Source organism: Carassius carassius, chromosome 32, assembly GCF_963082965.1.
Source record: "Carassius carassius chromosome 32, fCarCar2.1, whole genome shotgun sequence".
NCBI lineage: Eukaryota > Metazoa > Chordata > Actinopteri > Cypriniformes > Cyprinidae > Carassius > Carassius carassius.
The window spans coordinates 10,411,716-10,483,212 of NC_081786.1; the positions used below are offsets into that span (position 1 = coordinate 10,411,716).

At 39.4% G+C, this 71,497-nt stretch overlaps 3 protein-coding genes and 2 long non-coding RNA genes across 5 annotated transcripts; 1 reads left to right on the plus strand and 4 right to left on the minus strand.

The window, feature by feature from the left end:
- Positions 1-18,304: 18,304 nt before the first annotated feature.
- On the minus strand, positions 18,305-51,656 carry LOC132113372 (deleted in malignant brain tumors 1 protein-like). Its single transcript, XM_059521160.1, has 8 exons — positions 51,625-51,656; positions 51,328-51,512; positions 50,515-50,665; positions 50,058-50,269; positions 49,735-49,910; positions 49,201-49,592; positions 48,737-48,999; positions 18,305-18,489 (listed from the first exon to the last, which is right to left on the minus strand). Exons 1-8 carry the CDS (start codon positions 51,654-51,656, stop codon positions 18,446-18,448), a joined length of 1,455 nt encoding a protein of 484 aa, XP_059377143.1. The 3' UTR covers positions 18,305-18,445.
- On the plus strand, positions 39,932-48,676 carry LOC132113329 (zinc finger protein Pegasus-like). The gene is made up of 2 exons (XM_059521129.1): positions 39,932-40,616; positions 48,651-48,676. The coding sequence occupies exons 1-2, from the start codon at positions 40,217-40,219 to the stop codon at positions 48,674-48,676; spliced, it is 426 nt and encodes a 141-aa protein (XP_059377112.1). The 5' UTR covers positions 39,932-40,216.
- Positions 51,657-51,960: 304 nt separating the features above from the next.
- Positions 51,961-53,057, minus strand: LOC132113326 (uncharacterized). Its single transcript, XR_009425151.1, has 3 exons — positions 52,998-53,057; positions 52,252-52,396; positions 51,961-52,086 (listed from the first exon to the last, which is right to left on the minus strand). It is a non-coding gene; the product is annotated as an uncharacterized LOC132113326 (long non-coding RNA).
- Positions 53,058-57,331: 4,274 nt separating this feature from the next.
- Positions 57,332-58,509, minus strand: LOC132113204 (uncharacterized). The gene is made up of 3 exons (XR_009425114.1): positions 58,450-58,509; positions 57,703-57,847; positions 57,332-57,486 (listed from the first exon to the last, which is right to left on the minus strand). It is a non-coding gene; the product is annotated as an uncharacterized LOC132113204 (long non-coding RNA).
- A 60-nt stretch (positions 58,510-58,569) lies between these two features.
- On the minus strand, positions 58,570-60,357 carry LOC132113373 (deleted in malignant brain tumors 1 protein-like). The gene is made up of 4 exons (XM_059521162.1): positions 60,230-60,357; positions 59,936-60,120; positions 58,722-58,973; positions 58,570-58,589 (listed from the first exon to the last, which is right to left on the minus strand). Exons 1-4 carry the CDS (start codon positions 60,355-60,357, stop codon positions 58,570-58,572), a joined length of 585 nt encoding a protein of 194 aa, XP_059377145.1.
- Between the last annotated feature and the right edge of the window lie 11,140 nt (positions 60,358-71,497).

The following is a 71,497-nucleotide window of genomic DNA, read 5'->3' on the forward strand; positions in this document are numbered from 1 at the left end:
CTGATCTGACCAGAACGCGGTGGCCCTTTAAAAATGGGAGGAAAGCTTTCAGGGATAGTTCGACCGCTATCATCTCCAGACAGTTTATGTGTAACAGTCGCTCCGGGCTCGACCAGAGGCCGGAGGCAGACCTGCCCTCGTACAGGGCGCCCCAACCGAGGTTGGATGCATCTGTCGAGACTACTTTCCATTTCGAGACAGCGCCCGTGCTTACGCCTAACTGATACCAGTTGGCTATTTTCCAAGGGGCCAGAGCTGTGATGCAGCCGTGGGTCACCCTGATGCGCGCGCGGCCGGAAATCCAGGCGCGCACTGGAACACGGTCTCTCAGCCAGCGCTGTAGTGGGCGCATGCGCAGCAGGCCCAGTTTGAGAACCGCAGAGGCTGATGCCATCAGACCTAGCATTTCCTGAAATCGTTTGAGCGGGTAAAGAGACCCGGCTTTGAACGACACGGCTAAATGCTGAATAGTGAGAGCGCGCTGTGACGTCAGACGCGCTGTACATGTCACAGAGTCTATGTCTATCCCCAAAAAGGAAATCCTCTGGCTGGGAGACAGAGCGCTCTTGACAGTGTTGATCGTGAGACCCAGGCATTCTAAATGGCTGAGGATCCAGGATCTGTGTGTCGTCAGTAGTTCCTCGGAATGGGCTAAAACTAGCCAGTCGTCGAGGTAGTTCAATACTCGCACTCCCCGCATTCTCAGGGGTGCGAGAGCGGCATCCATGCACCGTGTAAACGTACGGGGCGCTACGGAGAGGCCGAATGGAAGAACCATGTACTGATAAGTCTGCCCCTCGAAGGCGAATCTCAAGAATGGCCTGTGATGGGGTGCTATTTGAATGTGAAAGTAAGCGTCTTTCAGATCCACTGAGAAAAACCAATCCCTCGGGCGAATTTGCGCGAGTATTTGTTTGGTAGTTAACATTTTGAACGATTTGTTCAAACGTCTGAGATCTAGGATGGGTCTGAGACCGCCATCCTTTTTTGGTACGAGGAAGTAGCGGCTGTAAAAGCCTGACTCGCGCTGCGCAGGGGGGACAGTTTCTATCGCCCCTTTTGCAAGAAGGTTTATCAGTTCGGCGCGAAGGACGTGTGTCATTTCGCTTTTCACTTTCGTTTCGACCACGGCGCGAAAGCGCGGCGGTCTGCGAGCGAACTGGAGCGAGTAACCTCATTTTATTATATTCAAAACCCAATTTGATATGCCGGGGATGGCCTGCCATGCAGCGGCTCGTGCGGCTATGGGTTGAATGTGCTTCGGGCACTGGCCGCCTGTTATGAGGGGACCAGTAGCTCGAGTATGCTGTGCTTGTGACACTGTGGTGACAGCGCTTATTTGTAGGGTTGCGCACAGAGAAGTGGGCACGCGCGCTACATTTAGAGCACCTCCGGCGCGAGCGGGAAGGTGGGCATGAAAGGAGACCCGAGTGAGTCTTTGTGACACTTGGGGGAGTGTGTATACATGTAGGGGTGCGTACTGTGTAGTGGGCACACTGCCTACATAGAAAAAGCTCTTTTTGTGCTTTATTGAGGTCGCCGTGAAAACGGCGTTTGTGTGCAGGCGTGCGTGCATTGTAACAGGCTCGTTTACTGCAGTATAGACATCTCCAACCGCCTTTAGTGAGGGGATTGGAGGAAGCATGTGAGGTTTCTTGTGTGGTGGTCCGGCCGCAGCGGGACTTAACCACGGTCTTTTCAGCCCGAAGGTCAGGAGGGCTTCGGAGGCTCGGGGTTCAGCACAATCCTGGGCCGAGGTCCCCGTCTCTCTGGTGGTTTGCGGCTCGTAGAGCGAGAGCGGTGCTGGGTTTTGGTCGCTGGGCGAGACTGTAAGTCTGGCTGCGATGGCTTCGAGGTCTGAGGGGGTGGCGCATTTCTACGGCGTCCCGCAGCAGAGCTAGAGCGTTTCGGCAGGAAGTGTCTCATTGCCTGTGACGTTTTCTGAGCCTCAGTGAAGCGTTCAGCGAAACTCTTAACCGACTGGCCAAAGAGGCCGGAAGGCGAGATAGGAGAGTCGAGAAAGGCGGATTTGTCGGCGTCTTTCATCTCCGTGATGAAAGCCAGAGGTGTCGCTCTAAAACAGCGAGGCTTGCCATGCTTCGGCCGATCGCTTGTGCTGTGGTCTTTGTCGCACGCAGGGCTAGATCAGTAGCGCTGCGGAGATCTTTAAAGTCATAGGTATCTGGGGCAGACTCGTCCAGGTTACGGAGAAGTCTGGCCTGAAAAACCTGCAGCACAGCCATGGTGTGTAGAGCCGAAGCAGCTTGACCAGCGGAGGTGTAAGCTCGGCCAGCGAGAGCTGAGGTGGTGCGGCACGGCTTGGATGGATGCACAGGCTTCGACCGCCATCCAGCGGCTGAGGGCGGGCAGAGGTGTGCAGCAATAGCCTCCTCGAGAGGGGGGAGGCTCTCGTAACCGTGGTCTCGGGCGCCGTCGACAGAGGAGAGCGCTGACGAGACAGAAGTCTTCAAGCGTGCGGAGAATGGGGCTTTCCACGACTTCGTGAGTTCATTGTGAACTTCCGGGAAGAAGGGGGCGTTTCTTTGCGGAGGGGCCGAAGGGCGCCCCTGCAGGAACCATTCATCCAGCCTGCTTTTAGCGGGCTCGTCTGGAGGAGACCAGTCGAGCTGAAGGTCGCTGACAGCCCTTGTAAGCACGCGAGTAAGCTCCGCGTCGATATCGGCACGTTGTCCGGTGCAGCTGGGTGCTGTAGAGGGGGGGGGGTCCGCAATGGAGCCCGACCATTCCTCACTACTGGACGCGGCGAGAGAAAGGCTGTCGTGTCTGTCCTCTTCCGCCTCAGGCGCTCCGAAGGAGAAGGGGGCGCTGGTGAGCAGGGACTGGCGCTGCTCGTCCACGAAGAGGACAGGCGAAGGAGAGAGAGCGGGCGAGGCACGCGGGGAGGCATGTGGCGGTCCTCGCTGGGCAGAGGGCCTCGGCAGGAAGCGCAGGCCCGAGGCATTTGAAACAACGCCTCGAATTCTGGAGGAAAAAGTGTGATGCAGCGGCAAACACACTAGCTTTGAAAAGGATATAGTCACGCCGGATGGCGCAGCAGGAAGCGAGTGCTGAAGGCGGCGTCGAGATGAAGCACGAGCCGGCGTCCTCAGATCTGCGTTGCAGTGCTATCCCGCTGAGAGGCTTTTCGACGGCGTGTAGAGGCTTCTCCGGAGAAGACAGCGAAGTGCAGGTGAGATCGCTGAAGGAGATGAAATCTGATCCCTATGGTGAAGCGGTGGCTTATATAGTTCCAGCCACGCCTATTTTGGCGCGCTCTGACGTCCAATGGGCGCGAAGCGCCCCCATTGGTTCGTTACTCTCCGCCGCCTCACCATAGGTTGCTGCAGTTGCCGCAGCACAGCCAATAAGCGCGCGAGCCGCTTCGCTTGGGTCTGCTGTGCTGCAGCACTGCGTTTTACATTATTTAAAAATTAAGGATAATTTTTGGCTTCATATTCTCGAGAAAAGGGGACCTTTTCCCATAGCGTAAGCTAGCTTACGCAGTACGAGAGTACTCTCGAAAGGGAACAGACTAATTCCTTCTGATCTCCTGGACATATAAGGATTTCTCACAATCTGCTGCTGTGCATTTCATGGAAACTTGGCTAAACTATGCCATTCCAGACAGCACGCTCTATCTGCCAGACTGGCTGCTGTTCAGAGCAGACCGCGAAGCAGAATCAACGGGGAAATCGCGCGGTAGCGGGACATGCTTTTACATCAATGAAAGGTTGTGTACAGATGTAACAGTGTTAAAGAAGATATGCAGTACAGATCTAGAAACACTATTCATTAACTGCAAGCCGTTCTATTCACCGTGGGAGTTTCACTTGTTCATTCTCGTGAACGTTTACATTCCTCTGCAAGCGCATGTGAGCCTGGCTTCAGATCAGATCACAGTGACAGAACAACAACACCCGGACTCTGTTTTAATCATTCTTGGGGACTTTAATAAAGCAAATCTCTCCCGTGAACTGCCAAAATACAGACAGCACATCACATGTCCCACCAGAGACAGTAATATATTGGATCACTGTTACACCACAATAAAGGATGCATATCACTGTGTTCCACGAGCAGCTTTGGGGCGATCTGATCACTGTTTGGTTCATCTTATACCAACCTACAGGCAGAAACTAAAATCAGCTAAACCTGTATTAAGGACTGTAAAAAGATGGACTAATGAGAGCAGGATTTACAAGCTTGTTTTGACCTCATTGATTTGAGTGTTTTTGAAGCTCACAGTAGGCAGCTTTGGTAAGAGGCAGGACTTTTCTCGACCAGGCGCAGAGTGCTGTCAATCACAACACACACTGGCCCAGATAACCAATCACAGCACAGACTGGCCCAGCTAACCAATCACAGCACCTCTTATATTCCGGAAGGCAGGCCTTCATTTGATACAGGAACTATTCGAGCTGTTCATGCCAGACTGGGGAGAGATTGTAATAATGTAAAATATAATAATATAATAATAATAATGAAGAATAATGTGTTTTTCGAACAACCTAGTATGAGAGCCTGTTCTAGTACACCCCCCAAAACAAAATCAAGAGTTTCTAAAAGAGCATAATAGGGCCCCTTTAAATAACATTTTTGTACTTTTGATGGGTTATTTGAAGATCTTTAAGTTTCTGTTTGTATATGGTATGATTTGATAAAATGCTCATGGACTGACTCAGAGCAGTTCTAGAGATTATTCATGTGTTCATACACTTGTCTGCATCATTCATTCATACAGAGGCAAGAAATAGTATTGAAATAGTATTTTTGCAGTTTAATGTTCACAGACACTAGTCCATATAATGTTTTGATCTAAGTGTACTGACCTGCTTCTGATTTATCAATCCAGAATTTGGCAAATTGTATGATATTTCGTATTATCCAATAAACTCCCTTTTTATGACTGGATTTCATTATTCACATTTTCAGCACTGAGAAAATCACTTCACGTACTTATTGTTTAGCATTTTTACATTGGATTCACGAAAAGCCAATTTTAAATATTAATGTTCATCTTTAAGTTCTGCAGTCATTGAGATTGTGTCCGTTAATTGTTGAATGATGATTAATGTTGCTTTAACAACAAAACTGTTAGCCTTTTTGATTTAGTTTTTTTTTTCAAAACATTTGCAAGAACTGTATTGAGTAGAGTAGCAGAGTCTTCATGTTTCTGAATTTATAGCTTTGATGTGTGCTTTTTTTTATAGAATTTGATGACTTTTATTTACTTTTTACTGAACCTCCTGTCTAAATGTCTAAAATAAGCTTTTGATCCAAGAATACAGGCTTTTTATTGCTGCTTGTTCTGTTTCAGCTTGCAGAAAAGCAGCAGAAACACTTGTTTTGCTTTTAAAAGAAACTCCACTAGATGACTTACCGGAGGATCTTTTAGGATCTTTTTATTGTCGTTAGGACCAACAGCACCTTCCAAAACCTTATTTGTATTTTTCTTTTCACCCATCCATATTTTAAGACTATTAATGAATTCTCATGCCTATCTTTTTGTAAAGTTTCAACATGTTTAGCAACAGTTTACTTTCCACAGCTTCAATCAAAGCATTTATTTTATCCTGCTTTCTCATCAGATCTCAAATCTTTCTTCTACAAGTTGTGAGCAACTTAAACATTTCCTTTTCTGCCATAATCACTTTCCCAGCAATCATCCTTCAAGCATAAATTTCACTTCAACAAAACATGCTTTTTGCAAGATCTCAACAATATTTTCACTTCAGCATTGTAATAGAAATAATATACAGTACCATAGCTTTCAGTTCTCTACTTCCAGTTGGTCATACAACTTCTGCATACCACTTTTTCAATTATATCGTTAATAAATTCCTTCTACTTAGCAGAGAAAAATGAGTTTCATTTGAAGATTTGAACAAGTGCTTTGCTCATTGTGGTGTAATATTCTAACCATTTGTGATTTTTGCATTGGAATTATTAAAAGGCAATTTCAAATAGTAATGTCCATATTTGGGTTCCGCAGTCTTTGAGATTGTGTCCATGAATTGTTGATCTTTGGACATTTCTTTCTTTTCGTTGTACTGCTATTCAACAAAATCTTGATTATACTGTAGACTCTGATCTTTAACCAGCCCCAATATTATCTTTGAAGGAAACCGATGCATTTTATATTATTGCCTTATTTGACAAGAGGAGTTTAGGCATTCTCTTTACATTTTTTTAGTTTCTATATGTTGGCTGGTTGGATGACGTTTAGTGACAAGTCTGACAACACTTGCGTTTAACAAATTTTACTCCTTGTCCTAAACAATTCATAATTAATTTAATAAATTCATTCTTTATTCCACTCTAAACTTCAGGCTTACAGTCCGTTGTCCAGGCCATAAGAAGGTCTGGGAAATAAGGAAAAACACTGAATATATTCAAGAAGTCTTCTGCATAACAGGATGTCTTGATGTGGTGAAGAAACCTTTCAAAAGCTACCTGCAAATAAAAGCTTACATTAATGACAAAATTCCTGTGCATCACATCTGACAAGTGACAGAACAGTTACTTAATTTTATAATGAGGCTGAGATATATACTATTTAAATCAGAGCAAAATAAAATTAATGAATAACAAAATAACAAGCTTGATGTGCTTGATATCACAAGTCTTATTAAGAAAGAGGCCGACACAAGCTGCAGCCTAACGACACTGTGTTCAGTGGTTTCATGGTGTACAGATCATTCAAATTACATCTCAGTAGTTGATCTACACATGTTTTACACATATATGACTTGAGGAAAAGAAAACTATAGATTACCAGCAGATAATTATGAAGTAACCGGGAAAACATGATGATCATGAAACCAGTGAATGCATGAATTCACCATTCTGCAAAATGTTGTCTAAACATTGTACCAGATCCTAAAGCAAAATCTTTGGAATATAATTTCAGTGCACAATATTCACCTTAATGTCTTGTGACAATGAATAGCTGTCTTCTCTTGGGAATGATATTTGTTTCTGTATTTGGCTTATTCAGCTCCTCTCACTTAATTTTAACCGAAGACCTTAAACTGTGATTACCACAATATATCTTTTTGTTTCTGATGTAGGCTTTTCAGAGAGACTGAAAATAAAATATGATGCAGTAGCCTATATGCAATACTACACTGAAATCCACAATAATATAGTAAAAATCTTTTTACCATGTGCCACTATTGATTTGTCTATTACAGATTGTTTGATATATACTGAGTATTAATACATTATTAACCAAAATTATCCATTTTATTTTTAGAAATTTATTACAGAAGTGTCCATCTATTACTTTAATATACACATTTGTTACCCAATAATAGCAGTGGATGTTTACTTCCAAAAAACACATCAGAAATGAGTTTTTCAAAGAAAGGGTGGAGACAGGATATAAAATAACCTTTTACTTCTGTTTTTTTTATGTTAAAATCTTGCTGACATAAGTGGATCTCAGAGAACATATATTACAGACAGTGTTGGGAAGGTTACTTTGGAAATGTAATAGGTTACAGATTACAAGTTACCCTGTTTAAAATGTAATAGTAGTGTAACTTTTTCAATTACTTTATTAAAGTAATGTAACTAATTACTTTTGAGTACTTTTTGATTACTTTCTAAATTTGTGAAAATTAAAGAATAATAAATAAAAGCATATACATCAACTCAAATACAGTTATCTAATAAGCATGTGACGTATTCTGTGTAATAAACTCCTGAAACATTGGTGTTTTTTTGAAACTGCTGTCTCTGTATATGATGATAGTTTTCTCAAAATAAGTAAAATGCTCATTAAGTGACACAAAGCAGTTCTAGAAATTATGTTTATGTGCTCGTGTACTCCTATATTGAGGCAGCAGAGGTTGAAAACACTGCGAGCTTCAGTAGGCCTATGTAGTAAATGAAACCATGTCTTTGCCATTAATTTACAGGAGGGGCAGACTGGGAAAAAAATTCAGACTGGAAAATCCAAACTCACACAAACAAATTCATGGACAAAACTATTTTTTTGTATGGACCTGACATAAAAAAGGTTTAAATCTTTAATTTGGGGACATGCAAAATAATTAAAAGTTCTCTCCTGAACTGCACCTTCACTTCCATTTTTCTCTTCAGTCTCTTTATTTTGCTCTGTTATCCATCTCTCTCATGACTTTAATACTCAAGATTGAACAAATCTATACTTTACAATACAATACTCTACAATACTACAATATCTTTATAGAAAAATCCTAATACTGTACACGAGTCATGTTTTTCCCTTACAAAAAATTACCATGCTTTTATTAGCCTATATAAAAGTAAAATAACCTTGTTTTTTTTGCAAATGGATTTGTATTTATTTTTAAATAAATACATTTGTAAAATAATTTTACATTTTTGGTTATCACAGTTAAACAATAGTAGGCTAACCATTTTCTCTGGATTTATAGTTAAATATTAAAATGTTAATTTCCGTAAGGGTTGTGTTGTTGTCTGTCGTATCTCCCCCTAAACCTATAAAAAAAATCTGATTTTTTTTTTCAGCTAAATTACTACTGTAACATTACAACTGATAATAATGATGTCCTTTATATAGTATTTTGAGTGATGACTGATGAGCAACGTGCTGCTGCTTGATTAAATAAATAAAAAAACAAAAGACAAAAAAAGCATCTTTACAGATGAAACTGACCTGAAACCCTGAACAGTAGTTCTCTCTGCTCCAGCAGTCCACTCTCTCTCTCTCTCTCTCTCTCTCTCTCTCTCTCTCTCTCTCTCTCTCTCTCTCTCTCTCTCTCTCTCTCTCTCTCTCTCTCTCTCTCTCTCTCTCTCTCTCTCTCTCTCTCTCGCATTGATTACTCGGAGTCTAATCCAAACCGTTTGGCGGAGGCGCGGAGAGCGGGCGAGTCATGACTAACACTTCATGACTTATTAGCAGTGGCGGATCTAGAAATGTTTGCATGGGGGGGGGGGGGGGGGGGGGGCAAAGGGGTGGCAAGAGGTCTTGGCAGGGTGGCAGGGGTACATGGAATCCCTATATATGAATTGCTTTAAAAAAAAACACACAAAAACACTTTTAAACTACAGTAGTTATTGTTTAATCATGCCCTTACACACTACAACGTTTTTTAATTCACAACACACACACCAGTTATGTTTAGACTACTTAATTCTATTGTATTTGTTATTTCCCCAGTTGTAACCTGGTTTCATTGCTGTGATATCTGAGAGGAATTGGATTTAATAGGACTGCTTAGGCTTAGCTAATCAAATGATAGATCTCCTAACTGGCACTGTATTGTGTGTTGTAACGTAACAGCCCAAACTAAAATTGGGTATTTTTATTTAAAGTAATTAATTAATTATTAAAGCGATTTAAGAGAGTAAAGAAAAAGAAAGGCTTGTTGTATTAGTGAAATAATTGTAACTATTTGCAAGTAATATTTTTTTTAATTTACATAAATGAATCAAGGAAATTATAGCATATTTTCAAATCAAAAAGGCAAAATTTAATAAATAAATAAAAAAAGTTGAACTTTTCTATTGTAAAACAGTCAAATATTAAATTATCTACTTACATTTTACCAGGCATTTGTTAACTTATTTAATAATTTTGACATTGATGAGCTAGACTGCTGAACTTTTAGTCTTCCTAACAACAAACAGAGCGTTGCGTAATTTAGTGCATCAGAGCAGCATCAATAATAATATCAAGTGAATCTCTTATCTGCATCTTAAGTTTATTGCCAATAATAATGACAGGTTTGCGAACGTGAACTCGGTGAACTCGCGCAAAACACATCTTCAGCACAGCGACTCATTTAAACGCCTCTGATTGGCCGATGTGATCAACAGACATGTCTGTGATTGGCTACAATGCTCAACGTTGCAAAAGCACGTCAAAAGTACCTTTAATGCAAAGGGAAAATATAAATAAAAATGCAATATGCACTGTTCATGATTAGTTAATCGCGGCCGCTGTAATCTTATTCACATTTGTTTTTCTGATGAATTGTTTTGCTCTGTGAGAAAGACAATTTAACAAAATATTTCGGGGCTTTACTAAAAACTTTCGGGGCTTCAGCCCCATTAGCCCAGCCCTAGCGCTGCCCCTCAATATTTTATATTTTTTATTAAGCTGTTCTTGTCTTTACTAAAATCAAAATCAGGCTAATCAAAGAGAAGAGTGTTTCTCTTTGAAAACAGAGAGACTCGCTGTTTTTGCTGATGCTGAATCGTCTTTAGCATACAATACATTCATTACAAATGTAACTTTAAGTTAAACGTGTGTTTAAACTACACCTGGGGAAACTCACTTCACCTTCAGAGGATCTGTCCGGGGCAGCTCTGTCTCTGGTTGCAGGGCCACCGCACCGAAGCAGACTCGCTGTGTGTATGAGCCAGACTGAGCGAACGCCGCTCTGCACGTTTGAATCAGGGACGTAACTAAGTATTTGAGGGGCAGGGGGGAAGGGCGAATAATACATTTAAAATTAAAAATTAATTTGTTCACTTTTGGTAAATGTATTGGACATAGTGGTGGGTTGTTTTTGTAAGTACAGTTTTTGGATCATTAAAGTTAGGGGGGCAGCTGGGGGGGCAAGGCTCTAGAGTGGGGGGGCACCTGCCCCCCCTTGCCCCCCTGTAGATCCGCCCATGCTTATTAGAGATTTAATTATCAAATGGCGGATTCGCAAATGATCGCTTTAGTACATTCGGCAGGCAATTATACAATAATGATATTAAATAGTGGGGCAAAATCGTCTGCCAGGCCACCGGGAATTGTCCCGTTTCTCCCGGTGTCCAGTCCGCGCCTGATTTCCACAGACACACGGAACGTGCAGGAGTCATATATCGCATTTTTGGGGCTTTATATTCACAGACACTATAGTCGATGTCATGTTTTGATTCAAGTGTACTGACCTACTTTTGATTTAGTCATCCAAAATGTGGCATATTCCGTCCGCGTTAGGCATTTCGTTTTTATGACTGGATTCTACGAACCAGACTGTGTTTCCGCATCCCGGAGATTATTAGGGCGTATGTCTCAGTATAGTCAGTGCAATTTGGGAAATAAAATCAGATAAATTTGTATGTGGATGTGTGTAAATATTCAAATGTAATCCCCTTTGTAATCGTAAAAAATTTCATAAATAACTGTAATTTAATTACTCATTTTTTCTTAGTAACAATAATTTTCTAATAATTTTCAATATTATTTTCTTACAATAATTTTGTAATTAAATTACGTAACGCCGTTACATGTAACTAGTTACTCCCCAACACTGATTACAGATGCACACATTAAATAATTATTTTATACAAGTACAGAAAAAGCAATAAATTACTTGTATTTTAGACCTAATATTGCTTGTTATTGCTCAATTTTGCCAAAGAAAATAATTCACAGCACTGTTTTGCATCTCTGAGTAATGGACGGTTTACTTATTGAATGAATCAGCTTTTTGAATGAATCAGCTTTTTAAATGAATCAGCTTTTTGAATAAATGATTCAGTAATTCACTCATTCACACTGCCAATTGGTTTGTTTCTGAACTAATCTGCTATTTGAATGAATCGGCTGAATCTCAATAGGTGCATTTACATGGACAGTTTTTGCTTCCATCAGAATGAATTCAAGCTTCTGATCGGATTTACTCTTTTGACTTGCGCACACTGCATGTATATACAGAGTTTCCCGCTGCTGTTTTAAAAAGCTCACGTAACTGTATATTTATCTACTTCGAGTCCTAATTAGGTTGACGACCAGCACATGAACTGTTGTGCTGCTTAACTTTAGCAAAAATAAAAAATAAAAAGTAGTAAAAGTGCCTCTTCCCGCACTCAAAACTAGACATCTGTTGATGAAAGACTTAAACGAGGACTGGTGGGATGTTGTCCTGCTCTACTTCACAGATGCTGAGTGAAAGGGGAGTTTTATGATGATTAAACACTCATTTATGACACTTTATTCACCAGGAAGAACACCTCGTTACGCGCGTCATATGTCATTACACTATTTCTACGTCACTGCGCATGCGCAGTACTTTCCAGTTTCGATTTTCAATCCGATCAAGTGTTTACATGTCCTCTCGCTCGGATTACAAAAGGGATAAACCACCCCTTACAATCCGATCGAAATTTTAGTCGGATCGAGCCAATTAAATCCGATTGACGTGTTTACATGTGACATTTTTATTCTGATTGTGCTTCTAGTCCTATTACGATCGGATTAGTAGAGTCCAAGTAAACGCAGCTAATGACTCACTCATTAACATTCAATTTCTGTCACCTACTGATGGTTTTAATTTCACATTTCGACTATTTAAAAAAATTAATAAAAATAAGTTTTCTGTGTCTTATGTAAAAACAACAACAAAAAACATTAGGCCTATTTATACATCTGTATCTGCGGTTTGAATGCATCCATGTCCCCTCTGAGATAGACTTCGTAAACTGTGTAAATACAGTGCATGCTATTTCAGATGCAGATTCTTATGTTGGAATGAAAGACACTGAAGTGCGAAGATGTGAAGTGCTTCTTATTCTTACCCAAAAAAATACAAAATTGAAGAAATAGTTAAAACTGAACACAATCTTGCTACTCAATATATATATATATATATACAGTACAGACCAAAAGTTTGGAAACATTACTATTTTTTGTTTTTGAAAGAAGTTTCTTCTGTTCATCAAGCCTGCATTTATTTGATCAAAAATACAGAAAAAACAGTAATATTGTGAAATATTATTACAAATTAAAATAATAGTTTTCTATTTGAATATACTTAAAAAAAATAATTTATTCCTGTGATGCAAAGCTGAATTTTCAGCATCATTACTCCAGCCTTCAGTGTCACATGTAACATCCAGTCTATCACATGATCATTTAGAAATCATTCTAATATTATGATTTATTATGAGTGTTGGAAACAGTTCTGCTGTCTGATATATTTGAAGAATAAAAGGTTAAAAAGAACTGCATTTATTCAAAATAAAAAAAATTCTAATAATATATATTCTAATAATATATTTTCTTTACTATCACTTTTTATCAATTTAACACATCCTTGCTGAATAAAAGTATTGATTTTATTTTAAAAAAGAAAAAAAAAATTACTGACCCCAAATTATTGACCAGTAGTGTATATTGTTATTACAAAATATTTATATTTTAAAAACATAGCTTCTTTTTTTTTTTACCCTAAAAGTACCCTAAAAAAGTATCACGTTCTGAAAAAATATTAAGCAGCAGAACTGTTTCCAACTTTGATAATGAATCATCATATTAGAATAACTTCTAAAGGATCATGTGATAATGATCCTAAAAATTCAGCTTTGCATCACAGAAATAAATGATAATTTAAAGTATAATAAATTTAAAACAATTATTTTAAATTGTAATAATATATCACAATATTAATTTTTTTCCTGTATTTTTGATCAAATAAATGCAGGCTTGATGAGCAGAAGAAACTTCTTTCAAAAACATTAAAAATAGTAATTTTTCCAAACTTTTGGTCTTTTCTACTTTCCAAGGATAGCACAATCCAGAAAGCTCAGGAGCAACAAATGGAATCATAACAGCTTGCATTAACTCAGGACAATACCAAACAATGAACAGATACAAACTCAGTGCTTAAATACACAAAAATGGGTGGGAAAATGGGAACAAAGGAAACAAGGTCAAATTAAACAGGAACAAGGGGCACTAGTTAGTTAAACACGGTAACAAGTTATTTCAGGTGCTTTTAATTTACTCCCTTCATTATGTCTGGTATTTAAAGGATAGTCTGTCAAATGTTTCCTTGTCGAGTCTGAACGTCATTACCTGTTATGCATAACCCTTTTGAAATTATATCATCAATAAATTCCTTGTATTTAGCAAAGAAAGATTTTTGGAACATTTGAACAAGTGCTGTGCTCATTGTGGTGAGATATTCTTATAATTTGGGATTTTTTCACTGAATTCATGAAAAAGCAATTTCAAAAAGTAATGTCCATATTTGGGTTCTGCAGTCTTTGAGATTGTGTCCATGAATTGTTGACCTTCTATGGACATTTCTTTCTTTTTTTTGTACTGCTGTTAATAATTTATTGTCTGACTTACTCAGTTGTGTTCACAAATATTCAATTACCAGTAATCATGAGTAATCATGTATACTGTTTAAAATGGGGGAAAAAATAACATTTCAATATCCATTATGGCACCAAGTCAATACACAATATAAAACTTCAACAGGATATAATTTGTATCAATAAAGAAGACATGTGGTTCTATTAAAATTACATAGGCTACTTAGATAGTATATTCATGTTTCTGTTATTAACAGAGTCGGGAATGGCTGTAATCCCCCAGAATAAACGCTACCAACCATATCCTCCAGCGACTGCGTAGCAAGAGCCTAGAAACCACACAGAATTTCCTAGCAACCAACTAACAACACTTAAGCAAACATCTAGAACTAACTGACCATTTTTTAAACAAGTAAGACAAATCCTAGAATTGCATACACAAAATGCAAAATGCCTCACATCTCTCGCAAAATGAAGCACTGCATTCAAAATATCCCAAACACATCTCAAAAGCAAACATTTGCAAACAACTTTGCCATAATATTAATTCCTGATCGATTTATGTGTGTGTGAATTGTGTGAAATGAAAACTTGCAACTTTAGGGATATTTATGCATGAACAGCTTGTAACTCTCCATTGAGAAAGGAAAACTTGAAATTGCCACATATGACCCCTTACAAATCTGTTACCCAATCATAGCAGTGGGTTTTTACTTCCAAGAAAAACATCAGAACTGAGTTTTTCAAAGAAAGGGTTAAAACAGAATAGAAAATAGCCATTTACTTCTGTTTTTTTTTTTTTATGTAAAAATCTTGCTGACATTATAAGTGAATCTCAGAGAACCTTAATTTTTTTTCTAGTGCTTTGGAAATCTTAAAAAAAGTGTTCTCTCTTGCACGCGTGCTCCACTTCATCAGTTCTCATATACAGCACACGATCAGTTCTTAGCGTTCAAATACACACACAGTAGTCCAAATGTTTATTGTGTAGAGTATCTCACGTAAATAGAGTAGGTTATGGATTAAGTGAACGTGAACAGGTGTGTGAAAACTGAATGTGTGTCAGTATTTAATGCATGCCTTCCGTCTTAAAGGGACAGCATTCCAAATTAAATACCTATCTGTCATTAATTTTAACCAATAAAAGACGTTAAATAAATGTATACATGTTAAGTAAAACCTACAGTATCTGAAAAATGAGTTTAATTTGTATCTCTATTGTATTTGTCTTATTGGGCTTTTTAAAATAAATACACACACACACACACACACACACACACATATATATATATATATATAGTATTTTTATAAGTTGCTCCTTTTTCATTTCTGTTAAATGGATAGTTCACCCAAAAATGAAAAATTGTCATAATTTATTCAATATTTTCCAAATGTATTTCTTGATTCAAATTTCTCATAAGCTTAATTTATTTGGTCTAAAGAGAGAAGAATTAATGATTATTTTAATTTGAAAACTACATATAAATTAAAATACATTTTGGTAACTACAGTTTGGATAAAAGTATTGACTAAAAGTAATAACTAAAAGTTGACAAAAATGCAATGACTTTTCACTTTTCATGACTAAAACTATGAAAGACTCAAATGACTCTATGAGTGGTATTAACCTGTTGTCCATAGTGAAATAAGCTAGCTAGCTGCAGGCTAGTGTTAGCCTACATTCCATCAACATTTAATCAGTGCAGGGAAATGTTTAGCAAGATATTCATATTAAATCATTGTCCATGCCCCTTTTAGCAGACTTAACAACAGATGAGTCAGCAGCACCCCAGTCTCCCCATAACTGCACCCCTCCCTGTCCCAGTGAAGAAGGTGAGCAACACTGTGTTAATGACTTAGCATCATTCCAGGGACTCCAGGGAGGCATAAGTGCCTTTCACCCTGTTACGACTTGATGAACCACTGAAACGATTTTGGAAACATTATTTTAAGGTTCAAAATGTTACATAGTGTTGCTTTAAGGACATTTTGGTGGCTTTTAATCTTGCATCAAATAGTGAACTACATTCTGTATGCAGACATCCATTTACAAATCACCAGCAGTGAATATTGTGCTAGTACTAGAAGAAGCAAGACAGTTGCAAGCCTCAATTACCAGTAATCATGAGTTATCATGTATACTGTTTAAAATGGGGGGAAAAAATTACATTTCAATATCCATTATGGCACCAAGTCAGTACACAATATAAAAAACTTCAACAGGATATAAATTGTATCAATAAAGAAGACATGCGGTTCTATTAAAATAACATAGGCTACTTAGATAGTATATTCATGTTTCTGTTATTAACAGAGTCGTGAATGGCTGTAATCCCCCAGAATAAATGCTACCAACCATATCCTCCAGCGACTGCATAGCAAGAGCCTAGAAACCACACAGAATTTCCTAGCAACCAACTAACAACACTTAAGCAAACATCTAGAAATAACTGACCAAACCATTTCCATTTTTTAAACAAGTAAGACAAGCCAGCATAAATTTGTCTTTCAAACTTTTCAGTGTAGTTATTACAGTTTTTAATACAAGCAATACAGTCTGCTTACACACATTTTCACTTTGCCTCTTTTTATTTCAAAATTTTACACACAAATCCAAGAATTGCATACACAAAATGCTAAATGCCTCATATCTCTCGCAAAATGAAGCACTATATTCAAAATTTCCCAAACACATCTCAAAAGCAAACATTTGCAAACACCTTTGCCATAATATTAATTCCTGATCGATTTATGTGTTTGAATTGTGTGAAATGAAAACTTGCAACTTTAGGGATATTTATGCATGAACAGCTTGTAACTCTCCATTGAGAAAGGAAAACTTGAAATTGCCACATATGACCCCTTACAAATCTGTTACCCAATCATAGCAGTGGGTTTTTACTTCCAAGAAAAACATCAGAACTGAGTTTTTCAAAGAAAGGGTTAAAACAGAAAAGAAAATAGCCATTTACTTCCATTTCTTTTTTGTTTGTTTTTTTGTAAAAATGTAAAAATCTTTCTGACATTATAAGTGAATCTCAGAGAACCTTACTTTTTTTTCTAGTGCTTTGGAAATCTTAAAAAAAAATTATATATATATATATATATATATATATATATATATATATATATATATATATATATATATATATATATATATATATATATATATATATATATATATCATTGTGTTATAACAGAGCTTTGTAAGACTGAACAGATATGTCAGCTTTTTAGAGATTTTAAAGGGAGCGCTCTTTTCTGGCATTCTGCATGCTAAAATGTGCACGCAACAGCCTATGCTTGCTTTTGGTTAAAATAACAGAAGCTTGTAAATGTTGATGCTTTAATAGCAAATATTTTAGCAGAAGCGTTAATGCTGGCATGTTGTGACCAGGTGACACAGAGCTTACTATTTCATGTAAATTTCATTGATGTACAGAAGAAAGTAACTTAACTAGCAATATAATGAATTACTTTTGAAATTAATTAATCAGAAAGATAACTTTAAAATGAATAATCAGTAATTTAATATAGACATCATGAAAAAAATAAAAATAAAATATATATATATATATATATCTAGTGTGTGTGTGTGTGTGTTATAACAGAACTTTGTGAGATTGAGATTTTAAAGGGAGCGCTCTTTTCTGGCATTCTGCATGCCAAAACGTGCACGCAGCAGCCTATGCTTGCTTTTGGTTAAAATAACAGTGGCTTGTGAATATTGATGCTTTAATAGCAAATATTTTATCAGAAGCGTTTATGCTGACATGTTGTAACCAGGTGACACAAAACTTACTATTTCATGTAAATTTCATTGATGTAAAGAAAGTATCTTTACTAGCAATATAATTAATTACTTTTTAAATTAATCAGAACGATAACTTTAAAAGGAGTAATCAGTAATTTAGTTACATTTCAAGAGTAACTTGCACAACTCTGTTTATAAGTAATTAACAGCTAATATGCATAACAAGTAACTATAGTTAATAGTGTGAATTGGTCCCTAAATTAGAGTTTTACCTTTATTTAATGAATTTATTAATTTTAATATAGAAGTCAATAACATCCAAACTTCCTAAACATTTAAATGTAACAGGGTGGGAACTAAACTTGTTTTGCATGAGATATATAATGTTTGTCAGTTTGTTGTGTACCTTGCATTTTGTTAATTCATTTCAGAAAGGCGATATAAACATAATGAATGGAATACAAGAGAATATAAACAACTTCAGACACTAATGATGCGAACTGCTGTTAAGAAATGCTTTATTAAATTACAGAAATACAATTTGTCTTTCAATTAATTTGCTGGGTGGTTAATAAAGATTAATTAATAGTAATGATTAAGGTGATGATCAAGCAGATGATTACTTCATGCATCCTGTCCAGTTCATTCCTTTGGATTCTCTGAATCCTTCACATCATGCCTTTGTCCTTGACAGAAAGAGACATGAATGGACAGTCATTAGGAAATCTCAGTATTTATGATTCAAACACTGACAGGTAAATTCATTACAAATGATACCTGTTAGTGGCCTCTGACCTTTGAGTTTGATTGGCCCCAGCCTCACAGTATTGGTGTGGTAGGTGCTGTCAAGGGATCTCTTGTGACGGAAGCGGCAACCTTGGCGGCAGCGAGAGTTGTAATAGTTATCAGGGCAGATGATCACCTTACACTGCAGGTACACATAGGCATGAGTCCGGAGGAACTTGAAAGCTCTGAAACTGAACCGAGCATAATAGTGTTGACCGCTGGTGTAGGAATAATATGTGTTGTCTCTGGGACATCTACAAAAGACAAAAGAGAAAAATTATTTAGATACAGTTTAATCTACAGCCAAACTATTAATGCTAATGAGTACAAGAACATATTTAGACTAGGAAAAACAGAATTTTTACTTAATGCAGTCTATGAGCCCAAATGATTCTACTGTCACATATGATATGACGTCGAAGGGAGTTACATTTAAGAATAAGAGGGTCTCACCCATTACGCAGCAGGTCATAGGAGCGATCTTTGAAGTCATTGGGATTTGGAGACGCTACACAGGTGTCCAGGAAGAGATCCAGACTGTTGTCAGGCCTGTTTAGCTCGACCTGAACATACAGAAGCTGATTCAAGTTCACTTCATATGGAGAGTCATACATTTTCTGGTAGAAACTGTTGGATGTGTAGAAGGCAATGCTGGCATTGAAGTGGCCCGTTCCTGTGATGTTGGCATTGGTGATCTCACTGGCCCTGTAGAATATCTGCACCATGGTGTCTGGCTCCATTCGGCAGCCCACGCGTAGCAGGAACTGTGACTGGCGAGTGATTTCACCTGACTGAGATTGAGAGGCCCGTACATTGTTGGTGTAGGACACATAACCATTCATCATCTAGTAGGAAGAAACAAAGAACAGAATATATTATGTGATTTAAACATTCTAAGGTTTGGCAAAAGAAAACAGAGATACCACCCCTTATATCAAAACTGGAGCCCGGCACTTGTGTAAGATCATACCTCTTTGGCGGTTCCACATGCATCAAGTGGGAAGCTGAACACAACTTCAGTACTGCTAATAGTGGGTCTGCAAAGATGGTCGTCCACATAAAGGTCATCTGCATTCAACCCGAGGGAGTTCAGGTAAGATCTCTAAATGGCAATGACCATGTAGTCTGAGGAACAATCCACACGACCTGCAGAGAGGGAATTTCATCCCCTCAATGTATTTGTATGTATTTAAAGTATTTATTTAAATGTATTCATATTTTATAATAAATACAGCTGTTTAGCATTTAAAAATTATTTCATAGGACATTACCTCGATCTGCAGTGAGAGAGCTTGTGAAAAGGGCCTTAAAACCATGGCTGACACCAGAGGCGTCACTCCTGAAGACAACAGTCAAGTATCGTGAAGAAGAATGAAACAGTTGGTGTGTTGTGTCATTGAAGCAGACCTTTCCCAGCTGAGGATGACCAGTGGAAGAGCCATCGTATACTGTGATGTAGTCACAGTTACAGCAGCGCTCCAATCTGAGATATTTAAGATATTTAACCGAAATTCAACAAGACATCTAAATGGTTCCACCTGTAGGTCGTTAGTGGTTCAGCACAAAAACCCTCAATAATAACACTGCTTCTAGAACCATTTTTTTATATAGATTCTTGTAATATATTACTTATATGCTCACTTACTGCACATCAGCAAATGTCAGGAAGATCCTCTGTCCTTGCTCAGCAGAGAGATACCACACACAGTAGGCATTGTCATGGTAATAGTTTGGGTAGTTTGAACTGGAAAACAGACCAGAACCATACAGGTGTCCTCCACATTCAGGGTGAGGAACTGGAGATTGTGATGCCCACAAAATACATGAGAAACAAGGAGAAAAGAGGAGAAAATGTTAGCAAAATCGGCACAATAGATAATGCTGAAACAACTGTTGATCAATAAATTTAAAGGTATCCTTGAAAAGAGGCTGAGACATTTCATGTTGACTGCACGTGTATATAGCCAGCAATGTGAAAATTCATGTATTATAGCCCTTATGGCCATTACCAAATGAGATGGTCTCCGCTGCAACAGTTGTATATGTGGTGTTGATGTTCGACACATCTGTAAGATATATTTTAATGACTAGTAGTTTTCAATAGAGACACAAAAATAAAGGTTTTTGTTGATCAAATGTAAATATGATTACCTGCACAGTATGACACAGCACACACACTTGGCCTAACAAATTCATAGACATAATAATCGCCTGGACAGGCTTTCACTCTAATGGGAGTAGAATTGTAATAGCAGCAGTTATTGTGCCAGTGACCACAGACACCTCGGGTGACCACTCCATCCTCGGCTTTTGGGTGTTCACCATTTAACCACAGTGGGGCATGAGTGCCACATTTGTACTCATCAATACACATGTTTGGCATCTGGGCACTCTGGCCATGAATGAAGAGACGATACCAGCCAAACCAATTCACATTCCGGTCACACATTAAGACAGAGTCATTCTGATAGTCAGTGGCTCTCCAAGGTTCGTCCAGTACAGTGTAGCTGTAGCAGGGGTCATCTGAGGGAGCCTCTGTGTAATCATTCAAATGATCGTTGAAAAAGAAAATTAAAGTGTTGTTGAACTAGTATTTCAAGTATCTTCACAATAAATTATATTATAAGCTGTATGTATATTAGTTTCAGTTATTGATTGTGATAGCTGTACCTGATGTTGTGGACACTGTGCAATAGTCTGAGTAAAAAGAAGAAAGAACTTATCACTATGAGCCCTTTCAAACAATCCTGTTGGGAAACAATATTTACAATATCAAAAAAATTTTCATTTATCTTATCAGTGCTTTACAGATTTCTTACATCTCATCTCTTCTTTGCATCTTTTACACACAATTATTAATATATATATATATATATATATATATATATATATATATATATATATATATATATATATATATATATATATATATATATATATATATATATATATATATATATATATAAAACAAGTAATACACTGGCCTGTGCTTAGAGCAAAGTTATGTTTTTACTCTGAAATGTCGGTCAAGAGGACCAAGAGGAACTCACCATCATAATCAGGGCAACAGTCCCCAAACCTATGACAGACGTCGTCACAAGCACAGGAGCCCAAAAAAAGGCCACAGTTACCATCGCAGGAAGCTCAAGAAAAGGGAAAAATAATAAATTATAATTTTTATTTTGTTTATTTATTTATTTAAACTCATGCCTTTAATACATCATGCAGCATATCTTATCTCAATACTGACGATGAGAGCTGATTTAAAATAGAAAACTGAATTTATGTAGTTGATGTGAAAGTGGAGAATGTCTTTATAGGTGGGAATACGTATTTTTTTTAGCATTTTTAAGGAAAAAATATTTGGAAAAAAAGAAATGTAGTTCCATTGCCAAATTATGTTAACTTTGATACTTGCATTTAAAACAATAATCGCAAAATGACTAGAAATTTTATAAATAAAACTAGGTTGAAATTCGTAATATTACAGTCAAGTTTTATAAATATATATATATATATATATATATATATATATATATATATATTTTTTTTTTTTTTTTTAATTGCTTACCTACAAATACCCAGTTTGCATGAAATCCTCTACTTGTTACACTGTGATCACTGTAGAAAAACACAGTCAGATCATTGCTGCTGGATTTGAAAGACTGGTTCCTGTACTCCCGTATTTCTCCCAGTAAGGGGTGGAGGGTTGAAGGACCATCATATACTTTGATGTAATCACAGCATGTCTCCAAACTAGCAAGCAGAGAGGACAGAGAAAATAAAATGTAAATATATTTGTTTTTCCAGCTCAATAGTATGTTGTTGTAATGTTTCCTTGCAAAAAAGAAATGTAAAACTTACACATTTTCAGTATACAGTATCCATTCCAAAAGAAGGAAATTCAAAAATAGTCATACGCAACATCGGTGAAGGTCAGTAACACTGTCATGTTCCCTGTGCTATGAATGGTCCATGTGCAATATGAGTTATCAGGGTAGTTATTAGGGTACTGGGGACTGAACAATTCACCTGTCCAATCTGTCATATAGCCACCACATGATTCTGCGCATAGTGATGGAATATGGAAAACAGAATAAAAAGATAGACACAGCTGTAACTATGAGAAAAGTACTAGAAATTTGACATAGCAGAGGGAAAGAGAGGTTGAAAGTCATATGGTTTATCAAATTCTATTAATGTCTTTTAATCACATACCAAAGACCCAGTTTGCGTGAAATCCTCTACTTGTGACTGTCACGGTTCATAGATCTGTGTGTTCATTCTGCATGTCTGTTTTCTCGTTTCTGTCTGATTGTTCATTCAGCATTGCTCCGGCAATCATTGGGCTGATGAGCTAATCAGCATGGCTGCACCTGATGCTGGTTCTGTCCTGTCTTTATCTGTCTTGTGGTTGTTACTGCATGTTGTCAGATCGTTGTTTGTGTTTGTCGATGCTGGTCTTGCTCTCTGTCCTCAGATCACTCTTCTTGCGCTCTGCCAAGGAGATAGCTCAGTGTGCTTCCACGCCTGTTCCTAGGAGAATTCTCTGGGTTGGTTCGGGTCAGTGCCTCATAGTCTCCGTGTTACAGAGACAGCTCTCCAGCTCACCGATTCACCAGCTCACCTGTTCACCAGCTCACCTGCTCTATTTTCTTGTTCCCTGCTGTTTGCGTTGTGGCAAATAAACTGTTTTACTTGCAATTGGATTTTGTGTTCTTTTACGTGACAGAACGATCTGACCAAGATGGATCCAGCAAGTATGGCAGAGCTGAGAGACATTCTTACCAGTAGCAATAGTCGTTTTGCACAGCAAGAGGAGCAAATCATGGCTACTGGTCGTGCAGTGCAGGCACTCGTCACGCAGGTCTCTGATCTCACCACTCAGGTCAGACAGTTAAAACCTGAATCTGCCCAACAACCCACTGCGCTTAATCCTCCGATGTTTCCACCTGTGGATATCACCAACCGACGCATTGAGCCTCGTCTACCGCCTCCAACTGTTTATTCCGGTGAGCCCCTGTTATGTCGTTCATTTTTGACCACTTGCTCTCTTCACATTGCTCTCCAGCCTTCGTCTTTTCCTACAGAGGAGTCCAAAGTGGCTTTTATCATAACTCTGCTTTCTGGACGAGCGGCTCTCTGGGGAACAACGGTGTGGGAACAAGGACACACTTGCTGTTCTTCATTCCAATTGTTTTCTGAGGAGCTCAGGAAGGTTTTTGATCGGGCTGCATCTGGTAGGGAGGCGGCAAGGGAATTGGCGGAGTTACGCCAAGGAGATCGGTCAGTTACGGATTATTCTATTGAGTTTCGAACATTGGCTGCAGAATGCAACTGGAACCAAGAAGCGCAGTGGGACATGTTTAGGCATGGATTGGCCGACCGGATCATTAAGGAGATTTACACCCTGGAATTACCCACTTCACTCGACGGATTGATCGATCTGGCCATCCGAGTGGACACCAGACTACATCAGCGTGACCAGTTTGCAGCCATGGCGGAGAAGACAACTGATCACCGCTTTGATCCAGAACCCATGCAGGTGGGCAGGGCTCACCTTTCTCGAGAGGAGAAGGACAGGCGTAGGAACCTGGGGCTATGCCTATACTGTGGTGCCGCAGGTCACATCGCTGCACAGTGCCCGGTAAAAACCAGAGCTCGTCAGTAAGGAGGCTACTGACGGGCGGAGTCACCACTCAGAAGTCCTCCTCCCCGGTAACTCTGCTCTCGGTTCAAATACGGAGGGGCCGGGACATTTTCTCTTGTAAAGCACTGGTGGATTCTGGTGCAGAGGGTAATTTTTTGGATTGTGGGACAGCGTCTAAGCTGGGTATTCGTGCAGTTCCACTTAGTCCACCTATCTCAGTCAGTGCCCTCTGTGGTCAGTCGCTTCCACCCATCACTCATGCCACTGAGTCGGTGAGTCTTATCACTTCGGGCAACCACACTGAGACCATTTCTTTTTATTTGACTGATTCCCCTTTGGCTCCTGTGGTTTTGGGTCACCCCTGGCTAGTGTTACACAACCCCAATATAAACTGGCAACTAAGCACAGTCTCATCCTGGAGTGAATATTGTCATGCATCATGTTTGTTGTCCGCTTGCTCTTCTGTGTCTTGTTCTGTGTTGCAGGATGAACATGTGGATCTGTTAAACGTGCCCGCGGAGTATCTTGACCTGAAGGGAGTGTTCAGTAAGTCCCGGGCTGCTTCTCTTCCTCCGCATCGTCCTTATGATTGTGCAATAGATTTATTGTCAGGTACTTCTCCGCCTAAAGGCAGGTTATACTCACTTTCCGTACCGGAGAGGGAGGCCATGGAGAAATATATTTCTGATTTTCTTGCAGCCAAGATCATCCGTCCTTCTTCTTCTCCTGCAGGTGCAGGATTTTTTTTGTGGAAAAGAAAGATGGTTCCCTGCGTCCTTGTATCGACTATCGAGGGTTGAATAGTATCACGGTAAAGAATACCTACCCTTTGCCGTTGATGTCCTCAGCCTTCGAGAGTCTGCAGGGTGCTTCCTTTTTCACAAAATTGGATCTTCGCAATGCCTATCATCTGGTTCGCATAAGAAATGGGGATGAATGGAAGACCGCTTTTAATACCTCCAGGGGGCATTTTGAGTATCTTGTTATGCCATTTGGGCTCTCTAATGCTCCCGCGGTCTTCCAGGCACTAGTCAATGATGTGCTGAGAGACATGGTTGATCAGTTCATATATGTCTACCTGGATGACATTTTGATATTTTCTCATTCTCTCCAGGAACATGTTCAGCACGTCAGGGTAGTGCTTCAGAGGCTGCTAGAGAATGGGCTTTTTGTCAAGGCGGAGAAATGCATTTTTCACGCACAATCTGTTTCTTTTCTAGGGTACATCATATCATCCGAGGGATTACGCATGGATCCCAACAAAGTCCAGGCTGTGGTAGATTGGCCAACCCCAGATTCCCGCAAGGCCCTGCAGAGGTTTCTGGGCTTTGCCAATTTTTACCGCCGTTTTATTCGCAATTACAGCCAGCTAGCCGCCCCTTTGACTGCCTTGACCTCCGCCAAGATGACGTTCAGGTGGTCTAGCATGGCGGAAGCTACGTTCTGCAAATTAAAGAGTTGCTTTGTTTCAGCTCCCATTCTGGTGGCCCCTGACCCCTTCCGTCAGTTCGTGGTGGAGGTCGATGCGTCAGAGGTCGGGGCTGGTGCGGTTCTTTCCCAGCGTTCTTCCACGGATGGTAAGGTTCACCCTTGCGCATATTATTCTCATCGTTTTTCTCCTGCCGAATGTAATTATGACATTGGTAATAGAGAGTTGCTGGCAGTTAAGCTCGCTTTGGAAGAATGGCGACATTGGTTGGAGGGTTCGGAGGAACCCTTTATAGTCTGGACTGACCATAAGAACCTTGAATACATCAGTTCTGCTAAAAGGTTAAATTCTAGGCAAGCTCGGTGGGCCTTATTTTTCAGTCGTTTTCGTTTTTCAATTTCTTATCGTCCAGGTTCTAAGAACGTTAAACCTGATGCCTTGTCCCGTATTTTTGATAAATCTGAACGCCCGTTGTCTCCCGAGTCTATAGTGCCACATGACATCGTGGTATTTGGTATGACTTGGGAGATCGAGTCGAAGGTCCGTAAGGCCTTAGAAGGGGTAACGCCTCCGCCTGGATGCCCACCGAGTAGTTTATTTGTGCCAGAAGAATTACGGTCCGAGGTCATCCGTTGGGGCCATTGTTCCAAAGTAGCTTGTCATCCAGGGGTAAATCCTACAGTATTTCTTGTCAAACAGCGGTTCTGGTGGCACTCTATGGCCCGGGATATACGTCATTTTGTTTTGGCTTGCTCTGTCTGTGCCACTTCTAAGATTTCCAATCAACCCCCTGCTGGACTCCTTCAGCCGCTGTCGGTTCCTTCGAGACCCTGGTCCCACATTTCGCTAGATTTTGTTTCGGGACTCCCGCCATCGCAGGGTAACACGGTAGTTTTGACCGTGGTGGACCGGTTCTCGAAGGCAACTCATTTTGTTCCTCTGCCCAAATTACCCTCAGCCAGAGAAACAGCGGTTGCTGTCATTGATCACGTCTTTCGTATTCATGGCCTCCCGGCAGACGTGGTCTCTGACAGGGGGCCTCAGTTTGTTTCCAAATTTTGGAAAGAATTTTGTCGTTTGTTAGGGGCGACTGTTAGTCTTTCTTCTGGGTTTCATCCCCAGAGTAATGGTCAGACGGAGAGGGCCAACCAAGATTTGGAACGGATATTGCGGTGTTTGGTGTCTCAAAACCCATCCTCTTGGAGTCAGCAACTCTCATGGGTGGAGTACGCACACAATTCTTTACCAGTGTCATCCACGGGCCTATCTCCGTTTCAGTGTAGCATAGGTTACCAGCCACCTATCTTTCAGAGTATGGAATCCGAAGTCGCGGTCCCCTCTGCTCACGCCTTTGTCCAGAGGTGCCACCGCACCTGGAGGAGGGCTAGAGAAGCCATCCTCCAGGTGGGGGCGCGCACCAAGGCCCAGGCCGATCGCCACCGGTCTGAGCCACCCGTCTACGTTGTTGGTCAAAAAGTGTGGCTTTCATCTAAAGATATTCCTCTCCGTTCCGTCTGTAAGAAGCTTGCTCCCAAATTTATCGGCCCGTTTACTGTCACCAAGATTATTAGTCCAGTGGCAGTCCGCCTCAAACTTCCTCCTGCGTACAGGAGAATTCATCCCGTCTTCCATGTCTCCAAATTAAAGCCCCTTTTTCGTGCCCCCATTAATCCGCCTGTCCCAGTTCCCCCACCGCCGCGACTCGTAGATGGGGAACTCACTTATTCGGTAAGGCGTATTCTGGACTCGAGGCGGAGGGGACGCGGATTTCAGTACTTGGTGGACTGGGAGGGTTACGGTCCGGAGGAGAGGAGTTTGGTTCCCGCTAGGGACATATTGGATCATTCGCTTATTGATGATTACAATCGCCAGGTAGGTTCCTCTGGAAGCGCCAGGAGGCGCTCCTAGGAGGAGGGGTACTGTCACGGTTCATAGATCTGTGTGTTCATTCTGCATGTCTGTTTTCTCGTTTCTGTCTGATTGTTCATTCAGCATTGCTCCGGCAATCATTGGGCTGATGAGCTAATCAGCATGGCTGCACCTGATGCTGGTTCTGTCCTGTCTTTATCTGTCTTGTGGTTGTTACTGCATGTTGTCAGATCGTTGTTTGTGTTTGTCGATGCTGGTCTTGCTCTCTGTCCTCAGATCACTCTTCTTGCGCTCTGCCAAGGAGATAGCTCAGTGTGCTTCCACGCCTGTTCCTAGGAGAATTCTCTGGGTTGGTTCGGGTCAGTGCCTCATAGTCTCCGTGTTACAGAGACAGCTCTCCAGCTCACCGATTCACCAGCTCACCTGTTCACCAGCTCACCTGCTCTATTTTCTTGTTCCCTGCTGTTTGCGTTGTGGCAAATAAACTGTTTTACTTGCAATTGGATTTTGTGTTCTTTTACGTGACAGTGACACTGCTGTCACGGTAGAAAAACACAGTCAGATCACTGTAGGTGGAATTAAAAGTCTGGTTCATGTACTCCTTTATTTCTCCCAGTAAGGGGAGGAAGGTAGAAGGACCATCATAAACGCTGATGTAATCACAGCATGTTTCCAAACTAGCATGCAGTTAGGAGAAACACACACAAATGTATGCGTTTAGTTTTTGTAAAACCATACTAATATTTCATCAAAGAACATTTAAGGACATATAATAGGTCTTTACAAAAAATAAAAAAAAACATTTAGCAATTTTTACTTGGATGAAAGATGCAGACTTATTCTATAAATGAAGATCATTTAATATAACCGTGACAATGAACTAGTACCAAACAAGTATAATGAAAGAATTGTTTCCTACTCTAAATCAGTGAAGGTCAGTGAGACGGTTGTGTTCCCTGTGCTATGGATAGTCCATATACATTGTGCATTATTAGGGTACTGGGGACTGAACAATTCACCCATTGCATCTGTCATATAGCCACCACATGGTTCTTAAAAATATAGAGATAGAAAACAAGAGAATAAAAATATTTAGAATTTTCATGAAAACAGAGAAAAAACCCAGATAATCAGTGCATAAAGTTATTCTAAACACTATACAGACATGCATACATACCTGAAGTACCTTCAGTGGAATATAACCAGCCACCTAAAAAAAATTAACAACGTATCTTATATAAAAAGACAGCATAAAAAGAAATGTTCTTCACTATATAATTTTGAAGGATATTTACCTGTTGTCTGTGACTCAATTATTTTAGCTGTAAAATGAAAAAGGCACAACTTGTAATATAATACTTGTCTTTCTGTATGTGTAATGTTTTTTTTTATCTATGATTACAAAGTCACCTCTCTGAACTGAGAAGTCATTTTAGCAAAACATATGACGACAGCTAGCAGCTGTTTTTTAAGTTGTACAGTTTTTGCCAGTGAATGATAATCTTACCCTGAAAGGCAGTTGAAAGCAGACACAGAAGGAGAGTCAAAGCTTCCATCTTTCTCTTCCGATCAAGTTTGTCTTCAACTTTCCAGTCATTACTTATATAGTCAAAATCAGCCTAAGGATTTCCTTATGACACACGAATATCCTGGAGCCTGTGCTGGGAAAAAGCTATAACGATACAGATGAATATTATGCAACATTTATTATTACTCTTGTGTGTTGATGCAAAGTTTGAGAGTGATAATGTTAATGATATCGAACACATAATTTTAGTGAAGGTTTTTACCATTACCTTACAAAAATATAAAGTTTTACAAAAATATGAAATGTACGTATAAAACAAAGGCAGTGGCTATTTGCACTAAGTGTAAAATGCAATTACATGGTATTTGCAGTAAGTGAAAATAGCATATTTTCTTAGCGATAGATGCTATTTACACTAAGTGCAAATAGCTATTTACACTATGCTAAAATAGTAGGATTTTTGGCTATTTATACTACTTATTGCAAATAGTGGCAACTATCTGCACCTCAGTATTGTAGTACATTATAAAAACAATATGCAATAATACCTTGAGTGTAAATTTTAATTCAAATTATTAAATGGATGCCACCTTATTGGGACAATAAAGCCCTCCCTACACGTACCCTAAGTTAGTGTAAATTGGCCTCTGCCAACAAGGCAGGCTCTATGCATTTAGTGTAAATAGACACTCCGTAAAAGAAAAGAGAGCAAGTCTGTGGTGTGACATGAGAGACATCCCTAAAGAGACCAGCTCGAAAAATGGAGCGCAGCTGGAGGAAAACAAAACTAGAGGTATTTCGTATTGCTTGGTGGGAAAGTAACCTATCCTACAGAAAAGCATTAAAAACTGCTAGATCCGATTACTTTTCTTCTCTTTTAGAAGAAAACAAACATAACCCCAGGTATTTATTCAGTACAGTGGCTAAATTAACGAAAAATAAAGCCTCAACAAGTGTTGACATTTCCCAACATCACAGTAGTAATGACTATGAACTACTTTACTTCTAAAATCGATACTATTAGAGATAACCATTCAGCCGTCAGCTACAGTATCGCATCAGACAGTGCACTATAGACCCCCTGAAGAAACAGTTCCACTCATTCTCTACTATAGGAGAGGAAGAATTGTATAAACTTGTTAAATCATCTAAACCAACAACATATATGTTAGACCCTATACCATCTAAGCTCCTAAAAGAGGTGCTTTCCAGAAGTCATAGATCCTCTTCTGACTATTATTAATTCCTCATTGTCATTAGGATATGTCCCCAAAACCTTCAAACTGGCTGTTATTAAGCCTCTCATCAAAAAACCACAACTTGACCCCAAAGAACTAGTTAATTATAGACCAATCTCGAATCTCCCTTTTATGTCCAAGATACTAGAAAAGGTGGTATCCTCACAATTATATTCCTTCTATGGTATATGTGAGGATTTCCAGTCAGGATTTAGACCGTATCATAGTACTGAGACTGCTCTCCTTAGAGTTACAAATGACCTGCTCTTATCATCTGATCGTGGTTGTATCTCTCTATTAGTTTTATTGGATGTTAGTGCTGCGTTTGACACAATTGACCACAAAATTCTTTTGCATAGACTTGAACACTTTGTTTGCATTAATGGAAGTGCATTAGCATGGTTTAAATCGTACTTACAGTATATGACCGCCATCAGTTTGTAGCAGTGAATGAAGATGTATCATATCGATCACAAGTGCAGTATGGAGTACCTCAAGGCTCAGTACTAGGGCCGCTACTCTTCACACTTTATATGTTACCCTTGGGAGATATCATCAGGAAACATGGTGTTAGCTTTCACTGTTATGCTGATGATACTCAGCTCTTTATTTCTTTGCGGCCCAGTGAAACACACCAATTTGAAAAACTAATGGAATGCGTAGTCGACAGAGCCGGACAGTAACGGAGTACATTTACTTGAGTCCACTACTTAAGTACAATTTTGAGGGATCTGTACTTTAATCGAGTATCATTTTTGGGGAGTACTCATGACTTAACTCAAGTACATTTGAGAGGCAAATATTGTACTCTTTACTCCGCTACATTTCTATAAACGTAAGTTCTTCTTCGGCCCCGTCCACACGGAGACGGAGTTTACCCCAATCCGATCTTTTTTTTTTCCTCGTCTCAAGAAATATCCGTGACCACATGAAACCACAAAACGATGTAGTATATATGCCAGACCAGCATGTGGCACTGTAATTATGCAACAGAGATACACTTAAAACGGAGAAGAAGACATGGACTATGCTCATAAACCTTGCGTGTGGTACACAAACGAACATGGAACAATACATTTATTAATCTGTGTTAATGTTAGTTAATAAAAAGACAATCGTTCAGTGTTTGTTCATGTTTTTGTTGCTGTTATGTGACGTAGCGGTTTCTGATTAGAGGCGAGACATGGGCTGATGACGTCATCGTTTCAGAAACTATATGGATTCGCCGTCCACACGAAAACACAAAGGCGGCGTTTTCAAATGTATCCTCTCTGGGACCCAGTTTCGAAAAACATAGGTTTCACTCTTCCAAAGGATCCGTGTGGACGAAACGCCTATCCGATAAAAAAAATGTTCATATTCAGAGAAACACGTCTCCATGTGGACGAAAAAAAAAAGGAAAAAAGAAAAATCACACATAGATTGTGTGTGTGAGAATGGTGTTATTCAGCTGAAAGTATTTTCTCCTGTATTTGCCTGTATGTCAATGTGAGAGGAAGGGGCTTAATACTGTCAGTCAAATGAGCTGAATTTTTCCTTCTTTGTACGCTGATCTAAACACAACTGATTAGCTGATTTTCTTTAATCATTATTATTTTCTCTTCTATGCTGCGTTTATAACACGGTCAAGATCAGAGGTGTGTCAGAACATTGCTATATTGCCTTCTTTGTTGGTTTAAGTTTATTGATTTGGTTGATGAAAAAAGAGAAACTCAATTGTACACACAATTGTTAGCTGGATTTTCTTTTCTGATATTTCACATAATGTAAGCTGAGCATTTGCTTTGATGTTCTTGAGTATGCGGTGTGTTTAACACAGTCAGGTTCAAATGTGGGTGCAAAAAATCCATTAAAACTCTAACAGAGGTTTGTCAGAGCGTTGCCATTGTGCTATTGCCTTGTGGGCAAGTGAAAAATGTTAAATAAAGCAACATGGTAAAAAGATGAAAATGACTTGATTTTACTTTCAATTCCTTTTACATTCTCCAAAGGTATTAACATTAAAATATTTCATAACTCCACGTAGGACGTTTCTGTACATAAATGTAAGCACTGTGGCAGTAGTAATGCAATATTTAGAAAATGTACTCTTTTACTCATGATACTCAAGTACTTTTAAAAACAAGTACTTCAGTAATTTTACTTAAGTAGACATCTGACTGTAGTACTTTTACTTGTACTTGAGTAAAATTTTGCAAGGGGTATCTGTACTTTTACTCAAGTAATGAAGCTGTGTACTCTGTCCGCCTCTGGTAGTCGATATAAAAAACTGGATGACGAGTAATTTCTTACTGCTAAATTCTGAAAAAACAGAGGTGTTAATTATAGGACTTAAAAACTCTGCATTTAATAACCTAGAACACTGTGTAAGACTTGATGGTTGCTCTGTCAATTCTTCGTCATCAGTTAGGAACCTAGGTATGCGATCTTCTTTCTTTCCTTAGAAAGCCACGTTCCTAGCATTTGTAAAACTGCATTTTTCCATCTCAAAAATATATCTAAATTACGGCCTATGCGCTCAATGTCAAATGCAGGAATGTTAATCCATGAATTTATGACTTCAATGTTAGATTATTGTAATGCTTTATTGGGTGGTTGTTCTGCACGCTTAGTAAACAAACTACAGCTAGTCCAAAATGCAGCAGCAAGAGTTCTTACTAGAACCAGGAAGTATGACCATATTAACCCGGTCCTGTCAACACTGCACTGGCTCCCTATCAAACACGGTATAGATTTTAAAATATTGCTTATTACTTATAAAGCCCTGAATGGTTTAGCACCTCAGTATTTGAACGAGCTCCTTTTACATTTTAATCCTCTACGTCTGCTACGTTCTCAAAACTCAGGCAATTTGATAATACCTAGAATATCAAAATCAACTGCGGGCGGCAGATCCTTTTCCTATTTGGTGCCTAAACTCTGGAATAACCTACCTAACGTTGTTCGGGAGGCAGACACACTCTTGCAGTTTAAATCTAGATTAAAGACCCATCTCTTTAACATGGCTTACACAAGGATTTTTAGGCTGCATTAATTAGGTAAACCAGAACCGGGAACACTTCCCATACCACCCAATGTACTGGCTACATCATTAGAAGAATGGCATCTACGCTAATATTAGTCTGTTTCTCTCTTATTCCGAGGTCACCGTAGCCACCAGATCCAGTCTGTATCCAGATCAGAGGGTCACTGCAGTCACCCGGATCCAGTACGTATCCAGACCAGATGGTGGATCAGCACCTAGAAAGGACCTCTACATCCCTGAAAGACAGCGGAGACCAGGACAACTAGAGCCCCAGATACAGATCCCCAGTAAAGACCTTGTCTCAGAGGACCAACAGGACAAGACCACAGGAAACAGATGATTCTTCTGCACAATCTGACTTTGCTGCAGCCTGGAATTGAACTACTGGTTTCATCTGGTCAGAGGAGAACTGGCCCCCCAACTGAGCCTGGTTTCTCCCAAGTTTTTTTTCTCCATTCTGTTACCGATGGAGTTTCGGTTCCTTGCCGCTGTCGCCTCTGGCTTGCTTAGTTGGGGTCGCTTCATCTACAGCGATATCGTTGACTTGATTGCAAATAAATGCACAGACACTATTTAAACTGAACAGAGATGACATCACTGAATTCAATGATGAACTGCCTTTAACTGTCATTTTGTATTATTGACACACTGTTTTCCTAATGAATGTTGTTTAGTTGCTTTGACGCAATGTATTTTGTTAAAAACGCTACAGTATATGTGGTTTTATTAACAAAGTTCAGGAGGAGCACGATCAGATTATCATCCAATTTGGCACAGGTGCATCTTGTTTAGCTAATAATCTTAACTAGCACACAAGCGTATATATATCAAGTCTTCCTACCTCCTGTCCCACGACAGTTTTTCGGCATTCCTCCTCCACCCCAACTCCTCACTTCTAATCTATTAATCCCAAATAAGGGATAGGGGGAGTTATTTGGGTTCGGGCTATGCTCCGGGCCCGGACCCCTCCCCCAGGACAGCACGCCAAAATATGCCAACTATTTGCCTTCAGATTAGATGTAAGGGTGAACTCGTGAAATAAATAAAGGTGACTTGACATGACATTAAAGTAGAGCCTGTTTCAGTTACCCAGATAAATGGTCTGACATACTTTATCCCATTCATGTCTCTTCTTCACACTGCGTACTCTCTCTCTCTCTCATAAAAAATGTCATGTGTTCACACTCATTCAAATGTGTTTTGAAGCAACATATCACTGTTGCAGCATTATTTGCTCTAAATAAAATATAATTGCATCATTAACATTATCTTTACTGCAATCTCTGATCACACCACTATCACAAACTTTGTGCCAACAGATATAAAATGGATATTGTCTTCAGCTGTGTCATTTCCACAATTATGTAGTATACTCTGGTAGTGATGTATGTATTCCAAACAAAATCAATGTGCGGGATAGGGATGTTGTTACTTAGTCCTTCCCTAGTCTCAGTTCATGTTTGCACACTCTTTGGCAATAAGTTTCAGAATATTAAACAATACAAGCTCACAATAGCTTAAGATCATGCTCATCTATTTCACTTTTGTAGGGTAAATGTGTTAATTTATATATGTCATTTACATATATGTAAACATAGTGTCCAGGACTATTTTTTTATTATTATTTATTTATAATAATTATTTTATTTTTTGCCTCTAATGGATCCACTTGGCTCTATAGAGTCGTAAACACTATTGTAGATTGTCTTTGCTGCTTTGGTTTATTTCTTAGATCACAAACGTTCAAAACTTCACATCATCCACATCCTTTGTGCACATAAAAAAAGCAATTATTTTCTCATTCTTTTGAAAAAAATAGCCAGTGCTTTGGTACATCGATGAAATTGATTATGCACAATTGTCTGCTGATACCTATAATATCAATTGCTTATCTCATGTTGATAAAAATATATTACACTGACTGTTTTTTGTAGAATAGTCTTGACTCCAAAACGTCTAAGCATAAGCTGAATCACCTGTTTCAAAAAGGTATTCTCTTATCACTTCTCTTAAACAGCATTTTTTTTTCATGGTATAAACTCATAAAAAAATAGTTAAATCCACAAATATTGTTTAGTGTAAAACATGTTGAAGATTAGCAGATAGACTGTCGATTCATTTAAGTGCCTCTTATGGATAATGAAAGGTTCATATTTTGGTCCCCAACAACAGACTGACATGCATATAAGGCAAAAAACACTTTCATTGTCTTATAATATTCATTTATTTTTTACCTTACTTGCTCAACGTCTCCTAAATGATTCGTTCACTGATTCACTTCCAAACCACTCCTTTGCGTTACGCTATACAGCGGTGATTGTTTTGATAGACTAATTTTAATTTTATCATACCAGTAATGCCTGATAAAGCAGCGTTTGTGATCGCGCTGCTACATTGTGTACAGTGTTACCAGAGAAATGTCTCTGGTTACTATCGTAACCTCGGTTCCCTGAGAGGCGGGAACGAGACATTACGTCAGCTAAGACGTTTATGGGAACTCCTCCCTTCTCCACTTTCACTGAAATCTTATGGGCTAACGCCAGCTGGGGACAGCTGGCCAATTGATGCGAAGCATGCAAATACTGACAGGTCAGCAGGCAGTATGAAATGCATGGGTGCAAAAATTACGTCAGAATCACGACTGAACGCTAGCACAGTTGATCAAACAGTAACCACGGCGGCTAACGTAATGTCTCGTTCCCACCTCTCAGAGAACCGAGGTTACGATAGGAACCAGATACGTTCCCTTCTCGAGGCAGTAACTCAACATTACGTCAGCTAAGACGTATATGGGAACTGTATAAAATCCCGCCGTGAGAGCAGTGAAGATAAGCCCAGAACGGAATCAATCACCCCCACACATAAGCAAGAAAGTTCTAGCCAATGGCCGTGTCGCTAAGAGTGCTCGCATCTGATAGGCGGAACTAGACCAATGAGACAACTGCTCCGACCCTAACAAAATTTGCATATCTTCATGCAATAACTCGAAGGCTGCACTGAACAAGTTAGACACAACGCAATAAGCACTCAAGCATGAGAGTTAAACACAGAGTCGATGGCGTTTGCGGTGACAACTGCATAAACCATATAAACCATAACATAGAGTTAGCAGCCATGGTAACTACTGTATAGCTGGTTAACAGTTTAGAACACATGAATAAAACTTAACTCACCGAAAATACATGTGACGCTACAGAGGGTACATCCAGCTTGTAAAACCTGGCGAATGTATTCTGGGAAGACCAGCCAGCAGCAAAACATAAATACTGGATAGACATACCTCTAGACCAGGCCCACGAGGAAGCATTTATATTGTCCTCACAGAATGAGCTCTGATGTTGAGGGGACAATCCTTCCCCTGGCATTCGTTAGCAGGGGCGTCAGACTGGGGGTAAAACCAGTACTGATTACCAGGGCCCCAAAGGAAGAGAGGGCCCTTGAAAAGTCTGGAATGTGTTTTTATTTTACCTGGATATTTTCATGGGCGGGGCCATGGGGGTCCATCAGGACTGCCTATGCATAGGGCCCGGGTTCTTGTGCAACGGCCCTGTTCGTTACCATTCGATAGCGTCCACAATCCAGTGAGAAAGTCTCTGTTTAGAAACAGCACATCCCTTATTTCATCCACCAAGCACACGAACAGCTGGTCCGACTGACGAAAGGCGGCCGAGCAATCCATATACATCCGTAAAACCCTAACAGGGTCCAGGCGCTCTGAGCATCAGCGTCACACGAGGCTGACGGCTCAGCAGCTAAGGCGGGCAGGGACACAACCTGTGCCTCAAACGGTGTGTTGAGTGACTTTGGAACATAAACTGGGCTCGGCCAGAGAGTGAAATTACAGTCGCCAGGTCCGAAACAGATGCAACATCATTCACCAAAAACTCAGGAAAGTCTCCAATGCGCTTCACCGAGGCGAGAGCAAGAAGCAAGGCAGTCTTCATGGAAGCTCCTTAACCGTAATCGAAGCTAAGGGCTCGAACGGTGGTAGAGATAGAGCCCTCAAAACTAGAGCTAAATCCCACAGCGGCACGGAGGGCCTCTGAAATTCCCTCAGTGAAAACGACCTGCCCCGTCTGAAACAGTGCAGAGTCGATGAAATTGCTCTAGAGAGATGGGCTCGCATCGCCATCGAGTCCAAACATATTCCCAGATATGTTACAGTCAGGCTCAGTAAAAACACGCTCTTCTGCATATTCACACGCATTCCCAGCGTTTCCAAATGTCGAAGCATTGTTTCCATGTGTCTGATTAGCACATCTCTTGAGTGGGCTAAATTCAGCCAATCATCCAGATAATTCAACATGCGCATTCTGCTCTATCTGTGGGGAGATTTCGCTCAATTGCTCCCTCTCGAGCAGACTGAGAACTTCCTGTCACAGAACAAGAAGGTTTTGGGGCAAAGTCAGTGACGGGACCACGCCATTGAAGCGGGGAGGTCTGCGTTTGAACTGGAGAAAATATCTGTGGTGAATTATTCCCAGTATCCATGGTGAAACGCACGGGATAGTCCTCCTAGCGTCCATGAAATGACACAGCGGACGCGTTAGCTCTACGGCCACTAATGGCTTGTTTTGAGCAGGGCCCCGCCCCCGCGAGGCTAGAAGCACTGGCGGGAGGGCGGTTCATGGCGGCCATTGTATGGTGTGGCACTCTTGCGCCCTTGAGAGGCCATTATAATTAAGGGTTGTGGCTCTGCGCTGCTCTGAGTCAGGGCGAGTGACACAGTGTTGGGTGCAAGAGGAATAGAAAGCTCTTTTGTTGAATTTGGACACATGCTTCTATTGTGAGTTTTTACTAACACAAACAGCATTTAAATACATATAGTAATCGTCACCTGTAGTAACATGGGGGACATGATGCATCTGAACAGGGAGAGTGACACCTTGTTTTTGTGGTGTTGGCACTCTCACGCCCTCGCGAGGCCAATATAATCATGGGTTGTGGCTCTGTGCTGCTCTGAGACAGGGCAAGTGACACAGTGTTGGGTGTAAGAGTAAGAAAAGCTATTTTATTGATTGTATACATGCTTCTATTGTGGAACTCACACAAACAGCATTTAAACACACATAGCAATCGTCTAGCCGGTCTTAGAGCCTGACGAGGTGCAGAAGAGCAAAACCTTGCACATGATGACTGGAGTGAGCGACGGGGCATCACGTGGCTCACCGCCTTGGCGCGCTTTCTGCGTCTCGGAGAAACGCTCCGTGACCGACTCCATGGCGTCACCAAAGAGGCCGGAGGGACTAACTGGAACATTCAGGAGCGTCCTACGGTCCGCGTCTTTCAGGTCAGCTAGGGTAAGCCATAGCTGCCTGTAAGGATGACCATGAGCCCCATGAAACGGCTGAGCAGAGTGCTTAGTAGCCATCGGCGCGAGATCAGTTGCCGTGTGCAGATCCCTGATGACGTCAGCCCTACTATGCCGCCGTCTGCCTGGAACACCTGGAGTATTTCCATGGCATGAAGAGCAGAAGCTGCCTTTCCTCAGAAGTATAGGCTTTGTCCACCTATGGGCCCAATGCAGAGGGAGACGGGCACAGGTGCGCGTCTCCTCAACGGCGGGGTTGAACATGCGTGCGTGAACATGGCCTGCGTGGCAGAGTGGGTGCGCGCCGATTGGGGTGCAGCCCACGACTTCACCACGCCATTTGGCAGCGACTTGACTGGAGGAGCCACGAGTCCAGCTACTTTTCACAGGCTCGTCCCTCTGAGACGCCCAAACCCTTTTCCGATGCCGAAAGCGACATGGAGTTGTCTTCCTCGCCAGCTCCAAAGAGGACGAAGTTCGCGGGGCGGAAGATATCGTCCACCAAGCCGACGTCAAACTCGTCTTCGGCCGGGAGAGGGCCCACCAGCGGCTCGCTGGCGGCAGTGGGCCTCATTCCCGCTGTTGTCCGAGCAACTCTGGCTCTGAGGGCGCACACTGGCAGCTCGGCACAGTGGGCGCACGTGTGGTCCGTGTGAGGCTGTCCCCAGCTGGCGTTAGCCCATAGGATTTCAGCGAAAGTGGAGAAGGGAGGAGTTCCCATATACGTCTTAGCTGACGTAATGTTGAGTTACCGCCTCGAGAAGGGAAGCGCTATTTTTACCACTCCAAAGGTGTCACCTAGTGGCAAAGAATGAATCATTCAGACCAACACGAAAAGACCAAGAAGTGGGAGGTTTTGAAAACGTGCAGTGCTCATGTTTATTCAACGAAGTCAAACGTCAAAAATAAATCAATGAATGGGAAACATCTGTAATGTATCGAAATATCTGAAATGTGTTTAAAATATAAAATGTTTAAAAAATATATTGCAATACATATTGATATTGAATTATTGTCCAGCCCTACATTTAAAATTTTATTAAAATAAAATCAAATGAAAACTGTGCCAGAATGAGTAATAGGGTTGCAGACTCTGAAACCCTAAATTAAGCCAACAGTCAGTAGTTGCTTGCTGGGTAATTTGAGACCAAATGTTGTAGTTAGTTTTAATTATTGATTGTATAATTTATTAAATATATATGGGTTTATTGAGTGTATATAATATTCTAAAATATTTCTAAATGCTTTACAGAACTTGGTCAAAATGTTACCTACATTTAGTACATAGACACAAACTCCTCCCCATGAAAGGGGCCCGATCCGCTCTCTCTCACCGAAAGATGCTCAGTGTCCTGCAGAAGAGAGGAAACTCACTTGGTTATGGCCGCCAGCTGCTTATCAACCTCAGGCCACCATCCATGGTATTGAAAAAGCCCAGCTCAGAGCAGCATCACTTGGGTGACTTCTCCCATGATCTCCCTCCTCACGTCCACCTCCATCAGGAGGCCTATAACGGTCTAGGAAAGGATGCACAAGCTGGTGGAGCGATTGGAAGTGGCTCCTGAAAGGAGCAAGACATGGCATTGGACAACCCGCTGAACCAGCTTCCAACTTTGGCCGGTCAGCTTGCCAGGATCCCGCCGGAAGCCCAAGGTGCTCCGGTATCTCCTGGAGCAGAATCTCTACCTGATGAAAAACTCACGTTCCTCGTCCAACAGCCTGTGACAGCACCTGCGGCCATCTCTGTCAGCGCGGCTCAAGCTTCTTCTCCCATCACCCCCGAGCCCGACCATCTGCACACAGCGGCTGTAGCCCAGGAATTGGACCCTGCAGGGAGAGAACCAGCACTCCGAGTGGTACCAACAGTCAGCCAGGGACACCCACCACAGTACAGAACCCCCAGATGCCCCACCACTGCCCCCACTGTCACATATATTTCCCTGACAACATCCTTTAAAGAATCCAAGATGGCGGCGCGTCCACACGCAGTGGCTTCTCTCTGTCCCGTCAGAACAGTGTTTTAGTGTTTTTTGTCTTGAGAGTCGCAGTGTTTTTGTACGTCGTCATCGAGTCTACCTGTCTGTAAGCGAGCATGTCTCGATGTCGGCAGAACTGCATTTTTACAGTTAAACTCCGCGCATGCGGAACAGCTGCAGGATCTCGGTCTGCTACGGACAGTGTTGGGGAGTAACTAGTTACATGTAACGGCGTTACGTAATTTAATTACAAAATTAATGTAACTGTAATTAGTTACAGTTACTAAGAAAAAATGAGTAATTAAATTACAGTTACTTATGAAATTTTTAACGATTACAAAGGGGATTACATTTGAATATTTACACACATCCACATACAGATTTAACTGATTTCTTTCCCAAATTGCACTGACTATTCTGAGACATACCGCCCTAATAATTTCCGGGATGCGGAAATACAGTCTGGTTCGTAGAATCCAGTCATAAAAACGGAATGCCTAACGCGGACAGAATATGCCACATTTTGGATGACTAAATCAAAAGTAGGTCAGTACACTTCAATCAATACATGACATGGACTAGTGTCTGTGAATATTAAGCCCCAAAAATGCAATATATGACTCCTGCACGTTCTGCGTTTCTGTGGAAATCAGGCGCGGACTGGACACCGGGAGAACCGGGACAATTCCCGGTGGCCTGGCAGCCGATTTTGCCCGCTATTTTAATATCATTATTGTATAATTGCCTGCCGAATGTACTAAAGCGATCATTTGCGAATCCGCCGTTTGATAATTAAATCTCTAATAAATCAGGAAGTGTTAGTCATGACTCGCGCGCTCTCCGCGCCTCCGCCAAACGGTTTGGATCAGACTCAGAGTAATCAATTCGAGAGAGAGAGAGAGAGAGAGAGAGAGAGAGAGAGAGAGAGAGAGAGAGAGAGGATTGCTGGAGCAGAGAAGCTGAACTATACTGTTCAGGGTTTCAGGTCAGTTTCATCTGTAAAGATGCTTTTTTTTCTTTGTTTTTTTATTTAATTAATCAAGCAGCAGCACGTTGCTCATCAGTCATCACTCAAAATACTATATAAAGGACATCATTATTATCAGTTGTAATGTTACAGTAGTAATTTAGCTGAAAAACAATCAGATTTTTTTTATAGGTTTAGGGGGAGCTACGGACAGACAACAACACAACCCTTACGAAAATTAACGTTTTAATATATTTCTATAAATCCCGAGAAAATAGTTACTATTGTTTAACTGTGGTAACCAAAAATTTAAAATGATTTTACAAATTGAGTTATTTAAAAATAAATACAATCCATTTGCAAAAAACAAAACAAAAAAAAAGGTTATTGTATATAGGCTAAAAAAAGCATGGTCAATTTTTGTAAGGAAAACATGACTCGTGTACAGTATTAGGATTTTTCTATAAAGATATTGTAGTATTGTAGAGTATTGTATTGTAAAGTATAGTTTTGTTCAATCTTGAGTATTAAAGTCATGAGAGAGATGGATAACAGAGCAAAATAAAGAGACTGAAGAGAAAAATGGAAGTGAAGGTGCAGTTCAGGAGAGAACTTTTAATTATTTAGCATGTCCCCAAATTAAAGATTTAAACCTTTTTTATGTCAGGTCCATACAAAAAATAGTTTTGTCCGTGAATTTGTTTGTATGAGTTTGAATTTTCCAGTCTGAATTTTTTTCCCAGTCCGCCCCTCCTGTAAATTAATGGCAAAGACATGGTTTCATTTACTACACATAGGCCTACTGAAGCTCGCAGTGTTTTCAACCCCTGCCGCCTCAATATAGGAGTAAACGAGCACATAAACATAATTTCTAGAACTGCTCTGTGTCACTTCATGTGCATTTTACTTATTTTGAGAAAACTATCATCATATCATATACAAAGAGACAGCAGTTTAAAGAAAACACCAATGTTTCAGGAGTTTATTACACAGAATACGACACATGCTTATTAGATAACTGTATTTGAGTTGATGTATATGCTTTTATTCATTATTCTTTAATTTTCACAAATTTAGAAAAGTAATCAAAAAGTACTCAAAAGTAATTAGTTACATTACTTTAATAAAGTAATTGAAAAAGTTACACTTTTAACTTTCAAATTGAACACTATTTTCAACAACTTGTCATTTACATAATTGTGGGTGGGATTAACATAAACTGACCAATCATTATTTTGACAAGTGTATGGCACCTATAGGAATAGGGAAAATTAATAAACTGCCTGTAATTGACCATGAAAACTCAAGTTAAATATATTTTAAAGCACATATATAAAGTTATAGTGAAACTATACATTTATAATTATTATCTTTTGAAAAATAACATGCATCTGGAAAATTTGCCCACCCGTAGCTTCGCCACTGGTCTTCTGTACCTTGCATTATCTTGATTAATTTCAGAGAGCCTATATAAATACAATGGGCCTCATTCATGAAACTTGCGTAAATATATGAGTAATGAGTAATATGCACGCAAAACAGACCTTCCTGAAAACTCTCCTCTGGATTTACAAATGCTTGTAAACATCCAGTTTGATAGTTAAACATGTATGTTAACGCATTCCAATTAGAAAATCGTGTGTGCAGGAACGCAGTGGAATATTCTGGTCTACTTTCTCAGGATTGGGTCCAGTATATTGCATAAATGCAAAAAAAGACTATGTCAGGTCAGGAAAATGTCAGGTGCTCTTCTTAAAATGGCCAGATGGTGGTGCTTAAGAACAATTTAGTGGCACAGAATCTTTCTAAGATGCATTGGTTGTTATGATTTATTTGGAACATCCACTGCGGCAACGTATTACTAGTATCTAATTTTTTACGAATTTGACTAAATATAAAAAAGCAGTAACCAGTAATATTAACTTCATTGTTGTAGGCAGTAGGATGGTTGGTCGTTATTTGTCCCACCCCTCTATTTACGGCTGGGTAAATAATGACAGTGACAAGCCCTGCATTTTACAGTTATCAGTTGCAAAAAAAAAATGTACAAATAAAATAAAAATTCCTTGTAAGAGGGTAAGGGCAAATGAACTTGTAATTATTATGGCAGTTCTTCAAAATTCAGTGTCATCAGTTTGCCAAAAAGAACACAGTACATTTTAAGCACCATTTACACGTGGTAGGGAGCAGATGTACATTTCTTTCATACCATCTAACATCTTAAAAAAAACAAGCATTTTCAAAAATTTGAAAGTTTACGCCAGAATGGCTTTATGAACGATTTACACAAAAATTTGTTCTGCTCCATGTTTCATGAATGAGGCCCAATGAATGAAGTGCTAGTGAATATACTGCATACAAAACTGAAAAGAACTACTGTTTAGATGTACTTTATTGAACTGCAAAAATGCAATTTGTGTTTAGATTCAATTGATGAGTGTCTAATAAAGATTTATTAATAGTAATGGTTAAAGTAATGATCAAGAAAATTATCACTTCATTCCTTCCATTCCAGTTCATTCCTTTGACTCTTCCAAATCCTTCAAACTACTCATACTGTAAGTCTTTGACAGATGAATGTATGAACAATCATTACGAAAACCTCAGTATTAACACATCAAACGCTAATAGGTAAATTAATTAGAACTGATACCTTCTGCTGGCCTCTGACCTTTGAGTTTGATTGGCCCCAGCGCCACAGTATTGGTGTGGTACAGTAGGTGCTGTCAAGGGATCCATTGTGACGGAAGTTTCAACCTTGGCAGCAGCGAGAGTTGTAATCATTATAAGGGCAGATGATCACTTTACACTGCAGGTGAAATTATTCTACTGGGAGTCACATTTAAGAATGAAAAGGTATGCTTCTGTTCATGGCCGCGAGTAGAGAGACGCGAGAAGCATTGTTCCCACACAAAATCCTTTTTCATTCTACTACTTTGAGTAAAACACAGAAATCCTTGTATTTTTCTTTTTCTGAACTGGACTGACATCTTTGGGCAACTTTTGAAGATGCCACCTAAGGAATTCTTTGAGAAAAAACATGAAACAACTACAGAAGATCCTTCAATGTTAGCTTCAGGGACTAGCCCAACATCGCCATCTGAATGGTGAGAAACGATTTGCGAAACTTTAAGCCATGATTGACTGGTGTATGTATGAAATTTGTGACTCTCTTGACAAAGTACACAGTGGAAAGTACCTTCAGGATACGACTAAAACTAAGTGAGCTGGAATCACATCAGGACGGATTTGAAGAAGTTATTGTGAATATGTGTGAGGACATTGCAGAGGGTAAAAGCATGCAGAGTACGAAACACTTACCCTGAAATTTAAGGTCAATAATCTTGAAAATCAAGAAGCAACAATTTGAGCCTCGTTGGTTTTCCTGAAGTGGTTAAGGGAAGATATGCGGTGTTGTTTGTGGAGGAATGGCTCCCTAAAATCATCGGTATGGATCAGGAGCCCTTTGAAATTGAACGGGATAATTGTACACTTCAGCGCCGGCCATCCGAACACGAAAGACCGCAAGCCATTGTAATTAGGCTTTTTTCTCCTTTATAAGGGGCCAGATTACTAATCCACGTCTACACACTTATTACACCACCTTAATCAATATCTTTTTTATTGAAGGAAATTAAAGTATAACTAATGTTATTTGTTTTTAAAGATTTTATTAACAATAACATTTGTGTAATTATGCTAATTCAGAAGAAAAACCTTATCAGTGGACAGAAACACTAAACCCAGTAAGCCAATGTAAACATCTCAATTGTATTGTCTGTAAATTTGCAACAAACAAATGTTCAGAGGTTCTTTTTCTTATTAGTGGCCTACAGGACATTGCCAAAACAACCTAAGGGGACTGTTAAAAAGGGCTCATTTAAAAATAATAGTTATTCCAAATGGTACCATAAAATAAGCTGGTATCAGGGTTTTTTATTTTAAGAATCTTTAAGAGTCAAAAGTATAAATTATTATATTAATTTAAACAATTATCAATTAATTATTATATTAAATAACAAATATATATTAGTGTATTAATTGTTTAGATTTTTAGAATGCATTAGCTTTCTGTCAAATCACTAGTTCACATTTAAAAATACGTACTAGCAAAAATAGCAGACAGGTTTATTGAAAAAGCAAATTCATTCTCTGCCAGCAGGTTTCAATTTCAGAACTGCAGAAATATAGGGGATTCCCCGGCAACCGCACTACACAAAGCTGACAAGCAGCACTAAAGTTTATTCAATAAAATTGTGAAGTTTAATCATCATATTAATCCATATAGCAATTCTTGTCTTTCTGTCCCCAAAGATCTCTTATAATTTAGACTTTTTGTACCATTTATTAGTTGCATGGCCTTAAATGTAAACAATTTAACTGAAGATGTCTAAAAAGGGTCATAGGATGCCCATTTTCCAAGATGATTTGATTCTTTAGGGTCTTAATGAAAGGTATGTAAAATAGTTTGGTTAAAATGGTAAAAGAAAAATAAGATAGACATTGCTCTCTTACAAGAGACTCATCTGACTGAGGAAGATCATTGTAAGCTCTTACATCAGTGGTCTAGACAAATATTTTTTTTCTTCATATAGCTTTCATTCAAGAGGGTTTCTATTCTGAACATTCACAGAGTGCCTTTTGTTTTCAAACGCATGGTTAAAGATAAATATGGAAGTAATATTATTCTTAAATAATATAAATTGCTTAAATTGAATATATCGCTTCTGAAAATGTTACTGTTACACCCATGGACCGTTTTGGTGTTTGTTTCCTCTCCCACGTGTTCCATGTTCCCTCCTGTGACCTATGGTGCATCCAAAAACTCTGCCTTCGGAGGGAGCATTCCAAGGCAGGAAGGCATCAAGGCACACTGGAATCCGAATTCTGCTTTACTTCCTGTCCCCGGAGTTACCTAATCTTGATCGAATTTTAAAGGCAGCATAGATGTATCCTTTGCTGCCTTTGATATCCCACAATCCTGTGCATTCCATTCTGTAATGGTTGAGCTAAAAAAAAAAAAAAAAGGCGTCTGGTCAACTTTTTGAACTTTTGATGTTATTCAAAACGAAGCGAACGAAAGAAGTCAAAGCGAGAAATCAGTATTATTGTAAAATGCTGCCTGCAAACTAATTTCCTCATACAACTGCCAGTCAGCAAACCTTAGTTTGCAGATGCAGCCCTAGTTTCTCCCTCGTATTGATTATGTTCTTTGATTTCATATTCCCTCTTTAGTTTCCATGGTTTTGATTAATTACCCCACCTGGTTCAGTTCTCCCTGATTACTTTCCCTGTGTTTGTTAGCCATGCTTTTTCCTGAGGCTAGGGACTAGTTTTAACCATCAATCCCTGTGTGCTATGTGTTCCCATGCAAAATAAAGTCTGATTGTTCTGGATTCTCCCACGTCTCCTTGCTCCCTCCGTCTTCTCGCAGGTGCATCGTGACAGTTACAATAGGAAATGTTTACGCCCCCAATCAAGACGACCCTTAATTTTTTCATAATTTTTATTTTAAACTTTAAAAAGAGATCAAATCTGGGGTGTGACACAAGAGACATGGAAGTAGCACCAGTTTAAGTTACCTGAAAAATATAATTGCGTCATTAACATGATCTGCACTGCATATCACACAACTATCACAAACTTTGTGTCAACAGATATAAAATACATACTGCATTCAGCTGTGTCATTTCACAATTATGTAGTTTCAGGCTCCAGGATATTGATCTGTCATCATAAGGATACAGTGCTCTAACTGTCATTCTCTGTATACTTTGAATTGTTAAAATACTTTGAATTGTTAAAATTTCAAAGTAAGAATTATTATTTTATTTCTTTTGACAGGCAGCAAATTCTTGAAAGACAACTGTGTCAGGGCCATGGCCATAGATACAGCATGTGTAATACAAGAAAAACAAAGCAAACAAGTGCAGTGACACTCTAACAACATATCGCTTTGAGGGTATTTAAAAAATGGTAAATGTAAAAGATATTTTAATTAAATTTGACTGTTTTTGTTTGGCAGCTGTTATATGCCGTTATATGCTTTGGAAAGTATAATTCATCCTGGTGAATTTAATAGTTTAGACAGTTTTAGTAAATGTAATAATACAAATGTATAATAAATAGTATTTTAAATAATAATAGGCCTAGTAGTAATAATATTAGCTACCATTTGGTTAGTGCCGTATTTAATATTTGGCAGGAATGTAGTTCACTGGAATGTAGGTCACTGTAGTTAAGCAAACCATTGTTTAGCTGACAAAACAGCTTTCTAATGATTTTATTAATTGGAGAGAAGCACAGAGCAGACAAAACTCACACAATTTCACCAAGATCCATCCTCATAGAGACTTCTGGCGTCTCCGCTGATGTCCATGATATACCAAAAGACACATCGACTACATATGTATAAACTTTCTATATATATGTCTTACATTCACACAAGTAAAAACTATATAAATATAATGACTTGGGTCTGCTTGAGTTTTTTGTTTTCTATGCATTCTCTGCATTTTGGTGACACCTAATGACTGATGACTTGGCATCAAATGACTTTTTTTTAACAATTGAAAGGGTTTAGCTAAAATGAGAAAGAAATAATGAAAGTTTATTCCATAACACTTTTAAAAAATTTTAACCTTTAAAAAGGCTTTCTTCTTCATTATAATATAGAGTAGTTGCATAATCCTGACATTTTTGTCTATGTGTCCTCCAAAAATTAAATACAGAAATTAATAACATCAACTTTTTAAAACATTTAAATTTAACAGGGTTTGAACAAGTTTTAAAGAAAAAATGTATTTATTCAATATATTTATTTTTTTATTTTCTACCTTTCTTTATATTGATTTCATTTCAGAGAGATCATGAAAAAACACTGAATGGAATACATGTGAATATAAAACATTGAAAAAAACAGTGACCAGAACAGCTTTTTAGATATGCTTTATTGAATTGCAAAAATATCATTTGTATTAAGTTTAATTTGCTGGGTAATTAAGATTGATCAATAGTAATGAATAAGGTTATGATTGAGATGATCACTTCATTCCTTTGACGTTTCAGACTCCTTCACACAATTCCTGGAATGACAGCGAATGGACAGTTATTAGAAAAGCCTTAACTTTAATACAGTTCTTTAGAAATGATACCTGTTAGTGGCCTCTGACCTTTGAGTTTGATTGGCCCCAGCGTCACAGTATTGGTGTGGTAGGTGCTGTCAAGGGATCTCTTGTGACGGAAGCGGCAACCTTGGCGGCAGCGAGAGTTGTAATCGTTATCAGGGCAGATGATCACCTTACACCGCAGGTACACATAGGCATGAGTCCGGAGGAACTTGAAAGCTCTGAAACTGAACCGAGCATAATAGTGTTGACCGCTGGTGTAGGAATAATATGTGTTGTCTCTGGGACATCTACAAAAGACAAAGGAAGAGAAATACAATTTGGATAAAGTTTGAACTACAGTCAAACTCAGACACTGAGTTTGTTTCACTATTAGTTCAAATGAGTACAAGAACACATATAGACAGGGAGCAACACTAATGCTATCTACTCATCCCAAATGATTCTACTGTCACATATGATATGATGTTAGAGTCACATTTAGGAATCACCCATTACGCAGCAGGTCATAGGAGCGATCTTTGAAGTCATTTGGATTTGGAGACGCTACACAGGTGTCCAGGAAGAGATCCAGACTGTTGTCAGGCCTGTTTAGTGCAACCTGAACATACAGAAGCTGATTCAAGTTCACTTCATATGGAGAGTCGTAAATTTGTTGATTGAAACTGCTGGATGTGTAGAAGGCAATGCTGGCATTGAAGTGGCCCGTTCCTGTGATGTTGCCACTGATGTTCTCCTTGGCCTTGTAGAATATCTGCACCATGGTGTCTGGCTCCATTCGGCAGCCCACGCGTAGCAGGAACTGTGACTGATGAGAGATTTCACCTGACTGAGATTGAGAGGCCCGTACATTGTTGGTGTAGGACACATAACCATTCATCATCTAGAAGAGAGAGAGAGAGAGAGAGAGTGAGTGATGTTGTGTCAAAAAACATGTTAATTTTCAATTTTGGCAAAAGAAGAGATGCCCCCAGTAAAAAGCAGCACTGGAGCCATGCAGGATCTGGTACATATGTAGGTCATACCTCTTTGGCGGTTCCACATGCATTAAGTGGGAAGCTGAAAACAACTTCAGTACTGCTAATAGTGGGTCTGCAAAGATGGTCGTCCACATAAAGGGCATTTCCATTCAACCCAAGTGAATTCAGGTAAGATCTCTGAATGACAATGATCATGTTGTCTGAGGAACAATCCACACAACCTGCAGATCAAAGAATGTAATTCCCTAAATGTAATTTTGTGCATTTAAAGTATTTCTTTAAATTTAGAAAGCAAAGTTGTTGAAGGTTTTAATAATTACAGCTGTCTGATAGTGATTCTATTTTAAAATAATTTCACAAGGAATTACCTTCATCTTCAGTCAGAGAGCTTGTAAAAAGGGCCTTAAAACCATGGCTGACACCAGAGGCGTCACTCCTGAAGACAACAGTCAAGTATCGTGAAGAAGAATGAAACACTTGGTGTGTTGTGTCATTGAAGCAGACCTTTCCCAGCTGAGGATGACCAGTGGAAGAGCCATCGTATACTGTGATGTAGTCACAGTGACAGCAGCGCTCCAGTCTGAAAGAGCCAAAAGTAGACATTTTAACCTAACTGGTTCCACCCACAGGTCATTAGTGGTACTGCACAAAAAAATACAACATTGCTCTTAAGAGTATACATTTTTTTTCATAATATATTAAAGACTTGAATAAAATGAGATATATACTTTTTTTAAGCAAATAAATATATTTTGTAACTTTATGGATACCAAACATTGTACCACTAGTTCCACCATAATTTAATCACCACTATCTCTCACTTACTGCACATCAGCAAATGTCAGGAAGATCCTCTGTCCTTGCTCAGCAGAGAGATACCACACACAGTAGGCATTGTCATGGTAATTGTTGGGGTAGTTTGGACTGGAAAACAGCCCAGAACCATACAGGTGTCCTCCACATTCAGGTTGAGGAACTGGAGATCAAAATGCCCCCAAATGCATGAGATAAGAATAGTTTTCAGACATGTGGGAAAAGTGGAGAAAAAGGCCACAATTTTCCAGTTTTACACAATGGATGCTACTGATCAATATTAAAAAATTTAGATTCTAGCACTTACATGTGCTCACAAAAAGATGCCTTGCACATGTGTTTGGAAAACCATATTTGTTAATTTGTCCAGTTTATATTTTATGATACCTTTTATGGAATACAAAGTAAAAGGTAAACATTTTAAAAAAATAATTTGAATACTTTTTAATGTTTCATTACATGTTTTCATATGAGTATCCAATATAAGTTAATATTCAATTAAATTGTATGTTTTATGCTTTTGATTCACCAACCAAGCTCATAAAAGTGATTTATGTGTCAATAGTTTAAACGGGTCACTGTACGTTTCCTGCTGCAGAATCAGCTGTGATAGTACAACACTACTGAATAATAGTGCAGGAAATTGACAATTTACAGTATTTTAGTTCCATGATCATCAGTGGAAGAATAAATTATTTAAAAAAAAAATGTAACTGAATATCTCACATCCCAGCCATAATTAAGAAAGAATGAATAGAAAGTTACCATAGTAAACTAGGAGAGGTTGAAATTCATAGTATCATAAATCAAGTTTGAATCACATACCTACAAAGACCCAGTTTGCGTGAAATCCTCTACGTGTGACACTGCTGTCACTGTAGAAAAACACAGTCAGATCATTGCTGCTGGATTTGAAAGACTGGTTCCTGTACTCCCGTATTTCTCCCAGTAAGGGGTGGAGGGTTGAAGGACCATCATATACTTTGATGTAATCACAGCATGTTTCTAAACTATTAAGCACAGAGCAGAGATAATCCATATTGTCCACATTAATATTATGTAGCAATGTTTTCTTACAAAAAAAAAAAAAAAATCCATTAGACATTTCAAATAGTGCCCTACACAACATCGGTGAAGGTCAGTGACACTGTCATGTTCCCTGTGCTATGAATGGTCCATGTGCAATATGAGTTGTCAGGGTAGTTATTAGGGTACCGGGGACTGGACAAGTCACTCATCCAGTCTGTCATATAGCCACCACATGATTCTGCACATAGAGATGGAAGATGGAAAACAGATTAAAAAGCCTGTCACAACTGTAATAATGAGAGAAGGACTACATAATTTGGCACAGCACAGTGGGAGAGTTTGAAATTCATAAACTCTTTTAAACACATACCTACAAAGAGCCAGGTTGCATAAAATCCTCCACGTGTTACACTGTGATCACTGTAGAAAAACACAGTCAGATCATTGCTGTTGGAATTGAAAGACTGGTTCCTGTACTCCCGTATTTCTCCCAGAAATGGATGGAGGGTAGAAGGACCATCATATACTTTGATGTAATCACAGCATGTTTCCAAACTAGAAAGCAGAGGGAAGAAAGTAAAAAATACTTCACAAAAAGTGTTAGCAAATTTTACTTGCTTGAATGTAACAATTTCAGTATTTTGTTGTATTCAGTAAATCAAAATACTTTCCTTTGACTGTGTAAATGCAAGACAAAAAAGCATAAAGAAAGTGTCGTACTCAACGTCAGTGAAGATCAGTGACACAGTTGCATTCCCTGTGCTGTGAATGGTCCAGGTGCATTGTGCGTTATTAGGGTAGTTATTAGGGTATCGGGGACTGTGTAATACACCACTCCAATCTGTCATATTGCCACCACATGGTTCTTCAAACATGGAAAATGAGAATAAAAAGGCTTAAAAACATCAGATAATCAGTGAATTAAGGTTTTTCTTTATCTCTGGCATAATAAAAAAATATTATAAAAAAAAATGTCCAATTAAAAAGGAAAAAAAAAAGCTACAAATATTTTAATACTGGCTATTAGCGAAGTTAATAATTTTGTCAGAGGAATGTGAAGACAGAATAACTACAGTATATTTTTTTAGTTCTCTGGTTCAGTTTAGATTTAATGAGATGTTTATTATCAATCCATGATTACAGAGTCAGCTGCGAGAACGATGGTTTTGTACAATGTAATAGATTTAAAATAATAAACAGTTATCAAAATATTTTAAAATGGTTTCTTCTCAAATAACATTTTATGTGCTTGTCTTTATGTGGTGAAAAGCTGTGTAATGTGATATGACTGTATATTCTGCCTTTCATGTCAATCTTGTTTGAACTTCCTCTAGGCTCAAAGTCATTTGTTAGTTTTTCTTTAAAGAACTTTTCATTTAAATAGCTAATAAAATATTTCAGATTACAGCAGTATTTTCTGTCTAATGAATTACTAATTTCAGACTCTGAGCAGCACATTTCATTACCAGATGAATTGGTCTCTGGTGTGATAGTTGTATAGATAGTGTTGATGTTCCCAACATCTGAAATAAAAATATAATGAATATTTATTAATCAACAGACACACAAATGTAGATGTATGAAGGTCACATGTAAATATGATTACCTGCACAGTATGCCACAGCACACATACTTGGCCTAACAAATTCATAGACATAATAATCGCCTGGACAGGCTTTCACTCTAATGGGAGTAGAATTGTAATAGCAGCAGTTATTGTGCCAGTGACCACAGACACCTCGGGTGACCACTCCATCCTCGACTTTTGGGTGTTGACCATTTAACCACAGTGGGGCATGAGTGTCACATTTGTACTCATCAATACACATGTTTGGCATCTGGGCACTCTGGCCATGAATGAAGAGACGATACCAGCCAAACCAATTCACATTCCGGTCACACATTAAGACAGAGTCATTCTGATAGTCAGTGGCTCTCCAAGGTTCGTCCAGTACAGTGTAGCTGTAGCAGGGGTCATCTGAGGGAGCCTCTGTGTAATCATTCAAATCATTGAAAAAGAAAATTAAAGTGTTGCTGAACTAGTGTTTTGAGTATCTTCACAATCAGACATATTATAATCAGTATGTGTATTTTGTCTCAAGTATTATACACTACTCTACTGTGGATTGATGGTTCCATGAAGAAATATTTGTAAAAAAAAAAAAAAAAGAAAAAAAAAAAAAAAGAAACTTCACTGACAATTTATGAATTCATTTTGATAAATAAAAAGGTGTAAATTCAGACTTTTTAATGAATTACTTTTATAATATACTACTGACAAAATGAATGTTTCTTTACATGTTGTCATATAAGAATCCAATTAGCAAATTAATATTCAATTAAATTGTATGTTTTATGTCACGCTGTCTGGGCTCTGTTTCCCTGGGTGTCCACTAGTGGTCTTCCCCATAGTCACCTCATCGCAGGCACTACATTTCCCACAAAGCCTTGTCCCTTCATCACAGTAATTGCACTCCTGTTAATTGCACTCAGGTGTCTTCATTTGATAGTCATCAACCTGCCTATATAATCCGGTCTGTTTCCATTTGTTTTCATGGAGTCCTTACTTTCCGTCACCTGGTTTCCTCGCCTTCCTAGTTTTCGAGTTCCTGTTCCTGTTCCTGTTTGTTTGTTTGTTTCTGTTTTGGACTGATGTTTGGTTACGACCCCGGCTTGTTTTGACTCTGATTTTGGATTACCCAATAAGTCTCACACTGCACTTGGATCTCTCGTTTCCTGTGTTCCCGAACGTGACAGAAGGACTCCATCAGATCAGATCCAGCGATGTGGGATTTTTTTCTCCGTCCCCCAGCCAGCATGGAAGAGCGGAGGAGAAGATTCTGTAAATTAACCACCCTCCGTCAAAGGGGGAATGAGGTGGGTGGTGTAGTGCAGGAGTTCTGGACGTTGGCGGTAGGATTGGGGTACAATGATGAGGCCCTGAAAGACCTATTTAACAGCTGCCTGGATGACCCTTTGCCGGGGTGGGAAATGAAGGGGCTGGAGATCCTGGATTTTTGGGGGTTCACCAGTTACCTACAACATTGATCTCATTGGGATACCTCAGACAAAACCTGTCTCTCCCGGTGGGATGGCTGACTCAAGACCGGGGTCTACAGACAGTAGGACCGCCAGCCCAGCGCCAAAGCACGAGGTGGCCGCCAGCCCAGCGCCACGGCGCAAGATGGCCGCCGGCCCAGCTCCACAGCACAAGGTGGCCGCCGGCCCAGCGCCACAGCACAAGGTGGCCGCCGGCCCAGCGCCACAGCACAAGTTGGCTGCCGGCCCAGCACCACAGCACAAGATGGCCGCCGGTCCACAGCCATGGCACAAGATGACAGCCAGAGTTGACCCTCCAGAGTCGGGTCGGGTCAGGTCACCGTTGACCCTCCAGAGTCGGGTCAGGTCACCGTTGACCCTCCAGAGTCAGGTCAGGTCACCGTTGACACTCATGAGTTAAGCACTACCACAGTGAGACCTCAGGAGTCAAGTCAAGTCACCAGTGATCTTCATGGGCAAAGTCAAGTCACCAATAATCTTCATGGGCAAAGTCAAGTCACCAGTGTTCTTCATGGGCAAGGTCAAGTCACCGACTGTCTTCATGGGCAAGGTAAAGTTACAGACTATCTTCATGGGCAAAGTCTAAACTCTGCGGAACTACCAGAGCCTCTCCACGTCTCTGCTGAACTACCGAAGCCTCTCCACGTCTCTGCGGAACTTCCAGAGCCTCGTCACGTCTCAGCCAAACTCTCTGAGCGCTCGACTGATCCTGTCGTGGCCACGGAGGCCACCCTTAACTTGTTCATGTTCTCTGTTTCAGACTTGCCTATCCAGACTTGCTCTCCTGTGTCATCGATCCCACTGTGGTGGTCCTCGGTGCCGCCCTGGTGGGCTTCTGTCTCGACCGCACGGATGTGGTGGTCTTCTGCGCCGCCCTGGTGGGCTTCTGTCTCGTCCGCATGGATGCGGTGGTCTTCTGCGCCACCCTGGTGGGCTTCTGTCACGACCGCACGGTTGTGGTGGTCTTCTGCGCCGCCCTGGTGGGCTTCTGTCTCGACCGCACGGATGTGGTGGTCTTCTGCGCCGCCCTGGTGGGCTTCTGTCTCGTCCGCACGGATGTGGTGGTCTTCTGTGCCGCCCTGGTGGGTTTCTGACTCAATCGCATGGCTCCAATTCCACCTTGCTCCATCCTGGATTCCTGCCCTGTTGGTTCGGCCCTGGGCCACTGAACTTTCTATTCTCTCATGGACTTGTGTTTCGTTGTTGTTTTTGTTTTTTTTGGCACTTCCTGTCTCTGTTACCCTCTATTACCTGGCCCTCCATCCCTCCCCCTGGTCCTCTGCCGGTCCACCTCCCTCTTGGTCTTTGTGTTCCTTGGTCTGTTCTTGGGTTCGGGTGGAGCATCTGGTAGCTGCTCCGTGGAGGAGGGGGTAATGTCACGCTGTCTGGTCTCTGTTTCCCTGGGTGTCCACTAGTGGTCTCACTTCCCCATAGTCACCTCACTGCAGGTACTACATTTCCCACAAAGCCTTGTCCCTTCATCACAGTAATTGCACTCCTGTTAATTGCACTCAGGTGTCTTCATTTGATAGTCATTACCCTGCCAATATAATCCGGTCTGTTTCCATATGTTTTCATGGAGTCCTTACTTTCTGTCACCTGGTTTCCTCGCGTTCCTAGTTTTCGAGTTCCTGTTCCTGTTCCTGTTTGTTTGTTTGTTTCTGTTTTGGACTGATGTTTGGTTACGACCCCGGCTTGTTTTGACTCTGATTTTGGATTACCCAATAAATCTCACACTGCACTTGGATCTCTCGTCTCCTGTGTTCCCGAACGTGACATTTTATGCTTTTGATTCACCAACCAAGCTCATAAAAGTGATTTATGTGTCAATAGTTTAAACAGGTCACTGTACGTTTCCTGCTGCAGAATCAGCTGTGATAGTACAACACTACTGAATAATAGTGCAGGAAATTGACAATGTACAGTATTTTAGTTCAATGATCATCAGTGGAAGAATACATTTAAAAAAAAAAATGTAACTGAATATCTCACATCCCAGCCATAATTAAGAAAGAATGAATAGAAAGTTACCATAGCAAACTAGGAGAGGTTGAAATTCATAGTATCATAAATCAAGTTTGAATCACATACCTACAAAGACCCAGTTTGCATGAAATCCTCTACGTGTGACACTGCTGTCACTGTAGAAAAACACAGTCAGATCATTGCTGCTGGATTTGAAAGACTGGTTCCTGTACTCCCGTATTTCTCCCAGTAAGGGGTGGAGGGTTGAAGGACCATCATATACTTTGATGTAATCACAGCATGTTTCCAAACTATTAAGCACACAGCAGAGAGAATCCATATTGTCCACATTAATATTATGTAGCAATGTTTTCTTAAAAAAAAAAAAAAACTTCTGAAAGTTTCATTAGAGTCTCAGTTACAAAATTAGATCATTCAAATAGTGCCCTACACAACATCGGTGAAGGTCAGTGACACTGTCATGTTCCCTGTGCTATGAATGGTCCATGTGCAATATGAGTTGTCAGGGTAGTTATTAGGGTACCGGGGACTCGACAAGTCACCCATCCAGTCTGTCATATAGCCACCACATGATTCTGCACATAGTGATGGAAGATGGAAAACAGATTAAAAAGCCTGTCACAACTGTAATTATGAGAGAAGAACTAGATAATTTGGCACAGCACAGTGGGAGAGTTTGAAATTCATAATATCACAGTTCAGTATATCTCTTTTAAACACATACCTACAAAGAGCCAGGTTGCATAAAATCCTCCACGTGTTACACTGTGATCACTGTAGAAAAACACAGTCAGATCATTGCTGCTGGAATTGAAAGACTGGTTCCTGTACTCCCGTATTTCTCCCAGAAATGGATGGAGGGTAGAAGGACCATCATATACTTTGATGTAATCACAGCATGTTTCCAAACTAGAAAGCAGAGGGAAGAAAGATGTGCAAATATATGTCATTCAATAATACTTAAATGCACACAATATTTACAAAATACTTCACAAAAAGTGTCAGCAAATTTTACTTGCTTGAATGTAACAATTTCAGTATTTTGTTGTATTCAGTAAATCAAAATACTTTCCTTTGACTTTGTAAATGATCTAGAGACAAAAAAGCATAAAGAAAGTGTCGTACTCAACGTCAGTGAAGATCAGTGACACAGTTGCATTCCCTGTGCTGTGAATGGTCCAGGTGCATTGTGCGTTATTAGGGTAGTTATTAGGGTATCGGGGACTGTGTAATACACCACTCCAATCTGTCATATTGCCACCACATGGTTCTTCAAACATATAAAATGAGAATAAAAAGACTTAAAAACATCAGATAATCAGTGAATTAAGGTATTCCTTTATCTCTAGCATAATAAAAAAATATTATAAAAAAAATGTCCAATTAAAAATGAAAAAAAAAAAGCTACAAATAATTTAATACTGGCTATTAGCGGAGTTAATAATATTGTCAGAGGAATGTGAAGACAGAATAACTACAGTATATATTTTTAGTTCTCTGGTTCAGTTTAGATTGATGAGATGTTTATTATCAATCCATGATTACAGAGTCAGCTGCGAGAACGATGGTTTTGTACAATGTAATAGATTTAAAATAATAAACAGTTATCAAAATATTTTAAAATGGTTTCTTCTCAAATAACATTTTATGTGCTTGTCTTTATGTGGTGAAAAGCTGTGTAATGAGTGATATGACTGTATATTCTGCCTTTCATGTCAATCTTGTTTGAACTTCCTCTAGGCTCAAAGTCATTTGTTAGTTTTTCTTTAAAGAACTTTTCATTTAAGTAGCTAATAAAATATTTCAGATTACAGCAGTATTTTCTGTCTAATGAATTACTAATTTCAGACTCTGAGCAGCACATTTCATTACCAGATGAATTGGTCTCTGGTGTGATAGTTGTATAGATAGTGTTGATGTTCCCAACATCTGAAATAAAAATATAATGAATATTTATTAATCAACAGACACACAAATGTAGATGTATGAAGGTCACATGTAAATATGATTACCTGCACAGTATGCCACAGCACACATACTTGGCCTAACAAATTCATAGACATAATAATCGCCTGGACAGGCTTTCACTCTAATGGGAGTAGAATTGTAATAGCAGCAGTTATTGTGCCAGTGACCACAGACACCTCGGGTGACCACTCCATCCTTGGCTTTTGGGTGTTGACCATTTAACCACAGTGGGGCATGAGTGCCACATTTGTACTCATCAATACACATGTTTGGCATCTGGGCACTCTGGCCATGAATGAAGAGACGATACCAGCCAAACCAATTCACATTCCGGTCACACATTAAGACAGAGTCATTCTGATAGTCAGTGGCTCTCCAAGGTTCGTCCAGTACAGTGTAGCTGTAGCAGGGGTCATCTGAGGGAGCCTCTGTGTAATCATTCAAATCATTGAAAAAGAAAATTAAAGTGTTGCTGAACTGGTGTTTCAAGTATCTTCACAATCAGACACATTATAATCAGTATGTGTATTTTGTCTCATGTATTTACACTACTGTGGATTGATGGTTCCATGAAGAAATATTTGTTAAAAAAAAAAAAAAGAAATAAAAAAGAAACTTCACTGACAATTTAGGAATTAATTTTGATAAATAAAAAGGCGTAAATTCAGACTTTTTAATGACTTATTTTATAATATACTACTGACAAAATGAATGTTTCTTTTTTTATGTTGCTGTATGAATATCCAATTAGTAACTACACTAAGTCTTAAGTTATACATAACCGTAAATTGTATGTTATACTCTATGCTGTGTACGTTGTATCCACTAAAATAAGCATCTCATAAAAGTCATTCATGTCATGTGTTTGGATAACCATATCTGTACATTTTTCCAGTTGATATTTGATGATATTTAATGAACCTTTTATGGAATACAAAGTAAAAGGTGTAAACATTTTTAAACATACTTTGAATACTTTTTTTTATATAACATACTGACAAAATAAATTTGTCTTTACATGTTATCATATAAGAATCCAATTAGTAAATTAATATTCAATTAAATTGTATGTTTTATGCTTTTGATTCACCAACCAAGCTCATAAAAGTGATTTATGTGTCAATAGTTTAAACGGGTCACTGTACGTTTCCTGCTGCAGAATCAGCTGTGATAGTACAACACTACTGAATAATAGTGCAGGAAATTGACAATGTACAGTATTTTAGTTCCATGATCATCAGTGGAAGAATACATTCTTAAAAAAAAAAAACTTTTTTACTGAATAACTCACTTGCCAGCTATAATTAAGAAAGAATGAATAGAAAGTTACCATAGCAAACTAGGAGAGGTTGAAATTCATAGTATCATAAATCAAGTTTGAATCACATACCTACAAAGACCCAGTTTGCGTGAAATCCTCTACGTGTGACACTGCTGTCACTGTAGAAAAACACAGTCAGATCATTGCTGCTGGATTTGAAAGACTGGTTCCTGTACTCCCGTATTTCTCCCAGTAAGGGGTGGAGGGTTGAAGGACCATCATATACTTTGATGTAATCACAGCATGTTTCCAAACTATTAAGCACAGAGCAGAGATAATCCATATTGTCCACATTAATATTATGTAGCAATGTTTTCTTACAAAAAAAAAAAAATCCATTAGACATTTCAAATAGTGCCCTACACAACATCGGTGAAGGTCAGTGACACTGTCATGTTCCCTGTGCTATGAATGGTCCATGTGCAATATGAGTTATCAGGGTAGTTATTAGGGTACCGGGGACTGGACAAGTCACTCATCCAGTCTGTCATATAGCCACCACATGATTCTGCACATAGAGATGGAAGATGGAAAACAGATTAAAAAGCCTGTCACAACTGTAATAATGAGAGAAGGACTACATAATTTGGCACAGCACAGTGGGAGAGTTTGAAATTCATAAACTCTTTTAAACACATACCTACAAAGAGCCAGGTTGCATAAAATCCTCCACGTGTTACACTGTGATCACTGTAGAAAAACACAGTCAGATCATTGCTGCTGGAATTGAAAGACTGGTTCCTGTACTCCCGTATTTCTCCCAGAAATGGATGGAGGGTAGAAGGACCATCATATACTTTGATGTAATCACAGCATGTTTCCAAACTAGAAATCAGAGGGAAGAAAGATGTGCAAATGTATGCTTTTTCAATCATATATTTCATTCAAAAATATTTAAATACATACATTATTTACAAAATACTTCACAAAAAGTGTTAGCAAATTTTACTTGCTTGAATGTAACGATTTCAGTATTTTGTTGTATTCAGCAATTCAAAATACTTTCCTTTGACTGTGTAAATAATCTAGAGACAAAAAAGCATAATGAAAGTGTCGTACTCAACGTCAGTGAAGATCAGTGACACAGTTGCGTTCCTTGTGCTGTGAATGGTCCAGGTGCATTGTGCGTTATTAGGGTAGTTATTAGGGTATCGGGGACTGTGTAATACACCCCTCCAATCTGTCATATTGCCACCACATGGTTCTTCAAACATGGAAAATGAGAATGTAGCATAATAAAATAATCATATTTTGAATTGTCCAGTAAGAATTTTTGTTTTTAACTCAATTTTGCTTAATATTCTTTTTGTAGGATTTGTTTTAAAATAAGTTAATACTGGCTATTAGCAGACAGGAATGCAATAACACATTTTTTTCTTTCTTCCATTGCTAGCTAATAATATTCTCTAATGAATCTGAAGACTGAATAACTAGTATTTAAAAAGTATTTGTTATATACTCAAGTTTAATTCTCCTCCCAGAAGACAGATGTACGGATGGATAGATAGACAGACAGTTACACAATACCTGAAAAACCTTCAGTGAAATGAAGCCAATTATCTATAAAAACAAAATAAATACATCATGCAAACGTTTCAACATTATATAAAAGTATGCATAAAACAGCCATGTTTTACATTATGATGTTAACTGATGTTTACCTGTTGTCCATGACCCAATGGTATGTGCTGTAACATGACATAAAGAAATAACATTTCTTGTTTTTTCTGTACAGTATGTGCAATGTATTAAATGTTATGATTATAGAATCAGCACTATAAGAAATTATATTTAATTTGAGCAAGAAATATGATGTTGAAGCCAGCAGCTGTTTTTCATATATTGTACAAGCAGTACAATATAGGCTACAGTCTACAATGAATAATAATCTTACCTTGAAAGGCAGTTAGAAGCAGACAGAAAAGGAGAGTCAGACCTTCCATCTTTCTCTTCTGATCAAGTTTGTCTTTCAACCATCATTTATATACTCGAAACCACAAGAAGGATTTCTGTATGACATTAATATCCTGGAGCATCTGATCGAAAAATATTAATAGAGCACCATAATCGTGGAAAAGACACAGCTGAATATTAAGCAACTTTTATAACTCTTGATTCTGTATTGATTTATGGATACTTCTGTTGACACAAAGTTTGAGATTATGTTAAAGATATCATACACTATTGAAAGAGAACTTAACTGAGCTGGACAATGACATCCCTGAATCAGTGATGAACTGTTTTTAACTGAAAAATCGACTGTTACTGTTGTCCTCTTTTTAAAGCTGCATTATGGCAAAATTGAATATTGTTTGCATTATTGACACACTATCTTCCTGTTTAACAATGTAAAGCTGATTTGAGATAATATGTATCTTGTATCTGTGACGACTGGGTGAATGAAGGACTGGAAACAATAGCGAGTTTAACAATTTAATAAAAGTAAATAAACAAACAGGAGTACAAAGACGATGCTGAGAAGACGACAATCCAAGATGGCGGTGAGGTGTTGAGGAATCCGGGTGATGACGGTGAGAAGGCAGCAGGAGAGGATGGCACAGGAACTGCGGGGAATAGAGCCGAAGGTAAGTCTTTGTTGCTTAGTGAAAGTGCGGAGAGTGGATGAGGTTCCTTGGAAAACACGGACATCCAAACGCATGCAACACTGAAGCCAACAGACAGAGGAAGCGACATTAAACAACGTTCTCACAAACACAAGACGTGAGACAAGCCAATATATAGGGAGTGTGTAATGAGTGACAGCTGCTGTTGATGACAATTAACGGAGACGCCCGCAAACTAATCAGTGCCGACGCGAAGCACACAGACTTCACCACAAAGTGCAAAAACCCAGAGATCACGGTTTACCAACCGTGACAGTACCCCCCCCCCTCTAAGAACTCCTCTTGGAGTTCCCAGAAGGGCCTACCTGGTGATTGTAGTCATCAATAAGGGAGTGATCCAATATGTCCCTAGCAGGTACCCAACTCCTCTCCTCCGGACCGTAACCTTCCCAGTCCACCAGGTACTGGAATCCTCGTCCCCTCCATCTTGAGTCCAGAATACGATTTACCGAATAAGTCGGTTCCCCATCTACGAGACGCGGCGGCGGGGGAACCGGAGTAGGCGGATTAATACGTGCGTAAAACACGGGTTTAATTTTGGACACATGAAAGGCGGGTCTATTCTCCTGTACGCTGGGGGTAGTTTGAGGCGGACTGTCACCGGACTAATGATTTTGGTGATAGTAAACGGGCCAATAAATTTGGGAGCTAATTTATTAGAAACGGAACACAGAGGAATGTTACTAGTAGAAAGCCACACCTTTTGACCCACGACGTAAAAGGGAGGCTTTGACCGGTGGCGATCGGCCTTAGCCTTAGTGCGCTCCCTCATCCGGAGCAGAGTCTCGCGGGCTCTGGTCCAGGTGCGGTGGCACCTCTGGACAAACGCGTGAGCGGAGGGGACCGCGACTTCAGATTCCAGACTGGGAAAGACTGGTGGCTGGTAACCTAAACTACACTGAAACAGAGAAAGGCCCGTAGCTGACACTGGCAACAAATTGTGGGCATACTCCACCATAGAGAGTTGTTTACTCCAGGAAGAAGGATTCTTGGAGACCAAACATCACAACGTCCTCTCTAAATCTTGGTTGGCTCGCTCAGATTCTCCGTTACTTTGGGGATGATAACCCGAAGACAAGCTAACTGACACTCCTAGCAATTTACAAAACTCTTTCCAAAATTTGGATATAAATTGAGATCCCCTGTCAGAAACCACGTCTACCGGGAGGCCTATGGATTATGTTTAGTTAACCAGGGGTGACCTAACACAATGGGAGCAACAGGGGAGTCCATGAGAAAAAAGGATATAGTTTCGCGAAGATTGCCAGAAGTGAGTAGTGTGATGGGTTCTGTGTGGTGTGTGACGTGAGGCAGTTCCTGGCCGTTGAGGTCGGTGACCTGGATGGGGAGAGACACAGGCAGGACAGGAATGTTCATGTGATGTGCGAGGAATGAATCGATGAAGTTACCTTCGGCTCCGGAGTCCAGAAGGGCGTGACAGTCGTGAGAGTGATTCTTCCACCGCAGTTTCACTGGAAGGAGGGTCGATGATGTTGATGAGGACTTCCCAGCGGAGATCCCACCCGATAGTAGCCTCAAGTTTACTACCGGGCAGACTCTTTTACCGGGCATGAGGAGATGTTGTGTTCCGAGCCTCCACAGTATAAACATAATCCTTTGGACCTCCGCTGTTCCCTCTCCCTCCGGGACAGCCGAGCTCTACTCACCTGCATGGGCTCGTGGTCGTCGACGGGTCGACCATGTTCTCTCGACTCGAGCACCCCCTAACTGGAGAGATGGTATGGCGAGAGCAGTATCAATCTTGTATAAAGTGCTATATAAATAAAGGTAACTTGACATAACATACTACCTTTAATATATTTTAGCCTTCATGTAACGTTGTCACCTACAGGCAAGGAAGAAAATATGAAAATCTTTGTGGCAAGTGGCAACCTTTTCATCAAAATCAACACAACAATACAGACAGCACAGGAGCAACAAAGAGCAACCTAACAAGTTTACATTACTCAAGACAATACTGGACAATCAACAGAAATAACCTCAGAAGAACCATGACTTTATTATGGGGTCTGTTCCCCCTCGCTCAAAATCATTTTCTTGGGTCTAGTGCCTTGTGCTTTAGCCTGGTAGGCCTGTGCATTAATTCGATACTGACTTAAACTGAACCAAAGCGGAACATACATGTGACAAATTTACCCATATTATCAGTTTTTACCATTAGCTTATACAAAATTCATTTACAGTTTTACAAAAATATTAAATTCATTTATGAAACAAAAGAGAGCAATACTACAATGTGACAAGTGACATGAAAGTAGCACCAAAATAAAGAGAGTGTTTTAGTATAAGTAAAGGACATAAGGGATACATTTCGATATATTTCAAATTATTAAAAAAAAAAAAATGTGTTTTGATAAGCAAAGCGCTGCCAAAGCACTATTTGAGCTGAATATATGAAATACGGTCATAAACATTATCTGTCCTACAGTCACTGGATACCCCACTATTATTAACTTTGAGTCAACAGAGATAAAACACATACTGCACCCAGCTGTGTCGTTTCCACAATTAGCCTATGTAGTAAAGTTATAACACAGTTATTTAAAGTTATAACAATGATACCTTTGCAAATAATTAGCTAATGATTAATTAAAGAAGACAACATACAAGGTACATAGTCAAGTCAAGTCTGCCTTATTGTCAATTCTTCCACATGTCCAGTACATACATACAAAGAATTTAAATTGCGTTCCTCTCAGACCCATGGTGCATACAGATAGCACTAACAGTAGAGCCTAAAAATCTAGATCAAATATAAAATACAAACCCAATGATATGGAAGTTTCAAACTTCAATATTTTATTCATAATACAACATAGATGACATGTCAAATGTTTAAACTGAGAAAATGTATAATTTTAAGGGGAAAATAAATTGATTTTAAATTTCATGGCATCAACACATCTCAAAAAAGTTGGGAACAGGCCATGTTTACCACTGTGTGGCATCACGTCTACTTTTTATAACAGTCTGCAAACGTCTGGAGACTGAGGAGAGAAGTTGCTCAAGTTTAGGAATAGGAATGTTGTCCCATTCTTGTCTAACACAGGCTTCTAGTAGCTCAAATGTCTTAGGTCTTCTTTGACGCATCTTCCTCTTTATGATGCGCCAAATGTTTTCTATGGGTGAAAGATCTGGACTGCAGGCTGGCCATTTTAGTACCCGGATCCTTCTTCTACGCAGCCATGATGTTGTAATTGATGCAGTATGTAGTCTGGCATTGTCATGTTGGAAAATGCAAGGTATTCCCTGAAAGAGACGACGTCTGGTTGGGAGCTTATGTTGTTCTAGAACTTGGATATACCTTTCAGCATTGATGGTGCCTTTCCAGATGTGTAAGCTGCCCATGCCACATGCACTCATGCAACCCCATACCATCAGAGATGCAGACTTCTGAACTGAGTGCTGATAACAACTTGGGTTGTCCTTGTCTTCTTTAGTTCGGATGACATGACATCCCAGTTTTCCAAAAAGAACTTCAAATTTTGATTTGTCTGACCACAGAACAGTTTTCCACTTTGCCACAATCCATTTTAAATGAGCCTTGGCCCAGAGAAAATGCCTGCGCTTCTTTTTTGACCTATAGCATCATTGTAGGAATTGGTGATTTTCTGCCCATCTTGACTTCTGATAGACACTGCCACTCTGAGAGGCTCTTTTTATACCCAATCATGTTGCCAATTGACCTAATAAGTTGCAAATTGGTCCTCCAGCTGTTCCATATATGCACATTTATCTTTTCCGGCCTCTTATTGCTACCTTTTAGATTTTTTTTTCATCAATCGAATCTGTAAAGGGTCTACTTTTTTTTGGATACAGACATAATAAGAACTAAATTTTGTGCACTTATAAAATAAAGATAACAAACAAGGTGTGCTGTCTGCAGCCTTTGTCTGCGCTGATCTTTATTTACAAACACGTCATTAAAATGAACTGTAACTCCATGAATACTCAACGAAAAATACATGAGAGAGATATCTATAGAAAGCTTGACATGTCTACTTTTAAACTAAACAAGTGCCGCCGAAAATAGATTTTCTGTGATAAAGTAAACCATATGAAAACAACGCGATGTCTGTTTTTCATGTCTCCCCTCATTATATCTAATGTGACCACGCCCCCGCGCTGAACGCGCTATTCAGATTCAAACTGAAGCGCGCGGCTTGAATACGCCCATAACAGAAGAAAAAGCAGCGAGACTGTTTTTCAAGTTTTTAATTTACTGTTTGCTTCGCGATGAGAGGAATAAGACATATGAGCCAATATTTGGCATGACATTTCAAAATGCCTTACTTTCAACATTTTATATGTTATCTATTTTACAATAAGGACATGTAAAAAAATAGTAAAAATAAAAATATAGTTAAATAAAGATTACTTTGCACTGAGGATGTAATAAAATTGAATGCATATATGAATAAAAAGGTGTGTAAAATACAAAATAGTATTTAGAATTTATATTATCTCTGTTTAAGTGATAAAGAAGACACAATTTAAGCCATATCTTATAAATATGTGACTCATTTAGAGGAAATATGATTAAATAATTCATTGAGACATAAAAGTTACTGTATAACAGGAATGACCCTGATAAGCATGTCCCGCACAGGCCACATTAAGGGAACCACAACAAGTGAGAAACATGTCTAGGACATGCTTATTAGGGCCATTCTTGTTATCAGAACTCGATCTTGGAGGTAAAAACAAAGACCACCCAGTAGGCTGAGCATGGAAATATTAAAATGTTTAATACAATTAACGCAGCATCAATTTCTCCAATAATAATTATCATCATAAAAAAAAAAACACAAAAAAAGGCATCACAGTCCACTGTTCCTTCTTGTGATGGTTTTTGTGTTTGTTTGTTAATCTAGTTAATCCAAATTATTTATAACATCTTTATTTTTAATCAAATATAAATAAAACAATATTATGTCTGTCCTAATTTGTCATTATTTCTCTAGCCATCTGAACAGAAAATTGTTTTGCCACCATGATTGATTGTGATAAGGAGCCACATAGCTATTTTTTGTGTACCTCCTCCAAAGAAAAACTAGATTATTTATTTTTTATTGGTATCGTATACAGGTGATATAGGTGCAGTTCCATACATTATAGGTGGGAAACCATGCAGGACAATGATGGAAAGCATCCATTTTCTGAGCTGCTATCTTTAGGGTGCGAGTGTGCTTATTATACCATGGTGTCAGACTGTTTTCCTTAACCTTCCTTAACCATATAGGAGTAACTGTATTTAAAATGCTAGAAAAGAGAGAGTCCATAGTTTCTGTACATAATTAAGTTGTTCTGAGGTTTTGGATATGCTAAGGAATTTGGATACATCAGGAAGATTACTTAAAAAGTAGTCTTTTGTGGTAGAAGTGATGGTTCTACCATACTTGTAACAAGAAGTAGAATTTACAGTTTTAGCTATGAAGTTTGCACAAAACTAAATAATGATTTGAGAAATCATCGCTTGGTTGCATAATTTCAACACCATCAACATCAAATCCATGTGACAGTATTAATTAATTTCAAAAGTAATTCATTATATTGCTAGTTAAGTTACTTTCTTCTGTACATCAATGAAATTTACATAAAATAATTAGCTTTGTGTCACCTGGTCACAACATGCCAGCATTAACGCTCTGCTGTATCCAAATTATGATCCAAGATGGCAGAAACTATGTTTGTCCTGTATTGTTGTCTCTTGTTTGGAAAGGACATCTCTTTTAAATATTATTTTTTAACCTCGAGAATTACAACATTTGGACTTTTAAAGCATACTGAGTGGATTATTGTGTTGTGCCGTGGAGTTTACTCGCTTATTCTCGCTTATTCCTGGTATTTTTGGGCCTCTGGATCTCTGCACTATTGACTCACAGTTTGCATCATTCTCTGGAACAGCAATGAGGTACACCACCACCACTACATCTGTGTGTTTTGCCTCGATTGAGTGAAAGAAACCCCAAAAATCCTTGATTGACATTGAGGCACAGTACTCAAGTTTTATTGGTGAATGTTTTCAAAATGGATTTGCTTGAGTCTTTTTGTGTGGCTTACATAGCTGTGTGCTAGTAGTCATTTTGTGCCTTGGCCTACACTACATGGACTTTTATTTTGGCTCATCCACTAGCAACTAGCCACAGGAAACAATTGTAACAAGTTTTAAGCACTATTTGCAGCAAAGCAGGTGGCTTTCTCATAGCTGCTACCAGCTAGCTGCCACTAGCTGTAGTTACAGCTATCACTGCTTGCCGCCACCAGCTACTACCTTTACCATCAAGCTGCTGCCTGCCTAAAACTCTTTTATAGGGCTCTGCCTACCTCAGCTGTGGCCCTCACATCCTTACCACCTCACTGCCTGCCTACTAAGGACTTAGCTCCCTCCATCCCACCAGTTTATCGTCTGCTGCAGCCTTAGTAGCTACAGCTTCAGCTGGTTGAACCATCCGACTGTCATCAGCTACAGCCACAGTTGCCTACATCTTTGGGCGGTTATCTGTTTAAAGTCTCAGCTGCATCTTCCACCGTTGGACTTATCGTCTGCTACGGTATCAGCTGCCTCCGTCACTGGTCTGGTCGTCAGTTGCCTTAGCTGCTGATTTCTCCTCCACCGCACTTGTCGTCTGCTAAGGTCTCAGCTGGTTTTATCGCTGGAATTGTCGTCTGCTACAACCTTGGTTTGCCTTTCACCACTATCAGGTTGTCACTGGCTACATCCTCATCTGTCTCCAATACTGGACGGACGTCTGTTTCAGCCTCAGCTGCCTCTCACCACCACCTAGCTATTGTCTTGTCTAGCTACAGTCTTCTGTTAACTCCTATTTAACTATTTCTATTTCACCTTTAGTTATACAAAGCTGTCTGTCTATTGTAAAAAAAAAAAAAAAAAAAAAAAAGAAGTTTTATTTAGTCTTGTTTATCCTTCTGATCCCCCTTAATAGTGGGGTTGTCCATTTACAGTCAGAAAATGAGTCCATCAAAAGGGAGTTCCCTTATGTAGTCTCAAGGTCTGAAATATTTTCATCGGTCCAATTTAAACCACAGGGGCCAAGTCATTCATTTATGTTTGTTTAAAAGGCAAAAAATCTACTCCACGTTCACTGCCTCTCCATTTTGAAGGATTGGTTTATTGTCTTTGCAGACACAATTCCTGTTTTTTTTATATCATTAAATTCTAGATCTGGGCCTTTCTGCTGCAAATCAGCTAAGTCCAGACTCCTTGCTATTATTTTATTACTAATCTCTGGAAATGTTCAGCCTAATCCGGGTCCTGATAGCCTTACGATATGTGATACACCTGAAGATTTTAAATCAAGGTCTGGCCTGGGTATTATTCATCTCAATGTTCGGAGTTTAATGTCCAAACTGTATATGGTCAATTTATGGGTCAAGTCAACTGATGCTGACATTGTTGTTTTATCTGGCTGACTAAATCTGTCCTTGATAAAGATATTGGCATCGATGGTTATAATGTGTATCGTTTAGATCGCCCCAAAAGAGGGGGAGGTGTTGCTATTTATATCAAATGCAAATGTAATTCTAGTTTGGTGCTCCCAAAATTGGTGTGTTAACAATTTGAGTTTTTGGCCTTGGACCTTAAAGTCTCAAAAGACCACCGAATTAGGTTGGTTGGTTGTTATAGAACTCCGTCTGCATCAAATGACTCTTCATCTACATTCTCAAATTTGTTAAGTCAAGTTATTTGTAATGACACTATTGTTGTTGGTGATCTGAACTGGGACTGGCTAAGGCCAATATCGGATGCTTTTAAAGAGCAGTGTGACAGTTTAAATTTGACTCAATTAATTAACACTCCTACTCGGCCAAATACTAAATGTCTGGAGAAATCATCACTCATTGATTTAATCCTGACCAATGTCCCTTTTAAGTACTCTGTAATAGGTGTTTTTGCTAATGATGTGAGTGATCACTGTGTAATTGCTGCTGTCAGAGATACTAAGGTGCCCAAGTCTGCACCTCGTATTGTTGAAAGGCGAAATATGGAAATGTTTGTTGAGCAAGGTTTTTTATATGATTTATTTTATTTTGACTGGAGTAGAATTGCCTTGATTAATGATGTGGAATTAGCCCTGACTTTTTTTCAAAACAGTTTTCTTGATATTCTGAACAGACATGCACCTATTCGTAAATTTAGAATTAAGGGTCGGGACAATCCCTGGTTTACTCCTGAGATTTCTAATTTGCTCCACAAAAGAAATGTAGCCTGGGTAAAAGCAAGCATTACGGATACTGATGCTGACTGGGTTGTGTTCAGACGGTTGCAAAACAGTTTCACTTCACTTTTCAGAAAAGCTAAAGCTGAATTTTATTTATCTGAAACTACAGAGAATCTAAATAACCCCCAAAAATTCTGGAAAACTATTAAGTCATTACCTTCATCAACTAAACCAACAGGCTTTCCTTTGTCTCTAGTTAAGAATGGTGTATATCTGACAAAGTAGAAATGTTAAATTGTTTTAATGAGCATTTTAATGAGTCAGAGTCTTTAAATGACACCTTTATTACTGCCGACAAAACTTTCAGTTTTAGCTCCTTCTCTGTTGCTGATGTTCATAAAGTCCTGAAACAATTGAATCCTCGAAAACCTGTGGGCCCCGATCACTTAGAACCTTTCTTTTTGAAATTGGCTGCAGATATACTAGCTGAACCTCTGACTCATCTTTTTAATCTTTCACTGGTCACAAACAAAATTCCCAAGGTATGGAAGTCTGCTTATGTTTTACCACTTTTGAAAGGAGGTGACCCTACCTTGCCAAATAATTACAGACCCATCTCCAAACGTTCAGCTTTGGCTAAAGTGTTGGAATCGTTGGTTGGTGAACAAGTGAAAGAGTATTTAAATGCTCAATCAGTTTTATCTAAGCATCAATCTGGTTTTAGGAAAAAAAACACAGCACTACCACTGCGGCTATAAAAGAAATTAATGATATAGTCAAAGCGCTTGATGATAAGAAACACT

Excerpts from the sequence above, each read along its gene's own strand:
- LOC132113329 (XM_059521129.1), top strand. The coding sequence starts at position 40,217 with ATGGCATTGGACAACCCGCTGAACCAGCTTCCAACTTTGGCCGGTCAG. Across the intron at positions 40,617-48,650 it reads AGAATCCAAGATGGCGGCGC|ACTCCTTCACACAATTCCTG; the intron begins GTCCACACGCAG and ends TTGACGTTTCAG.
- LOC132113373 (XM_059521162.1), bottom strand. The coding sequence starts at position 60,357 with ATGACAGACTGGATGAGTGACTTGTCCAGTCCCCGGTACCCTAATAAC. Across the intron at positions 58,974-59,935 it reads CGCAAACTGGGTCTTTGTAG|AGGCTCCCTCAGATGACCCC; the intron begins GTATGTGATTCA and ends ATGATTACACAG. Across the intron at positions 58,590-58,721 it reads GGATGGAGTGGTCACCCGAG|GTAATCATATTTACATGTGA; the intron begins GTGTCTGTGGTC and ends CATACTGTGCAG.
- LOC132113372 (XM_059521160.1), bottom strand. The coding sequence starts at position 51,656 with ATGACAGTGTCACTGACCTTCACCGATGTTGT. Across the intron at positions 49,911-50,057 it reads CTCTCTGACTGAAGATGAAG|GTTGTGTGGATTGTTCCTCA; the intron begins GTAATTCCTTGT and ends TTTGATCTGCAG. Across the intron at positions 49,000-49,200 it reads TATGACCTGCTGCGTAATGG|ATGTCCCAGAGACAACACAT; the intron begins GTGATTCCTAAA and ends TGTCTTTTGTAG.